Source organism: Salmo salar, chromosome 09 (assembly GCF_965601325.2).
Source record: "Salmo salar chromosome 09, fSalSal1, whole genome shotgun sequence".
Lineage (NCBI taxonomy): Eukaryota > Metazoa > Chordata > Actinopteri > Salmoniformes > Salmonidae > Salmo > Salmo salar.
Window position 1 is genome coordinate 148,683,395 of NC_138299.1, and position 72,089 is coordinate 148,755,483.

Here is a 72,089-nt window from a genome sequence, read left to right on the forward strand (position 1 = left end):
GTCAGTTACAGGTTGAAAATGTCAGTGAAGACACTTGCCGGTTGGGCAGCGCATGCTCGGAATACACGTCCTGGTAATCCGTCTGGCCCTGCGGCCTTGTGAATGTTGACCTGTTTAAAGGTCTTACATCGACTACAGAGAGAGTGATCACACAATCGTCTGGAACAGCTGATGCTCTCAAGCATCTACCAAGCACAATCCAAACTGCAGCGCATCATGTCAACTGGTCTCTTGGACAACAGATTGATGGTGTGAATCACAAGCAAAGTTGTTCCGCTTTAGAGGATGAGCTTTTCCCTACATCTACTAATAGGTCAGTCGTCTGTGGCGATCCTAAACATTCTGCTCCCAGCTCCATGATCATTGCAAGATGGCAGAAATAGCATAACATTATACATTTTAGTCATTTAGCAGACACGCTGATCCAGAGCAACTTACAGAAACAATTAGGGTTAAGTGCCTTGCTCAAGGGCACTGCGACAGATTTTTAACCTTGGGGATTCGAACCAGCAACCTTTGGTTACTGTCCCAAATCTCTTAAAGGAAAACTACAACCAAAACCTATTAGTCCATTGTTGATATAGTCCCAAAATGTTTTGCATGTCAGCAATCAAGTTCAACTTTCAAAATAGAGACTAATTTAAAATAAGTGATCGTTTTTGGGGGAACCAGCATTATCAGTGCCTAGAAACATACAATGGACAACATGTTCTGCTACAGGCTAGGCTACATCGATCTAACCATATACTATTGGGTAATGGGAGAGTAGTCAAATGTTCAATGTTTATCTGTTACCACAATAAAACTACTAACAGTGGGAGGGGCCTGGCATTACACAGAAGTGACTGATGTGTCTGTTTGAACTGTATTGTTTGCAGAGATAAAATCCAATGGATCCCTTCCACTCAGTCAATTCCAAATCTATTATTAAACTAATCAAGTGTAAATCTGTTGGCTATTTAATGGCTTAATTTTGATAATGGAATTCGGTACTAGTAAGCCACTTGAATTGATACAAATTCAAAAACAGTTACGACTTGAAACAGCATAGACTAGGTGGGTTGCTACTTTTAAAAGCAAAACTTGGTTTTGGGTGATATAACTTAGCTAAATAACGTTACTGAATGAAACAGAAATTGGGCTACTTCCACTGAAGCGGACAAGCCTCAAATGCCGGACCTTTTCAGAGTAACGTTATGTCGAGCAGTGACCCTGGGTCGATATTAGCCGATTCAACTCATCGTAAATCGTAGAGTTCAGTTTAATCGGCTAGGTCGATATCTACACCTGCCCCCAGTCATGTTGTTGACAGATAAAACGAGACAACTGCATGGAGGTGTGGGTGAATGAACAACAATGACACCTGGATAATGGTTAGTTAACACACTCTTCGAACTGAGTTTGTCTCTGTCAGACCTGCTGTGAACAATGGCCGGTTAGCTAGCCACCTACTGTAGTGCTGTTAGCTAGCGTACCTAGCTACCAATGACTGATGTTTACAAAATTAATTGACCTCTGCCAGTGATCACACCGCCTCCAAAAAAAACAACCAGCGAATGCCCGCTAAGCTTGTTTTTCTTCCTACAACGGCGGCATGTTGTCGCAGGTTAATTACCTACTAACAAGATAGTAAAACGGATGGGTCGGGTGAACTCGCGAAATTGTACGTTAGTTGCGTCCAGTCAACTTTTAAAGAGTTACAAATCTTTATGATTGAGTTACAGTTCATATCTATTCATTTTTCATGTATTATTGATCTCCCTTTTACGTTATAAGAAATATTTGCTTTTACCTTCAGTCCCTTGTTATTGCTGGTGCTTCAGTTATATCACAGATAGAACAAGGAGACAGATATTTCATGGATGTATATATGTGAAGCATCCGGTTGACGTTTCCACTCACTACCAAATATGGTAGTGAAAGGAAGCCCACTGGCGGGCAGTGGGATAATATGGAACGAGATGGATTTTGGCCGACATAAAGCATCAATTAAACATTCCATCTCAATACAGTTCTGTTCCCAAAACTAGAATATGTTATGAACAGAACGGACTAAGCATGGTAGACTTCAACATTTGCAAAAGTTTTTAAAAATCGCGCTGTTTAGAAGGAGTGGAAAGAAGAATTTAGTTATTTCACACCCGCACTTCGGAGTAGGCGTTCCCTAACGGAAATACGCAGATGTTAACGAGAACGCGCCAATAAGATATCGCTAGCGCATGCCCTCTCCTAGCTTGTTCTGCCCACTAAGACTAATTTGTTCACATTGGAAACGACAATATGTAGTCTCTTGGTTTATTTATAAAACATCTTTGTTTATATCAGCAGGCCAGGCCCCATCCAAACCAGACAGAACAGCAACCCTCCACACGCGCACAAACAGGATATGACATATTGAGAGGCCTCCCAACATGAAATAACTGGGAAAAAACTATCTCTGACTGAAAAATCTTTTGAACGGTCATCCAATTTCATATTCGATGTCGGAAACTCGGACTCCGACTTTTCCGTCGTGACTTCACCTCATCCTTTTTCCGAGTTCCCAGTTGATAAAAAAAAAATAAAAAAAGAGTTTCCAGTTGCACCATTAGCGCATGAAAGTGATCACTGACACTCAAACATAGCGTTTGAGTAGTAAGGCAAGCAATCGACTGTAGACGAAAGTCGAGAAATCGGGTAGGTGCTTTTAGATTCACTAGCGTTGTTTTCAATTGTATTGGGTTCCACAAAAACAGTCAGTGGGAAGCCAAAAGTTAAATACAACTCCATTTAAACTTACTGCGCTGGTGGGCAAGATGGTTGGTCATTATGACGGGGAAATTTAAGACAAAAGATCTAAAAGGAACGTATTATTAAACAGACTTTCCAAACATGGGTCTGTTGTAGACCAACTATCCCTCTTCTTCTTCTTTAAAGTTTTATGGCATTCTGTACGGGGTATTGAAACAAATAAAAAAAATCATATTCCATTGCAGGGGGCCTGAGATAATACAAAAATGAATCAAACACCCACCCCACTCCTTTAGTCACATTCAAATCACATCCCTATGAGGAAGGAGCATTCATCAACAGGATTCCTTGTTAATGGCTCTGTAAAAATTCCCTGAGTCCCAAAAAACGCTGAGCGGCACTTACAATGATGGCTATTTTCTCTGATTTTCTCTCTGTTTGCACTGTGCAGTTAACCAAAGTAATAAACGCTACAAAGTCCATCTTCTTAACATGTGACATGTCTGGATCCCTCTGTTGACTAGGAACATCTTGTCTCTCTACTCTTAATACCATTACTTATTCAACTTCACTCTTCTCACTGCCACCGGATAGGAGACAGCCTTTACTTTTACCACCTCTGTCTCCTTCAGCCTAACAGGACACTTCAGAAATTCAGGTGCATGTTCACCACCACAATTGCAGCATTTAGGCTCAGCTGGCATATAATACTTCTCAGTCTACATACACATGACCAAATCTCATATAACCCAAAGACACCTGAGAAGGAAAACAACTTCTTTTTCAAGGTTTTATTGGCGGACTACATCCAAAGATTGAGTATTGCTGCCACCTACTGGCTGGGGTAAAAACTGAGATACTTAAATATATATATTATTTTGATATATGCAGTACCAGTCAAACGTTTGGACACACCTACAGGTGAAGCTGGTTGAGAGAATGCCAAGAGTGTGCAAAGCTGTCATCAATGCAAAGGGTGCCTACTTTGAAGAATCTCAAATATAAACTATATTTAGAATTGTTTAACACTTTTTTGGTTACTACATGATTCCATATGTGTTATTTCATATTTTTTATGTCTTCACTATTATTCCACAATGTATAAAATATTAAAAATAAAGAAAAACCCTTGAATGAGTAGGTGTGTCCAAACTTTTGACTGGTACTGTATATATAAATAAAATAAACTCATATTATTTAGCCTGTAGATCCAAAAACCTTTTAGCCACTTTCACAATGATCTCCAGTTTGTTTGATGTTTTTGTTAGTTTGTCCTGTTCAATGAATCACCTGCGCAATAAATGCAACAAAATCAAACTTCTTCACGATTAGTGTTTCAGGATCTCTCAACTAACTGACATCCAAAGACACTTGGGTATCCACTGCCATAGCTTCATCAGCTCTACTTGCTGCTTTGACAGTTTTCACCGCCTCTGCATAGGATGCCTTCAACAGCCCTGATCCTTCCTGCTTTTACCTCCTTCACCCTAACAAGGCAGTCAGGGAACATGATTCCCATCACAATTGCAACACCGTGCATCCTCAGACTCTTCAACAATGCTATTCTGTTTGCAAGCACTTGACACAGGGCCAAACTTTTAACATTTATGACATTGAAGTGGCTTTTGTACATATATAGGCTCGCACTGCAAATCTCATACAGTGAGGGGAAAAAAGTATTTGATCCCCTGCTGATTTTGTACGTTTGCCCACTGACAAAGAAATTATCAGTCTATAATTTTAATGGTAGGTTTATTTGAACAGTGAGAGACAGAATAACACCAAAAACCCAGAAAAACGCATGTCAAAAATGTTATAAATGGATTTGCATTTTAATGAGGAAAATAAGTATTTGACCCTTCTACAAAACATGACTTAGTACTTGGTGGCAAAACCCTTGTTGGCAATCACAGAGGTCAGATGTTTCTTGTAGTTGGCCACCAGGTTTGCACACATCTCAGGAGGGATTTTGTCCCACTCCTCTTTGCAGATCTTCTCCAAGTCATTAAGGTTTCGAGGCTGACGTTTGGCAACTCGATCCTTCAGCTCCCTCCACAGATTTTCTATGGGATTAAGGTCTGGAGACTGGCTAGGCCACTCCAGGACCTTAATGTGCTTCTTCTTGAGCCACTCCTTTGTTGCCTTGGCCGTGTGTTTTGGGTCATTGTCATGCTGGAATACCCATCCACGACCCATTTTCAATGTCCTGGCTGAGGGAAGGAGGTTCTCACCCAAGATTTGACGGTACAATGGCCCCGTCCATCGTCCCTTTGATGCGATGAAGTTGTCCTGTCCCCTTAGCAGAAAAACACCCCCAAAGCATAATGTTTCCACCTCCATGTTTGACGGTGGGGATGGTGTTCTTGGGGTCATAGGCAGCATTCCTCCTCCTACAAACACGGCGAGTTGAGTTGATGCCAAAGAGCTCCATTTTGGTCTCATCTGACCACAACACTTTCACCCAGTTGTTCTCTGAATCATTTAGATGTTCACTGGCAAACTTCAGATGGGCATGTATATGTGCTTTCTTGAGCAGGGGGACCTTGCGGGCACTGCAGGATTTTAGTCCTTCACGGCGTAGTGTGTTACCAATTGTTTTCTTGGTGACTATGGTCCCAGCTGCCTTGAGATCATTGACAAGATCCTCCCGTGTAGTTCTGGGCTGATTCCTCTCCGTTCTCATGATCATTGCAACTCCACGAGGTGAGATCTTGCATGGAGCCCCAGGCCGAGGGAGATTGACAGTTCTTTTGTGTTTCTTCCATTTGCGAATAATCGCACCAACTGTTGTCACCTTCTCACCAAGCTGCTTGGCGATGGTCTTGTAGCCCATTCCAGCCTTGTGTAGGTCTACAATCTTGTCCCTGACATCCTTGTAGAGCTCTTTGGTCTTGGCCATGGTGGAGAGTTTGGAATCTGATTGATTGATTGCTTCTGTGGACAGGTGTCTTTTATACAGGTAACAAGCTGAGATTAGGAGCACTCCCTTTAAGAGTGTGCTCCTAATCTCAGCTCGTTACCTGTATAAAAGACACCTGGGAGCCAGAAATCTTTCTAATTGAGAGGGGGTCAAATACTTATTTCCCTCATTAAAATGCAAATCAATTTATAACATTTTTGACATGCGTTTTTCTGGATTTCTTTGTTGTTATTCTGTCTCTCACTGTTGAAATAAACATACCATTAAAATTATAGACTGATAATTTCTTTGTCAGTGGGCAAACGTACAAAATCAGCAGGGGATCAAATACTTTTTTCCCTCACTGTATATTCCAGCTTTACATGGGTTCAGGAGAACTTCATCAAACATCAATAATACAGAAAGGCTTTTCTCCTTCAGACAGTGCCGCATTTAAGCAATAAGGCAAGAAGGGGTGTGGTATATGGCCAATATACCACGGCTAAGGGATTTTCTTACTCTGCGTTGCATTGTGCCTAAGAACAGCCCTTAGCCGTGGTATATCGGCCATATACCACACCTCCTCGGGCCTTATTGCTTAATTAACCCACACGTTCCCTCTTTAAGAAAATGGAACAGAAGAAGAATATGTAAAAAGTACAAATAAATGTTGCTTTAGAAATGTATTGAGTCTTTTATTTCCTAAATAGAAAATGCAAGTTTTGTGGTTATTATTCTTATTTCCAATGTGCTGATTTGGCAATACTGGTGACATGTTAAAAAAAGTATATTTGTTGAAATATTGTCAAATGAATACTGTATGTATGTGATTCTGTAGCCGTCCTTGAATCAGGAGATAATATAAAGTATCCTCTACTCAGTTTATTACAGAGAGGCTTTCATCCTCAAGTGTGGAGGCTCTGTCCTGGTCAGTCCTACAACCAAAGAGAATCGGTGCATTCGACCAGTGCATTCGACCAGGTCTCTCATCCTCATTAACCCTTGTGTAGTCTTAACATTCTGTATACTCCCCTTGTCCTAAGGGTAACAAATGACCCGCCTTCACTAAACCCCTAAAATAAAGCAGCTTAATTGAATTTTAAACCCCCAATTTATTTAGCATGAAGAAAGAACCTGTCATTCATCACAAACTTTGTGAATATCTTGGTTTTCCCTCTTCACAATGCAGAAAGACTGCATTTAATCAGTGGACACCACTCGTTTTTATTACAACACTCCTGTCATAATTGTTTTCTTTACTAAAGTAGAGGTTTATTATTATTATTATTATTATTGCTAAAGGTACTGCATAGGTGTAAACATGACTTTTTTAACAAGAGATAGCGCTTGTATAGCCTAAGAAAGTAGCAGAAATGTGCAGAAAGTAGTTTTGAATGCATGTTATTGAAGGGAAACAATAACAGTCTTGAACTTTTTTGGCAACAGTGATATATTCTTATATACTGTACAATGAGGAATCCAACTACAAAATACTAGTCTTCTCCCATTTTTTTTAACCATTGCCGCCACCCACAAGGTGTATAAACAACAACAATAAATAACAATAAAATAAGATAATAGATACAAAACAAAAACATGAAGAACATAAATCAATCAACTCTAATTAGCACATGTAGGACAGTATGCAAGTGTGTGCGCATGGACTTTGCAGATGTATTTCTCACATGTGCAGCACATAGTATTTGTTTTACATTCCTTCTTTGGGGGACAGAATTGGCATCTCCTCTTGCCTGCCCCAGCTGCAGCCTCAGGTGGATCAGGACAAGATTCAGCCCCCTGAACAGCTTTCACAAGCGCTGCAGAGGCTGCTGTGTGGGGGAGGCGCTCCCTTCTTTGAATGTGTGGAGTTACAAGTGTCTTTCCCAGCTGCTCCAGGAACACCCTCACTTACAGATATGAAGAAAAAAAAATGTACCTCTGAATGGAACCAATTGCTCATCCACTGTTACTTCAGGCCCAGGGTTGTAGAGGTATGGCAGACGCTCCACCCACTTCTCCCAGACCTCTTATAGCCGCCAGTTTCTCTCACACGTCTTGCAGGTCTTGACTCACGGTTATCAAATCGTAGCATTCTTGAGAAAGTGTGAAAGATTTTCAGTGGCATCGTGGCACGGAAAATCACCCTTCCACTCTCTGCATCCCAGAGACTACATGTAGCCTCGCCTCGGGACCGATACACACCCGCTAAGATTAGCAGCCCTATGTAGGCACGCAGGTCAAGCTCATCCATCCTTTTCCAGTTGTCTCCATATTTACGGAAACCCTCCAAATTGGTCATCTCCAGGATGATTTTTTCGATGGCTGGTGTGATGAACATGTAGAATGTTGAGGTGATGTTCTGGACATGGGCAGCTGCATGTCTTGTGGGCCCTGGGGTCATCCTTATGACATTTTGTGCTGCCATCCTGCCCTGGTTGTCATATGGTGACAAGGACCATGTTATTTTGCTGTTCTTTAATTAACAAAAATATCTCTCTTTCAGCTTGGGGAATTTCTTCTTCATCTGAAGATGATGCATTGTGCTCTGGGTTGTATTCTTCCCCATCTTCTTCTTCTAAATCATTGTTCTCTTGTTCCTCCTGGATATCTGAAAAAAACAGATCTACAACCTGTTGTTCACTGAAACGTTTCACTCATGGCTTCAGCAGAGAGAGAACTGGGGGGACTGTGATCTGCAGCACCCATATAGCCTCTGACTGCATTTCCCATTAGTAAACAATGCTTTCAAGAAATGCTTATTTTGTATGAAATTGTGTTTATTTTGTCAGAAATTTTGTTTATTTTGTCTGTGAACTTGAATCGTGTGTGGGTTTGTGGAGGCGAGATGCTGCACATGCACAAGAAACCCTAAGACAATCTGTGTACCCCGGTGGTGTACAGCAAATATGAACCAAGGTGATGTTTCACTTTTTCTGATGTTGGGGTCACTCTAGGAAAAGTCATCAAATTTCAAGTTAAAAAAATATAATTTAGGGGGTTTTCTCTGCTGTTTAACATGACCCTTAAGACAACAAGGGTTAAGACTGCATGTAGCCTTGATTTCTGAGGCATAAGATATTCTAATGTAACACAGTGGAACACCCCTAAACCGCTGGAAAGAAGGAGACAAGCAAAATTAAATTTCATATTTTTGTTTCTTTAAATTCTTTCAGTGAATCTAAGTCTGCAGGCAGCTTGGTGGCTCTGCCTCCAACTCATCTGCCTATCCCTGTAGAGAAGAGCTGGTTTATACTGCTCCCTAGTGGAAATGATGAGGCATTGCATTTACAGTGACGTTATTTATGACAAACCTCAGCAATAATTCTCAAAGCGTAAAACTCCTTACCATCTTGAAGTTAACCCCTATATTTTGAATTACCATCCAAGATCCATGGCCACAGACAAAAAATGCTTTTCATCATTAATAAGTCTGGAAGGCACTTTCACTGTTCTGTCCTCAAACTCTCGTCTTCCCCCACAGGAGGAGCCCCCAGCAGAGCCTTCGTAACGGACATGTTAGTTGTCATGTTGGGTTCGATGAAAGGAATATACACTGCTCAAAAAAATAAAGGGAACACTTAAACAACACAATGTAACTCCAAGTCAATCACACTTCTGTGAAATCAAACTGTCCACTTAGGAAGCAACACTGATTGACAATAAATTTCACATGCTGTTGTGCAAATGGAATAGACAACAGGTGGAAATTATAGGCAATTAGCAAGACACCCCCAATAAAGGAGTGGTTCTGCAGGTGGGGACCACAGACCACTTCTCAGTTCCTATGCTTCCTGGCTGATGTTTTGGTCACTTTTGAATGCTGGCGGTGCTTTCACTCTAGTGGTAGCATGAGACGGAGTCTACAACCCACACAAGTGGCTCAGGTAGTGCAGCTCATCCAGGATGGCACATCAATGCGAGCTGTGGCAAGAAGGTTTGCTGTGTCTGTCAGCGTAGTGTCCAGAGCATGGAGGCGCTACCAGGAGACAGGCCAGTACATCAGGAGACGTGGAGGAGGCCGTAGGAGGGCAACAACCCAGCAACAGGACCGCTCCCTCCGCCTTTGTGCAAGGAGGAGCAGGAGAAGCACTGCCAGAGCCCTGCAAAATGACCTCCAGCAGGCCACAAATGTGCATGTGTCTGCTCAAACGGTCAGAAACAGACTCCATGAGGGTGGTATGAGGGCCCGACGTCCACAGGTGGGGGTTGTGCTTACAGCCCAACACCGTGCAGGACGTTTGGCATTTACCAGAGAACACCAAGATTGGCAAATTCGCCACTGGCACCCTGTGCTCTTCACAGATGAAAGCAGGTTCACACTGAGCACGTGACAGACGTGACAGAGTGTGGAGACGCCGTGGAGAACATTCTGCTGTCTGCAACATCCTCCAGCATGACCGGTTTGGCGGTGGGTCAGTCATGGTGTGGGGTGGCATTTCTTTGGGGGGCCGCACAGCCCTCCATGTGCTCGCCAGAGGTAGCCTGACTGCCATTAGGTACCGAGATGAGATCCTCAGACCCCTTGTGAGACCATATGCTGGTGCGGTTGGCCCTGGGTTTCTCCTAATGCAAGACAATGCTAGACCTCATGTGGCTGGAGTGTGTCAGCAGTTCCTGCAAGAGGAAGGCATTGATGCTATGGACTGGCCCGCCCGTTCCCCAGACCTGAATCCAATTGAGCACATCTGGGACATCATGTCTCGCTCCATCCACCAACGCCACGTTGCACCACAGACTGTCCAGGAGTTGGCGAATGCTTTAGTCCAGGTCTGGGAGGAGATCCCTCAGGAGACCATCTGCCACCTCATCAGGAGCATGCCCAGGCGTTGTAGGGAGGTCATACAGGCACGATGAGGCCACACACACTACTGAGCCTCATTTTGACTTGTTTTAAGGACATTACATCAAAGTTGGATCAGCCTGTAGTGTGGTTTTCCACTTTAATTTTGTGTGTGACTCCAAATTGGATTTCCATTGATTATTTTTGTGTGATTTTGTTGTCATTTTTTTTTGTGTGATTTTGTTGTCAGTAAAGAAAAAAGTATTTAATAAGATTATTTCATTCATTCAGATCTAGGATGTGTTATTTTAGTGTTCCCTTAATTTTTTTGAGCAGTATATAAAGCTCGGCCGAGATTAAAGGTGTCATTAAAACCTGAGGGAAAAACGTGCCCTGGAGGGACGGAGGTGTATCTTCACGCAAGAAAGAATTGTCTGTTTTCCGGTAGAGGGCGCTAGTATGGGGCATTTGGTAGTGGACGAGGCCAAATAGTTTTTCTCTCCCACGTAAAACGACGACGAGGGTGTGGACACTGGGGACGTAGACAGTCTGCTTCAAACCCAGTCTAACCAACTGTTTCTCAGTCGAATTACCTATGCTGTTTGAATCCATCGGGTAAGTACAATTAATGTGTATTTTTACATTGATGTGTTCACACTTCAATCGTCCTATTTCTCGGGTTTGTTTGCTATCGAGATTGCTAGTTTCAGGCATCTGGTCTGAAGTCAAAGAAGAAGGGGAGGAAAAAAGGACTGGCCAAAGAAGCGTCAACTAGTAACAAACTGATTGAAACTTCAACGGTCTCCCTCCTTACGGGGCTTTTATAATGAAACTATCTATAAATTGTTGTTAAACAAAGTTGTTCGTTACCTAGGACAGTAACTAGCCACAGCATAGCATTGGACTTTTTCAGCAGCCTATTATCTTACACGGTTATCCAAAACTTTTAAACTACTGCTAACGTTAATAGCTAGCAAGCTATCTGGAAAGCCGGGTAGGAGTAGCGGGCCAGCTAGCTTAGTGGCTAGTTATGACAAGTTCATGTTAGGCTGTCTTTGGCTAGTAATTCCTGGTTGTAGCTGTATTTTTACTGTGTCCACAATGGTTCACACAATAATACACTTTGCTTGAACACTGTAACTTACAGAGTCCCATTTGGATTCGTCCCAAATAAGTCATGCATCACTAACTAGGCTAGATAGTTATATGGCTATAGCCAACTAGTAATTGCATTTTGGGCAAGAACCCTGTTAGAAAATTTGCTCTAACTTACTCTGTCAGATAAATTAGCTAGCTTTATGGTATTAACGAACGTTAGGGAGCATTCCAAATAACATTTAACTAACAGCCACTGCTCATGCCATGGGTCTCATGGTTTATTTATCTGTATGCATGTAAGCTAATATCCAGGATACGTGTTTAGCTTTAATATGTGACCATGGCTTGGCTTTACCAATGCATTCATCTATAAAGTTAGAATCAGTCTTCACGAAAACCAAAATGAAAAATTGTATGTAGCCTAGTTATGTAACCCACAGTACACCACAAGGCATATGCATTGACTTTTTCTTTTCTTTTACCGTTTGTATTCTTCTAGTCCTGAGAAGCCTTCAGGAAATTGTTCAAACAGGGTTTTTAAATGTAGTGGGTTACAGCAGAGCTTGTCATCTGTACCAGAACAGATGGTTTGAGTCACGACCAGGTGTTGGGTCAATCAAAACATCATCTATTAGTCTATGCATTGGTTGGAAGTTGGAACAGTGTTCCCTATCGTGTTTAGAATGTATTTAAAAGCAGTGAGGAATCCTTGGCTGTAGTTATATCCGGCGACTATCATCCTTCTCATGTTTGTCTTCTCAGATTTGTGCCACTGGATCGCTGTAGTGTAGCTGTACGGCTCCCGTTGTGTCCCTGACTGTTGCTGTTCTCTCCTTTGAGGGACGAATGCACTCCAGGCCACCCCTGAATTCCTTTGGCTGCCTCCCTTGTGTATTCCAGTTCTCCCACTCCAGTCCCATCACCGCCTCTCAGTGTAAATTTAACAGAAGAAGCCGAGTGAGCCATCATGGATGATATTTTTACCCAGTGCCGGGAAGGCAACGCAGTAGCTGTTCGCCTGTGGTTGGACAACACAGAGAATGACCTCAATCAGGGGTAAGTCTAACTTATCAGTACTTTTTAAAATACGTTTTTATTGTGCTCAGAGCGTCTCAAAAACAACAACTGTTTCAGATGTTGAATTGCATGTACAAGGATGTTATGTCACCTGCTATCAAGTCTCAGAATCATGCATGTATATAGGCATCACAGCAGCTTGTGACCAGCTATCAGGAAGCTACATCTCTATTGGACTCACCCTTAGATGTCAAAATAGGTTGTCACACCCAAATGTTGGACTGCTCAGTCATTATTCCATAGCAAAATACACAAATGACCCAGTTGCTTGGAAGAGTTTTTTTGTTGTTGAGGGATTCAGATTCAGGCAATTAATACTTTTACGTCTGTTCTTCACCAATCCCCTGTGATGTTATGAGCCTTGAGTTGTGTGCCGATAATTAGTTCCACACAGCTGAAACGGGAAAGCTTCCAGAAATGTGCAGAGACCCACCACATCATCCCATGTACAACGAGAGGACATGGCTCTGTTTTGGTTTACTAGTACATAAAAATCTGATGGCAAATATTGCTGGGTAATTAATTGCATAGTCATTGTCTTTCTTTTGATGTTGTCGTCGAGGACTGTGAGGGTTGTTTGTTGCTGGGCACCCAGCCAGCCCGACTCCCCAACTCAGTGTGAACTTGACCTGAGATTTGAACCCACTGCTATCCGGACACGTGTCTTGGCCTGGAATGTGAACTTTAAATGAAGCTAAAGGATGGCAGATGTCTTGGATATGTTTTCACATGACCACTGCCCTGAAATCTTTTTGTTGACTTCCTATTTGTATTAGGTTACTGGGCAAAGACTGAGCGAAGACGCTACAACTACAAAAATAATTGGTGCTTCCTGCCTTAGCTCTTTTTATGTGGCTGTTTTCATTTGACCATTATAGACTGCTAAGCTATAGCCTAGCTTTAATGGTTGCAGTTGGAGGTCCATTAGAAAGCAGGTTTCATCATGCATCCTGGCCTCTTCCACTGTAAATATCCTCGGGTGACTCAGTAAAAGGAAACTCGGCAGGGCTTGTCACCATTGATGGAGCTCAGACATTTCTGGAGGAGGGTGACTTGAGTTCTATATTCATGCCTGGTATCTCTGCATCCAGATAGAACTATAGAGACATATAATTGTTGCCCCCGGGCCATGCTGTCTGAAGCTGTTCTTCTCATTTTCATGCAGAGGCTTGATTGTTGTTGAGTACCTTGCTTAGACGTTAGAGAGCATTATGCCGAGATATTTTGACCAGTGTTCATACTGTTGTAAGTAGCCTATGGTATACACATGCATGGATTGTATTTGTGAGTGTACACGGGTAACTGAACACGTGGCCTGTCTCCATTGCCCGATTGGCTGTTAGGGTGATGTTTGTTTTTCCTCGTGGGGAAAACACATCCATACTGGGCCTTTCAGCCCCTTCAATAACTCTGATTGCATATTTTTTTTAAATTTATTTTTTATAGCTGACTGTACATACACCCACATCTTCCCTGTTGAATCCCACCATGTCCTATATATCCCTATTCCACACTTTCTTAGTTACTGCTAGTGAAGGTAAAGGTGATTGTGAGCTCATTTCTGTGACAGTGTGGGTGCACAAATGTAAATGCAAGACACAGTGTAGTGGAATGCTAAATGTCCTTACAAGGAATAACACTCAAGCCTCTGGGGAACGGTCTGCAACCCTCCAAAAATGAGCATGAGAAAAGGGGAGGAGTGTAAGCCAGGGAATTGTTGTGGGCTGGACATAGGAAACAAATGTGTGTGACAAGCAGAGAGCGAACTCTCCTGTGTGTCTGTGTGGGGCAGAGAGAGAATTCTCCTGTCTGTGTGGGGCAGAGAGAGAATTCTCCTGTCTGTGTGGGGCAGAGAGAGAATTCTCCTGTCTGTGTGGGGCAGAGAGAGAATTCTCCTGTCTCTGTGGGGCAGAGAGAGAATTCTCCTGTCTCTGTGGGGCAGAGAGAGAATTCTCCTGTCTCTGTGGGGCAGGGAGAGAATTCTCCTGTCTCTGTGGGGCAGGGAGAGAATTCTCCTGTCTCTGTGGGGCAGAGAGAGAATTCTCCTGTCTCTGTGGGGCAGGGAGAGAATTCTCCTGTCTCTGTGGGGCAGGGAGAGAATTCTCCTGTCTCTGTGGGGCAGGGAGAGAATTCTCCTGTCTCTGTGGGGCAGGGAGAGAATTCTCCTGTCTCTGTGGGGCAGGGAGAGAATTCTCCTGTCTCTGTGGGGCAGGGAGAGAATTCTCCTGTCTCTGTGGGGCAGGGAGAGAATTCTCCTGTCTCTGTGGGGCAGGGAGAGAATTCTCCTGTCTCTGTGGGGCAGGGAGAGAATTCTCCTGTCTCTGTGGGGCAGGGAGAGAATTCTCCTGTCTCTGTGGGGCAGGGAGAGAATTCTCCTGTCTCTGTGGGGCAGGGAGAGAATTCTCCTGTCTCTGTGGGGCAGGGAGAGAATTCTCCTGTCTCTGTGGGGCAGGGAGAGAATTCTCCTGTCTCTGTGGGGCAGGGAGAGAATTCTCCTGTCTCTGTGGGGCAGGGAGAGAATTCTCCTGTCTCTGTGGGGCAGGGAGGGAATTCTCCTGTCTCTGTGGGGCAGGGAGGGAATTCTCCTGTGTGTCTGTGTGGGGCAGCTTTAAGACAGGCAACCCAGTTAGGACTGTTTATTTTTTTTTTTCACTAGTTGGTCTTTTGACCACACCCGGCACTGACAACACCTTGTTAGTCTGGGGAAGACAAGGGGACACATCACGGTCAGGAGAGAGCCATACTGACATGACTCCTACTAACGGTCAGTGTAACGGAGATGACGGTGTGGATGGGTTAGTTAGTAACTACCTCTCTGGTGAGGATGGTGAGAGTGGCAGGGGCCACGTTGACCGAGACGGGGTCCAATCCTGCTTCCTTGTGCTGTTCATTGCAGCCGCCAAAGCATCATTGATTGTTTCCACACCTAGGAGACGAGAATGTTCTACTGTTAACGGTATCCTCAAGGTAAACTGCATGGGAGGAGCCATCTAGCCATGTATGCAGTGACGCAAAATACAGTCCCACACAGAGCACTGCCAGATGTTTTACTGCACAGTTTCTTCAAGTGCAGTTGCAAAAACCATCAAGCGCTATGGTGAAACTGTCTCTCATAAGGACTCCCACAAGAAAGGAAGACCCAGAGTTACCTCTGCTGCAGAGGATAAGTTCATTAGAGTTACCAGCCTCAAAAATGGCCGCTCAAATAAATGCTTCACAGAGTTCAAGTAACAGACACATCTAAACATCAACTGTTCAGAGGAGAATTGCTGCAAAGAAACCACTACTAAAGAACACCAATAATAAGAAGAGACTTGCTTGGGCCAAGAAACACGAGCAATGGACCTTAGACCAGTGGAAATCTGTCCTTTGATCTGATGAGTCCAAATTGGAGATTTTTGGTGAACTGATCTCTGTATGTGTAGTTCCCACCATGAAACATGGAGGAGGAGGTGTTATGGTGTGGGGGTGCTTTGCTGGTGACACTCAGTGATTTGTTTAGAATTCAAGGCACACTTGATTCCATGTGTTATTTTATAACTTTTGACCTGTACTGTATATACCTACATGCGTGCATACATACTGAACAAAAATATAAACTCAACATGTAAAGTGTTGGTCCCATGTTTCATGAGCTAAAGACATCCCAGCAGTATCCCATATGCAAAAAAAAGTTGTTTACATTCATGTTAGTGAGCATTTCTCCTTTGTCAAGATAATCCATCCACTTGACAGGTGTGGCTTATCAAGAAGCTGATTCAACAGCATGATCAATACACAGATGCACCTTGGGCTGGGGACAATAAAAGGCCATTCCAAATTGTGCAGTTTTGTCACACAACGCCGCAGATGTATCAAGTTCAGCCATTTAGTTTCTTACTTGTTTCTGACTGAAAAGTTCTGTTAATGAAAACCCTAATTTGTTTATGAAAAACATTTGCTATTCCCTCAACCCTTGCTCTCTTTATGTGAAACATGTAAGCATCGCATGCATCTGACCAATAGGCCTGACCAATAGCCTAATTATAATCACATCAATAAATTGGTTTTAAACTGTGAACACAGTAACACGTGATGTGAAAAATACATTAGAAACGGGCAAATGTTTACTTGTTGCTCAGGACGGAAAGGGGAAGTCAGATCTGTGGAAAACATTTGACTTAGTCATGGAAATGACTGGAGATCAAGAAAAGGGAGGGTATAGGATCAAGCGTTTTGTGAGTATTATGTGTGCCAAACAGTCACTGTGTAAACAACACTAAATAAGTGTACCAGAGTCTCTTTTAACAATAAATAAAAAGATGTATAGCCTTTTATTACAGCATACTAAAAACAGTTGCATGCATTTGGGAATTGTGGTTTTAGGCTAATTATTCAAAGCTCCCTTTGTTATTTCATTTTAAAACTAAAATGCTTGATTGCATTCTAATACATGAATGTCTCTGTATGCTGTGTGATGGCATGAATGATTTATACGGTAGCCTATATATTGAAGCATAGGCTTTAGACTAAACAGGTTGGGCTCTTAAGCCTACAGCTCAATGGTGGTTATACAAGGATACTATATCAAGCCTACTAATGATAACGACATTACTTAATATTATGATCATAATTGTAATAACAATAAGGAGATCATGAAAAATGGGAGCATAGGAGCGAGAGCTGCATGCATATGTGTGACAAACAGGTGCTGTTAGATTACAATATTTTTCTGCCTGTTTGGTACAGTGTAAACGACACTAAATACATCCCAGTCTGTACTTATGAGAGAGAAAAAGTAAAGTCTTTACAGCATAGCAAAGACTAAAAACACTGACTCTGTGAAAATGCTTTATCCGACATTTTGCTGTTGCATGAGGCTTGGTGCTCACGGAATCAGTAGGCTATTAAACAAACACTCAAACAGGCAACAGAAACAAGGTCTGTCTTATTTCTGTAGATATACAGTACCAGTCAAAAGTTTGGACACCTACTCATTCAAGGGTTTTTCTTTTATCTTTACAATTTTCCACATTGTAAACTAGTGAAGAACACATATGGAATCATGTAGTAACCCAAAAAGTTTTAAACAAATCTAAATATATTTGAGCTTCTTTGATGTAGCCACCCTTTGCCTTGACGACAGCTTTGCACACGGTTGGCATTCTCTCAACCAGCTTCATGAGTTAGTCACCTGGAATGCATTAATACTTTTTTGTTGTTGTTGATTTAACTAGGCAAGTCAGTTAAGAACAAATTCTTATTTACAATGATCGCCAAACCCGGACGATGCTGGGCCAATTGTGCACCGCCCTATGGGACTCGCAATCACGGCAGGATGTCATACAGCCTTTATGAACCACGGACTGTAGTGACGCCTCTTGTGCAGAGATGCAGTGCCATAGACCGCTGCACCACTCGGGAGCTATGATCGCTGATCGGAGTCTACAGAATGCATTATCAAAAGAGATTTAAATATGTATTTTAGTACTAAATCAGTGACATAGTAGACCTAATAAAAAGTCAGCCAATTGAGAACCAGGGACTGTAGTGATGCCTCTAACGCTGATATGTAGTGCCATAGACAGCTGCGCCACTCGGGAGCCCAATTAACAGGTGTGCCTTGTTTTAATTTGTGGAATTTCTTTCCTTAATGTGTTTTAGCCAATCAGTTGTGTTGTGACAAGGTAGGGGTGGTATACAGAAGATAGCCCTATTTGGTAAAAGACCAAGTCCATATTATAGTAAGAACATCTCAAATAAGCAATGATAAATGACAGTCCATTACTATAAGACATGGAGGTCAGTCTGTAGAAAAAATAATGAACCAAATATCTATCGCTCTCTCTGAGAATATATCTTTGGAGCAGCAGGGTAGCCTAGTGGTTAGAGCGTTGGACCAGTAACCGAAAGGTTGCAAGATCAAATCCCCGAGCTGACAAGGTAAAAATCTGTCGTTCTGCCCCTGAACAAGGCAGTTAACCCACTATTCCTAGGCCGTCATTGAAAATAAGAATTTGTTCTTAACTGACTTGCCTAGTTAAATAAGGGTTTAAATAATAAAAATAACTAACAATCATCAAAAATTTAAAGCTAAACAATCAGTATTGATTTTCTGTTGATTTTGTTATGTTTGGGCAAAATAACACAGCCATAGCAAAATACATGGAATTGTAGGAAATTAGCTTTAATATGGCAAAATGTTCTCTCAGCTCCATGGAGAAATGCGTAGAATTGCAGGAAATTGGCTTAAAAATGCAAAGATTTCTCGACTCTGCGACGATGGGGTGGGGGGCCTCTAAAATGTTGTTAAATTTTGCCTGGCTGACCATGCCCCCTGCAATGCCCACCACCAAAGCACCATTTTTCATCTAGAAAAAAACCCTCCAATACGCGACAACTTTTCATGCAAATATTATAAAATCTGCAAAAATAAATATATGCACATTTTCCCACCAGTGGTGTGTTTCCACCAAACGGACTTGTTGCTGATTTTAAAAATCACTGTGTGATGATGTAGTACACACACTGTACCTTTTCTCTTTAAGTTCTCATGTTCAATGTGTTTCCATCGCATTTTCAACTCCACTGATAGTATTGTCACAAACTGTTGCGTTAACTAGCAAATGTGCCTACTCTGGTCTTGGCATGCAGATACAGTGCGGGTAGGCTATATTACATGATGAGATTATTATGGAAAAGAGTGATAATATTTGTACTTGTCAAGCATCGACCAGAATAAGACCCTCTCTTTATTGTAGAGGAGCATCAAGCTCATCACCGTTCACTTTCACCACCCTGTGAAGATCAACTTATTTCATCTGTAGCCTAATAAACTGCATGCTGTCCAGAGTCGTAGTGGGAGGACCACACACCATATCATCGCGTGACTCCAACTTTACTTCCAAATGATGGTTATTATATCAATATTTGCACTTAAATCCGTTTCCAAAACCATTTTTCGGATAATCAATTTAAGACACAATGATCCCACCGTGTCAAACAAGGAAATTATCGTGCGCCTTTTTAAAAAAAAATGTATATGTACCGATACTTCCTGTTTCCATCACAGCTTTCGTGATTTTTCTTTTATACGGGGTGACTTTACCGTAGATGGAAACGTGTTTGTCTTCAGTTTTTGCAGAAGGAATGCACAGAGGCAGAGCCATAACACCTTCCTCTCTTGCATTCTTCTGTTTCCTGTACTCCTCTCCCAGTGGTATTAGATAGTGCCACTCATTTCCCCTCAACATTTCCTCATGATGGACAAACGTATGCTAATGAGTGACGTATTCTTTTGAAGTGCAGTCCGTTTGGGTAGCATTAGGCTATGTCTTGAAGTCTTCTATTTAGCCCTACTCTACCGTAGTTCTTATTTTATGTCTTACACCTGTCTCCGAGTTTTTATTCCTGCACTGAAGATCAAAACTCTTAAAGATAATATTGGCTGCGTTTACACAGGCCAATTTATTGGCAAAAAAGCTGATAAATTGGTCAAAAGACAAGAATTGGGCTACCTGTGTAAACGCAGGTGGTTCAGACAGTCAGTGTATTTGGTCCACTTAGCATAGAAAGTAGCCGACACCAGAACTTTACAAAAATGACTCCCTGGCTCTGCCTCAATCCCCACTCTTCATAACGTCGTGTGTGTGAACTGTTCTGCCAGTCTGCTGGGTGGTAAAGGAGTGTCAACCATAGCTGTAGGCCTACTATCTGTAGCTATAATAAAAGCACATTCAAGAATAAATCATCCTCAACATGAATTCTAGTTTCACTTCTGCAGAGTTCTGCTGTGGGTGAAAACCTATCATTAGGCCTAAAGTCAGTGCTGTGACATACCATGGTTATGAGTTAGAAGCTCCTTGTTTGGTGAAGAGGAAGGGTGGCTTGTGTACGGTCACAGAATGCTGTTTATATTTAATTCCCCGGGGAAGGGTAGTAGTGTAGTTAACCCATATAGCCCAGCACCTGACTGGGCTGAGCAGACAGTAGTCTTGGGAGGGTCACCAACATAACGTTATGTCTGTGTTGGAGGGGCTGGCCCTGGACTAGGGTGTGAACTGTAAAGCCAGCTGTACCCTTTGGGCATTCCCAGCTCCCACTGGAGCCAGCTGCAACTAATCCTACTGTAGGCTACAGTCACACTAAATAAGTATGAGATTTCTCAAATCACAGTCAAGCCTCTTTAATTGGTAGCTTGACTCTCATTTCTGTGGATGGCTTGTTACTTGTGAGTTTTTTTTTTTTTTACAGTATTCAAATAGACTAGTGTGAAAGAGGATTGAGTAGATCCGTATCAGGCCATTGATGTTTGTCATATGATCTCACTGTGAGCTCAGCATAGAGACAGAGTGTAGACGGGGTTCTTCCGTCTGCCGATCTGAGCCCTGTTGGCAGGTGGAACTGCCTGAAGTAACCCCACGCGGGGGGGGGCAGCCAGGACGGCAGGAGAAAGCCCTTCTGAAGCCCCCTGGCCTGGGCAACCCTGCTGGAAAAGGTCGGCGACACCCCCCTGTCCTGTCTCCACTGACTGACTCATTGGCCTGGGTTAGAGCCCTGCACAGGCATTAATTTTAAGCCTGAGTCCTACCCATGCCCGCAATATTCAGGCTCTACACTACTCAGGCCTGATTGCTTCTGCCAAATTTAAGGCCCTGCCTGAAATCAGAAATGTATTCCTCTGATAGTAAATCCATTCGCTGCCCCTTTCTGTCACTCACTCCCTGCCAACAGTACCAATGAGGAAACACCGTCCAACTCTCAACCGTGTCAGCGAGCACGGCCTGCCACAGGAGTCGCTAGAGCGCCATGAGACAAGGACATCCCGGGCCGGCCAGACTCTCCCCTAACCCGGACGACACTGGACCAATTGTGCGCTGCCTCTTGGGTCTCCCGGTCACGGCCGGCTGTAGTGACTGCGGTGCAGTGCCTTAGATCGCTGTGCCACTCAGGAGGCCCCACCCAGATATTGTTTAGTGGGTATTGCGTATACTCACTTCTTAGTCCCCACGATGGGCATCTAAGTAGTGGACGTACACTACTTTGATAAACTAGTATTTCTTCACACTTTAGGCGCAGCAATGTGCACATGGCGGTAGGTCTATGTGTGAACGTTCCTAAATGCAATTGGTGGGGAAACACTTCTAAAATGTGCACCGCAGTTTCATGGACAGAGATGGAAATATCTGTTAGAAATGTTGAGGAGAGATCTAAAGATGCAACAATTTATCATGGGTTGCTAATATGACTAGGAATGCTGCCTTTGGCTGCAAGACAATAAAAGTGGAAAGAAGCAATTCAACAGGAGAACGCATATGAGGAAGTCTCAAATAATTGCCTCCATGTTTCTTTGGTGGGATTTTGGTTATACGCTACTTTGAAGCAAGATAATACATGCCTCATAATATGAAGTAAAATGTCCAGGTTAACCAAACAAATGGTCTAGGTGCCTGTGCATTTAAAGGGTAATTAAACAAGCTTCCTGCCATCCAGGGCATCTATATCAGGAGGTGTGGTAGGAAGGCCCAGAAATGTGTTACTCCAAACACCCAAGCCATAGATTATTCTCTGCTTCTGCACGGCAAGCGGTACCGGTGGATCAAGTCTGGCACCAACAGGCTCTTTAACAGCTTCTGTCCCCAAGCAATACCACTGATAATTCGCTAACAAAATAGCTACATGGACTATCTGAGTTGACCTTGTATCCTCATTGACCTTTTTATTTTTGTCTCTATGCCCACTCACAGGGCTCTACACACACACACACACACACACACACACACACACACACACACACACTGATACTCCACACACACACAACACTCACTCACACATAATATGTACATACATTTATACTGACTCGTGTTTTGATCGTGTGTCAAATTGCAATATTTGGGTAAAATAATTGCAATTTAGATTTTTTTGGGGGGCCTATATCGTGCAGCTGTAGAATGAACTCTGCTGGGATCATTCATTTCAATTACTGTCCTACGTGAGGTCATTGTCTGTTGGAGAGGGCCTCTGTAAGAGCACATTGTGCTCACAACAGATTTAGCCCATCTATACTACATCATCCACCCATATTTCCGGATGGTGTGTGTCTGGGGAGGCAGGGTCTCTGTGGGCCTCATTGAGGCTGTTTTCCCTGGAACACAGTCTCCTGTGTGTATGTTGTTGTGGAAGTGGAGGGTTAGGACTCCAGGAAGGGGTCTGCTTTCATCACAATACCCCCCTCAGTTCTAACCCTCAGTTCTCAACCACCAGATATAAACATTCAGCACTTTTCTCTCTCTTTCTAGCAAGTGCAGCATGATTTAATTTATACGCAGAGGTTCATACACCTTGGCACAAATCACAAGCTCATCAGAGCCCTATGAAATTCTTCTGAAATTCCGGAATGAGTGGGGAATGGAAATTTCATCGTCAAATTCCTCTCCAACTGTTGCTCTACGAGTTGACTAGGGGAGAGGGAGAGAGAAGGATCTGTGGAGGGGGGGCTGAGGTGATGAAGGCCAGTGACAGGAGAACACAGTAGTAGCCAGAGAAATGCAGGATGACATAGCAGCTGGGGAGTTGTGTGAAGGAAGTCTGCCCGACCCTTATAAGGCCTGCAGAGAAAGATTGGCCTGTTGTTTTAGTCCCCCTTTCCTGACTGCCTCACTACTATACTCTGGCCAGCTCTCCCTCTGACTGTCCCTCTTTCTATTTAGCTTTCCTTTTCATGCACGCATTCTCTGCCTGGGCTGCGTTCAGTATGAACAAATGTAGTGAAATGTTCAATTAAACGGTTCCTGTGCTGTTCTGGATGACCAGTTGAAAAATTGGGAAGTGTTGGACATGCTGAGGTTGGGGATCGCTGTCAGCATGGCCACTGCCCTTTTTAATTACATCACTCATTTCTTCAAGCCACACCCACCAAACGGAGCGAACATACGTCAGTCTGTTCAAGAACGTTGAAGGTTTTGGGGAAAGGTGTCGTTCAGTACAAAGCGTTACACAACGTACCAAACGTTCAATCGAACTGAACGCACTAACCCAGCTCTCTCTTGCCACTCTGTCTGGTTGACTGTCGTTGTCACTGTTAGGTTCTCAAGGTCAATGCTGGGATGCTGTAGTGAAGAGGCGTCACTCCTGTCCTGTCACTGAGGCCAGTCAGGCCACTGTCCTAACATGTGTTTCTGTCACTGTGACTAAGGCGGAGTGGGATGGTTTGCCACTGCCAGCAGCACATCTCCTCTGTCGCTCTGTGACTGACTGAAGGGCAGGCTGAGTTCACATTTAGTTCCTGTTTTCTGGCTGGATGTTGACTGAATTTCAGTATCAGTCAGGATCAGCTGTTTTTGCCCACTAGTTCGCTGCACTGCATTCCCCTGTCTACTTCCTAATTCCACTCTGCTGTTTTCAATAGATATAAACACTTTGAAGACTTTCTTATAGGCATTTTAATGTTTCTATATGCCATTAGGCATCGACACATGGCCATTAGGACTAACAGGCACAGTGAGTTTTTGCCTACCTCACATTTACTAACAGGCCTATGCTGTAAGTAGCAATAAGTAGCACCCTTTAGTACTGAGAATCCAGATAGGCCTACACCATTACTAAGTAATGAAGAGTCCTGCTAGGCATTTCCAGTTCTATGCTGCTGTTATGTTACAGGGTTGTGTGGTGTCATATTTAGCCTCTGGTCATTTTACAAATAAATATGTTTTCATATCATTTCCCTTTCCTCATTGCTAGTAGTAAGCAGTCTGTGGTGTGCAAGCAGTACGGTGGGATGTTAATGTGGTGCTGTATTCTGTCCTCAGGGATGACCATGGATTCAGTCCTCTCCACTGGGCCTGCAGGGAAGGCCGCTCCAGTGTGGTGGACATGCTCATCATGAGAGGGGCTCGCATCAACGTCATGAACAGAGGAGATGACACGCCCCTGCACCTGGCCTCCAGCCACGGCCACAGAGACATCGTGGGCAAGGTGGGACTGAGTGGACACACACTGCACACACACACCTGCACACACACAAACAAACACTTGAGGTCAATGAAGGTCTCTTTAGGTTGATATAGCTTCCCCTATAAAAGCCCAGGAAGGAACTTATGAAACCAGAGTTGATGGCTGCTCAACACCCAAACTCACTGCATGGTTAAGACCTGTCTACTCTTGTTGCAGTGCTGACATCAGTCATTTCACAGGGAGAGACATTGGCACCATTTCCCAAATAGTGTTGGGTGGATATTGTTTTTAAACTGTACCCAGTTGCCACATAGCATCTTCAACTCAAGCCTAAGCAAGTCAAAATGACACACACACTGTGATTTTTCCATAGGTAATCAAGTCAGTTATTTTCTTTAAAATAATTGTATCTTTCTTTCTGGTCCTTCTAGTAACTCTCAAATCTTATGTCATTCAATGCAGTAGTGTTAGTCTATGACAGGTTTCTGGTTTCGTAGTGCTGCAGACCACAGTTATGATTTGGTTTAATATTAGACATGTCACAATACCTCTGGAATGTATGAGCAGACAGGAGAAATCCTTTTCCAGGCCTGCCGTAGGTGGATTACTAGCGTCACTGTATATAATCTAAACAGGATCTGGACAGCCTTGTGTCTAATCTAATCTTGTGGTTCGGTCTCCTAGCTCATCCAGTGCAAAGCAGACGTCAACACTGCCAACGAGCACGGCAACACCCCACTGCATTACGCCTGCTTCTGGGGTCAGGACCCAGTGGCTGAGGTCAGTATGCCCCCTGGTGGCCTACTGTGGGTACTGTCTATTTCTATGTGAATAACAGTTTATGTACCACTGGAGTTACATTGATGTCTATCTTCCTCAGGACCTGGTGACTAACGGAGCTCAGGTGAACATCTGTAATAAGTATGGAGAAACTCCTCTGGACAAAGCCAAACCTCACCTGTGTGAAGCCCTCCAAGGTATTCAACATCCTATTACTCTGCATCATCCATTGTTGGCAAGAAAACTGTGATTTATTATCTGTGTTAGCCCTGTTACCTAATCAATGTGTGCTTTCTGTTCGCCCCCCTCTCAGAGAAAGCAGAAAAGTTGGGCCAGAGTTTGACCAAGGTCCCCTTCAAGGACACGTTTTGGAAAGGCACCACCAGAACTCGACCCCGTAAGTCCCACAGCCACAAAGCCATTTACTAGCTGCCTGGTTTTCATTACAAGAAGTGAATATCAGGCACAGTTCGCAGGAAGGAATGAACATCCAGTAAATGTCCCACAGGTCTCTGGTAGTCCCCAATGTGCCTGATGACATTTCCACTACCTTTCAGTGTGCTAAATTGTTCAGAAGTAGTAGGGCTTTTTGCCAGACCTAGGGCTTCAGCTATGCTCTTCAACTCTGTCCTCTGTGCGTCAATGTGTGCAGGTAACGGCACGTTGAACAAAGCAGCGGGCATTGACTTCAAACAGCTCTCCCTCCTGGCTAAGATCAATGAGAACCAGTCTGGAGAGGTATGGAGCTGTTTCTACATGACTGCTGTTTTTATCTGTTACTGATGTCTGCAACTCATGTTACAAAGTGATTCATCTCTGAAACACTGACATACATCAGCATATGCTTTGCATCAAGTTATACTCTATATTGTGGAGGTTATGCTGGAACTGTGTCTCAATCATTTTTTTCTTTAGTTGTGGCATGGACGCTGGCAGGGGAATGAGGTTGTGGTGAAAGTGTTGAAGGTTCGCGACTGGTCCACCAGAAAGAGCAGAGACTTCAATGAGGAGTATCCCAAACTCAGGTAATAACTTTTTACCTGCTTATTGTTCATTGTAGGTGTAGTTTATCCTGTTCTGTGGATATGTCTGTCTTCCTCTCACACGTTTTTATTTACTGACATGTTGATCTGTATGGAAGTTATTTGGGTTTAGATTGTCCCGCATATGTCCCATCCTATATGTATATTTCTCTGTCTCTTTCCCCGTGTCCCTCTTCCTCGGGCCCATCCCAGGATATTCTCCCACCCCAATGTGCTGCCAATGTTGGGAGCGTGTCAGTCTCCTCCCGCCCCTCACCCCATCATCATCACACACTGGATGCCCTATGGCTCCCTCTACAACGTGCTTCACCAGGGCACTGGTGAGTACCACACTAACCTTCATTGTACTAAAGACTTCCAATGTGGGATAGTACGTTGAGTTAAGGTCATGGAAAGACGAGAAGGGTGCCAGAGGGGATGGCTGACGTTTTATATGCCAATTGTGCGTTGTTTGTATCTTGTTTTTTATCTTATTTTGTACATAATTTTGCTGCTACCGTCTTTTATGACTGAAAATAACTTCTGGACATCAGAACAGCGACTACTCGAACTGGAAGATTTTTCCTTTAATGAGTCCGACACGAAGGATATACTGCTTTCTTGGGAACAGGCCCAAATCCCCGTCATTTGTGTGAAGAAAAGATGGAGAAAAGGGGGGCGGAGGTCGGGCTGCCTTCTGAGAATTCATAGGCGAGTGAGTAAACCCCCGCTGCCATCTGTTCTATTGGCCAACGTGCAATCATTGGAAAATAAAATTGATGACCTATGGTCAAGATTATCCTACCAACGGGACATTAAAAACGGTAATATCTTATGTTTGAACGACGATACGGATATATAGAGCTGGCGGGATTTTCCATGCACCGGCAGGACAGAGAAGCTATGTCTAGTAAGACGAGGGGTGGGGGTGTGTCTATTTGTCAATAACAGCTGGTGCGCGATGTCTAGTATTAAACATGTTTCGAGGTTTTGCTCGCCTGAGGTAGAGTACCTTATGATAAGCTGTAGACCACACTATCTACCAAGAGAGTTCTAATCTAAATTATTCATAGCTGTCTATTTACCACCACAAACCGATGCTGGCACTAAGACCGCACTCAACCAACTCGAAGGCCATAAGCAAAGAAGAAATTGCTCACCCAGAAGCGGCGCTCCTAGTGGCCGGGGACTTTAATGCAGGAAAACTTAAATACGTTTTACCTCATTTCTACCAGCTTGTCACATGTGCAACCAGATGGGAAAAAAACTCTAGACCACATTTACTCCACACACAGAGATGCATTCAAAGCTCTCCCCCGCCCTCTATTTGGCAAATGGTCAGATGATGCGGATGCTACTCTACAGAACTGTTTTGCTAGCACAGACTGGAATATGTTCGTGGGAATCATCCAATGCCATTGAGGAGTATACTACCTCAGTCATCGGCTTCATCGATGACGTCGTCCCCACAGTGACCGTACGTACATATCCCAATCAGAAGCCATGAATTACAGGCAACATCTGCATCGAGCTAAAGGCTAGAGCTGCTGCTTTCAAGGAGCGGGACACTAATCCGGACGTGTATAAGAAATCCCGCTATGCCCTCCGACGAACCATCAAACAAGCAAAGTGTCAATACAGGATTAAGATTGAATTCTACTACACTGGCTCTGACGCTCGTCGGATGTGGCAGGGCTTAAACTATTATGCACTACAAAGGGAAATCCAGACGCGAGTTGCCCAGTGACAGGAGCCTACCAGACGAGCTAAATGTTTTTTTTTACGTTCGCTTTGAGGGAAAAAGCATGCATGAGAGCACCAGCTGTTCTGGACGACTGTGTGATAACGTTCTCGGTAGCCGGTGTGAGCAAGACCTTTAAACAGGTCAACATTCACAAAGCTGAGGGGCCAGATTATTACCAGGACGTGTACTCAAAGCATGCGCGGACCAAAGCTTCTACCCCGAAGCCATAAGACTGCTGAACAAATCATCAACTGGTCACCGGACTATTTACAATAACCCCCCCCTTCCATTTGTTTTGAACACTGCTGCTACTCGCTGTTTATTATCTATGCATAGTCACTTCACCCCTACCTACATGTACAAATTACCTCGACTAAGCTGTACCCCCGCACATTGACTCGGTACCGGTACCCCCTGTATATATAGCCTCGTTATTGTGTTACTTTTAAAACATTTTTTTACTTTAGTTTATTTGCTAAATGTTTTCTGAACTCTTTCTTGAACTGCACTGTTGGTTAAAGGGCTTGTAAGTAAGCATTTCACAGTAAGGTCTACATGTTGTATTCAGCGTATGTGACAAATAAAGTTTTGATTTGATTCATCGAATATGCCTGGACGTCTGTTTTTAAAGTTCAGGCTTAAGAATTGGAAAAGATCTAGCTAATCATAGTACTGTACTAGTGACTGGAGAAGGAGTACAATGTTACAGCTGTTGCTAATGTGTGAAAATGACTGCCATGGATCTGTCTGTCAGACTTTGTGGTTGACCAGACACAGGCGGTGAAGTTTGCTTTGGACATTGCCTGTGGGATGGCCTTCCTACACACGCTCGAGCCCATGATCTCTCGACACTCTCTCAACAGCAAGAGCGTCATGGTGAGAGAAGGACTCACATTAACATTACATATGCACTACAGTGATATAGTTGTCATGTGTTTCACTCATGCTTCTTATGGCTTGGTGGATGACTTCCTTGTGTTTGAAACCAACTGTTATAATGACCTGATATTCCTTGACAGATTGACGAGGACATGACAGCCAGGATCAGCATGTCAGACGTCAAGTTCTCCTTCCAGTGTCCAGGCAGGATGTACTCCCCAGCATGGGTAGCCCCTGAAGGTACATCACACACTCAGCCATTTTCTCTCTGTTGCTTACCGCTTTTCACCTTTTTGAGAATGTAAATATTTGCTTTATCTAACTATATAATGTATGGAACTCCTACAGCTATGAACCTATGTGTGATTCTGCCCCTGTCTGTCCTGTGCCAATGCAGCCCTGCAGAAGAAGCCTGAGGAGATCAACCGGCGGTCAGCAGACATGTGGAGCTTTGCTGTGTTGCTATGGGAGCTGGTGACCAGGGAGGTGCCCTTCGCTGACCTCTCCAACATGGAGATAGGCATGAAGGTGAGACCGCTTCAGTTCAGGGTGCTAGAAGTTATAGGATTCATTACAACATCGGAATCTCAAAACACAAGTCTCAGTTTAGTCTTGTTCTTCCCAGAGTGTCTCTGACATAGTTCCCTCTCTCTGTTCTGCCCTCAGGTGGCCCTGGAAGGCCTACGACCCACCATCCCTCCCGGCATCTCACCCCACATCTGCAAGCTCATGAAGATCTGTATGAACGAAGATCCAGCCAAGAGGCCTAAATTTGACATGATCGTGCCCATCCTGGAGAAAATGCAGGACAAGTGAAAACTGCTTTTTTGCTCTGCCTTGAATTACCCTCCTAAACCCCCAGATATCTTGTCCTAGATATCTTGCCCCAGATATGTGGTGCTTACCAGTATTGCCTTAGACCTACTCTCACTACTTACCGCTGCCCTCAGTGCCACTGTAACTTAAGCCTCTGAAAACTAAAATGGCGACAGTCACTTGTTTTATTCTTGATTATGATTGATTTTCTTTTCTTTTTTTTTTACTTATCAAGATGAGTTATCAGTACTTTAATCTACGTCACTGTCTCATCGTGTCCATGCAGGAGCTAAGAATTGACTGTTCCGACTGTTGTGCTCTAATCATGTGGACTGAGTACAAGCCTCTATCTTTGACTGAATAACCTGTGGAGGTCAGGATGACAATCTGTCTGTTGCACTGCTTCCTTTCTTTACCTCTGGAGGGGGTCTCACTATCTAGGGGTCAGACACTGTAAAGTGACCTGTAACCTGTTATTACTGATTAATGAAAGCTCTTATGAAAACAGTATGTTGCTATATTAGCCTGAAGCTTGTCTTGTGGAACTGAGTGTGTACTGTATGGCTGGTTTCCTTTGTTTCAAGGGCAAATTGTATGTATGCAAACAGGATTATAGGACTGCTCCTGCTTAGACTATTTATCCAACCAAGCATTTCAATGTCCAGTATTCTTCAGTAAGTGCAGGGGAGTGAGCAGAACCACTTTTTACACGTGCTTAGGCGTCCGCATACTAGGTTCTTGTTGCTCCTAGCAGAACTCGGCTAGGCGACCATCTGTGCCTCATACACCCTTAAGACATTTGCTTGAAAAACAAGAAAAAAGCAGCAATATTACTATTTGTCCCTCTTCAGAAGCCGTACAACAACATATCCATAACACTTCCTCAAAATATTCTGAATTAATATAAGATAAATCAAGAAATATGTTTGTTGACCTTTTTGCAGAGGTCTTAGTCGCTCAATTTTACATCTAAGATGTTTTGTGCAGTATTTCTCAAGTAAAATGTTTTTGCCTGAAAATGTGTCATCTTGTTGAACGACAAGTCAGTGAAGAATCCCTACTGTTGACCAATCACCAATGAAAGGACGTAGACTTCAGCTACCAAACTTGCCTTGACAAAAATGTGTGCCGAACAGCCGGGAAAAAACCTGCAGAATGCTGCCGAACACCAAAACGAACTAAAGAAATCTGACATGCTTAAATAACATTGATAATTTTTAACGTTTCATCCACTGTATATTCTGCCCTCAGATCATTGGGATTTGTTTTCTTCAACTCCCAGCTTTGTTGAATTCTGTGGCTTTGTTTATGCCAGAGGCAATTCCCAACATTTCACAGGAGAGTGAAGATGAAGTGGACAATAAGGGGATAACATTAACATTCTGCGTTGTTGTAGCCTCATGAGTTATTTCCTCCTTTATTGACCTATGTAATACTTATTTGTTTTTTTCATATGCATTTGTTCTGTCTGTCCACCAGCTTGCTTATTTGTGCTGAATCACCGGGGTAAAAGCCAAGAACGAGCATGTCTTATACAATACTATGTAATTTATATATAAGTATATTAAAAACAAACAAAAATAATTTATCTAGTCTGAAAGATCTTCTATTGGTGTGTTTCTCAATCTGGTGAGTGATAGTGGAGGTTCATTCATGCAGCTTGGTGCAGACAAGCGAAGTGTTTATTGCAGAATTACCAGCATTTACTAGTGTTCTGTCCAACATGACTTTTTATTAGGTCTACTATGTCATTGATTTAGTACTAAAATACATATTTAAATCTCTTTTGATAATGCATTCTGTAAACTCCGATCAGCGATCATAGCACCCGAGTGGCGAAGCGGTCTAAGGCACTGTATCTCAGTGCAAGAGGCGTCACTACAGTCCCTGGTTCGAATCCAGGCTGTTTCACATCCGGTCGTGATTGGGAGTGTTATTAGGGCAGCGCACAATTGGCCCAGCGTCGTCCGGGCTTGGAAGTCATTGTAAATACGAATTTGTTCTTAACAGACTTGGCTAGTTAAATAAAGGTCAAATGACATTTAAAAATTCATAATAATCCTAATCTGGTTGAGTCAGAGATCCATACGTACGAGGCAACACCCCCCCCCCCAACACCAAATCGTCTGTCACAACTCTGCACAACACCGCAGCATCAGCATCTGCTGGGAATCCAGATAAACGACCCATCTACGCCTTCATAAATGATTGTGTAAATATGTAACAATAACGAGAATATATTTTTTTTATCGAAGGACACATACAGCAGAAGTAAGTAGATTTGGTAGCTAATGGTGCACATGTTGAATTGCTGTTCTTTGTGCTCGTGTACCAATTATGGCCATATTATTATGGGTTGATGGCGGATGATGCCTGTTATTTCAGATGGTCACCTAGCTAGCAAGGAGGCTAACGAAGCCTCCTAGCTTACCTTTTAGTTGATTTAACGTTAGCTTAAACCACAGCTGGTATGTTAAATTAGCAATAATGCAGTATCTAGCTCTTGATATTATCATGTCATTTACATTGTTATTGATTGCTTGCTAAATTAGTAACTAGTGAGATAGCTAGAGGCCTAGCCAACTAATATTAGCCAGTAAGTTAGCTAGCGTAGCGATGTGTCATATCTCAATGTAGCTAGCTAATGGCGCAGTTAACATTAGCGAACGTTAGCTACCTAGCTTACTAGCTAGCTATTTTTTTTAAATTTCGCTTTAATGAGTCAACGCTAGTTAGGCCGGGTAGCGAGCTAGCTTGCTAACATTACCTTTACCTTGTTAACTTACTAACGTTAACGTTACAATGTCAAACAGTTGGCTAGCCAGCCAGGTCACTTGTCTCAAACTGACTCGTAACTAAACATTCGAGTGATCAGATGGGCAAAGGCATATCTTAGCTATCCATTTTCTCTCTAACCATACCCTCCTCGATTCCCTTCAGAGCTGCTGTATAGTACCATGGGTGGCCATGATGATGATGACGTATCTTATCATGTAGCCAACAACCAACATCAAGATGAAGTGCTGAAAAACAAATTGAATGACAGCGGCCTTTGGAGTGACCAAGAATCCACAGACGGCAACAATGCTAAGTGGGTCAAGGAGGGCAAGAACCAACTGAGGAAAGTAGCTGAGAAACATCAGGACCAGGACCAGAATGGGAACCAGGAGGACTTCTCCCCTCATAACACCAACGAGGAGGAGCAGACCAAATCTCCCAAGACCGCCAAGACCCTGGGCCTGAAGGAAGAAGAGTCCAATACCATCCTGAAAGAGCCACTACTCATCAACACCCTGGTGTCTGCAGAGGATAAAGATGGTGAGGGCGAAGAAGACAACAAAGAGAAGGAAGATTCATCTGAGGCAGATGAAGAGGCCTGCAGTCTTATAGAGGAAGAGAGGGAGTCCGAGCAGAGGAATGCGGAGGCTGAAAGAGAGGGAAGTGGGGTGGCTAGAAATCCCTGTCTGCTGTTCTCTAATGTGAATGGAACACCAAGTGATGAAGAAACCAACTGGTCAGCACTGTCTCAGGAAAGCACTGTTGAAAGCCCTCCAAATGAAAACAAAGGTAAGGGCGTGTTTGTTGAAATCAGTTGTGTGACTGTTTTGTTGTAACAATAATGATTATTGTCTAACATAACAAGTGCTTCTCAGGTTGCAAGTGACGTTAAGACTCCTCATTCTAACCCTCCCCTTCTCTCCACACAGAGTCCTTCTGGGACTCGGAGGCCTTTGAGGCAGACACAGACCTACCCTCTGGGTGGATGCGGGTTCGAGACACCTCAGGTACCTATTACTGGCACATCCCAACTGGCACTACTCAGTGGGAGCCCCCCTCCCCTCTGGACAAGGTGGGAGACTCCATGATGTCCTCCAGTATGTCCCTGGAGACAACACCCTGTGAGGAAGAGCCAGAGGTGAGATCTAACCCATAGGACTTAGGGATGATTTGTGACATACGGTGCTTTCGGGAAACATTCAGACCCCTTGACTTTTTCCAAATTTTGTTACGTTACATTTTCCTCAACCTACACATAATACCCCATAATGACAAAACAAAAATATTTTAACATTATTTTTTGCAAATGCATACATAAAAAAACTGATAACATTTACATAAGTTTTCAGACCTTTTACTCAGTACTTTGTTGAAGCACCTTTGGCAGCGATTACAGCCTTGAGTCGTCTTGAGTATGCCGCTCCAAGCTTGGCACACTTGTATTTGGGGAGTTTCTCCCATTCATCTCTGCAGATCCTCTCAAGCTCTGTCAGGTTGGATGGGGAGTGTCGCTGCACAGCTATTTTCAGGTCTCCAGAGATGTTCGATCGGGTTCAAGTCCGGTCTCTGGCTGGGCCACTCAAGGATATTCAGAGACTTGTCCCCAAGCCCCTCCTGCATTGTCTTGGTTGTGTGCTTAGTCATTGTCCTGTTGGAAGGTGAACCTTCGCACATGTTTGAGGTCCTGAGCGCTCTGAAGCAGGTTTTCATCAAGGATCTCTCAGTACTTTGCTCAGTTCATATTTCCCTCAAACCTGACTAGTCTTCCAGTCTCTGGCGCTGAAAAACATCCCCACAGCATGATGCTGCTACCACCATGCTTCACAGTAGGGATGGTGCCAGGTTTCCTCCAGATGTGATGCTTGGTATTCAAGCCAAAGAGTTCAATCTTGGTTTCATCAGACCAGAGAACTCTTGTTTCTCATGGTCTGAGGGACCTTTAGGTGCCTTTTGGCAAACTCCAAGCGGGCTGTCATGTGCCTTTTTACTGAGGAGTGGCTTCCGTCTGGCCGCTTTACCATAAAGGCCTCATTGGTGGAGTGCTGCAGAGATGGTTGTCCTTCTGGAAGGTGTTCCATCTCCAGAGAGGAACTTTGGAGCTCTGTCAGTGACCATCGGTTTCTTGTTCACCTCACTGACCAAGGCCCTTCTCCCCCGATTACTCAGTTTGGCTGGGCGGCCAGCTCTGGAAAGATTCTTGGTGGTTCCAGACTTCTTCTGTTTTAAGAATGATGGAGGCCACTGTGCTTTTGGGGACCATCAATGCTGCAGACATGTTTTGGTACCCTTCCCCAGATCTGTGCCTCAACACAATCCTGTCTCGGAGCTATATGGACAATTCCTTCGACCTCATGGCTTGGTTTTTGCTCTGACATGCACTGTCAACTGTGGGACCTTATATATATACAGGTGTGTGCCTTTCCAAATCATGTCCAATGAATTGAATTCACCACAGGTGGACTCCAAGCAAGTTGTAGAAACATCTCAAGGATGATCGATGAAAACAGGATAGATCTGAGCTCAATTTCGAGTATCATAGCGAAGGGCCTGAATACTTATGTAAATAAGGTATTTCTGTTTTCTATTTTGTATAAATTAGCTAAAATGTCTTATGGGGTATTGTGTGTAGATTGATAAAGAAACAAATTAATTTAATCAATTTTAGAATAAGGCTGTAACGAAACAAAATTTGGAAAAGTCAAGGGGTCTGAATACTTTCCAAATGTACTGTATATGTTCTGAGAAGACTTGATATATGCTCTGCCAATTTAGAATATTTGGAGAAAAAATGTCATGTTTTTGTCTGACTCTACTAGGAAACATGGGGCCACCTCTCTAACCCAGATGAAGGGACTAGTGATGGAGAGCTGTGGAAGGTAAGGGACAGCATGAATATTAGTAAGTACGAATGAGAATCAGGACATGACCAAGGCCTCACATTCAGGATATCCTTTAACACTGACAACACAGTGAAAAGAGAATCATTATTTTCATGTGTATGGAGAAAGTGTTTTTTATGTCTCCGATTATTAATTGGAAAACATAATTTGAAACATACTCAATGTAAACCCTCCCAACAGACTCTGCGGATAAATCATTATTATGTGGGAAATAGTTGACATGGAAGCAGAAGCACTTGACATTTCATAGCTTCAACCCTCAATATTTCAGTTTTAGAAACAGTTTAGAAGGCAGCACATTAGGATTTTGATCAACTTGGTGTTGATGAATTGACTAATTCATTGTCGTCTTGGTGATTGCAGGAGGGAGAGGTGGCATCTGACCAGAGCCTGAAGGAATTTGAAGGGGCAACCCTGCGCTATGCATCCATCAACCTCAAGTAAGTCATGTGGTAGTAAGTTATGTGATAAGCCATCTCATTCTCAGCCAAAACAGTCTCTTAAACCCTCCCTCTCTCTCTCTCTCTCTCTCTCTCTCGTTCTTTCTCAAATGATAACGGACTGCTAACTGTCTTTTAACTGTCTTGTAGCTGTTCCCAATCCGAGGAAGAAGAGAAACTTGATCCCCATGGCACTGACCTGGAGGCTAAGGTAAATTTGAAATTCACATTTACTCTCACTAAAACGCTGAGGCAGGAAGACTAGTCATCTGTCTGTCCCTTCCCTGTTAACGTACAACTGCTCTTCCCTTTCCTAATTGGACTGCGTTTGTCGCTCTTTCCCTCTCTCTGGCCCGTCCTGTGTTCTCTCCGGCCTCTATTGCTATGGCAGTATTTTGCTGTGCGCTCTCTGGGCTGGGTGGAGATGTCTGAAGAGGACATGGCACCGGGAAAGAGCAGCGTGGCTGTCAACAACTGCATCAGACAGCTGTCCTACCACAAACACAACCTCCACGACACTGCTGGCATTTGGGGAGAGGTTAGTCTAAGGAGCAGGACTACAGGAAGGGACTGGGGTGGGCTCTTCCTGTCTGGGGGAAGAGCCTAGTGGGTTGATGTCTGGGCGAGACCCTCTGTTTACCTTTGTCTTTTTTTATCCAGCAACTGAAGCAATTACCTCTCACATTCCCTGCAGCTGCTCTGTGTTGAATAATGTTGAATATCAGAGTAATTATAGTCGTCCATATGGACCACTGCTTGGGAATGTCTCTTCATCTAAACCAGGATCAAGTCTAACAGTTGTTTGCTAGAGTATTATTAGTTGTAGCACAGATGGGTACATTGAAATGTAATTTGATTGATCGCTATGCCATTCAATTTGCTGTGCATGGTGGTGCTTCAGGAGGATAGTGATATGTTTGTGTTGTGTTACCAGGGTAAGGACATGCTGATGGTCCTGCAGAATGACACTATGAATCTGATCGACCCACTGGGACAGACTCTGCTGCACTCCCAACCCATCGCCAGCATCCGCGTGTGGGGCGTGGGCCGAGACAACGGCAGGTCAGTGTCCACTAGAACAATCAGACGCTGTTTGGCACCACATCTGCACTACTGTGGCAGTCAGTTAAGTGGTGTAGCTACTTTTACAGGAACAGAAAATGCTGTTTTAACTCTAGAAATTATACTATTTTATATAGTGTTTATTTAGCGCTTTTTATTAGTTAATTGTCTGTCTAGTCTTAGCAGTCACCTTACTATTACTTCATGACCATCCACACCTAATTAAGATATATTAGGCACTGGGAATTACATAATAGCTGGTAATTTGTTCCATTTTCTTAAAGATTCAGAAATGGCTCATTGTTGCTAAAATTCGAATAGTTTGCCTAATTTCAGTTTGTGACATAACAAGCAAGTATAGTGTAGAGCAGGTATTGTAATGCCGTCGGGGTACACCAAATAAAAGTGTGATTCGCATTTTTTTTAAAGATATATCTTTATTTAATTTTTTTCATATTTTCAAATGGTCCATTTATATTTTCCAACGGGGTTATACATTTGGGTGAGGTTTTTATCTTGCCTGAGTAGCCTCGTTTCACTGGCAAAAATAAAAGTAAACCATCTAGTGTTGAGCGAAATAACACAATGTCAAATACAGGTAGCCTAGTCAAATAATTAACATCCAATCACATTAACTGTTATTCTCTCGCAGAATTTCCACTAACGGTCCGTATGTAGCCAAACGTAGCTGCTGCTCATGTTAGTATCTGTACTGAAGGCGCAAAAGACATGACAGGGAGACATAGTGGAGTGGTAACGCGCATGCAAGCAGTTGCTCCCGACGCCACTTGGGTCCACTGCAGCATCCACCGAGAGGCTCTTGCTGCCAAGGGAATGCCTGACAGCTTGAAAGACGTTTTGGACACTACAGTGAAAATGGTTCACTTTGTTAAAGCAAGGCCCCTGAACTCTCGTGTATTTTCTGCGCTATACAATGATATGGGCAGCGACCATGTAACGCTTTTAAACCATACAGAAGTGCGCTGGTTATCAAGGGGCAAAGTATTGAGAAAAAAAATAGAATTGAGAGGTGAGCTTAAAGTTTTCTTTACTGACCATAATTTTCACTTGTCTGACCGCTTGCATGACGACGAGTTTCTCACATGACTGGCCTGTCTGGGTGATGTTTTTCCTCGTCTGAATGATCTGAATCTAGGTTTACAGGGACTCTCCGCAACAATATTCAATGTGAGGGACAAAATTGAGGCTTTGATTAAGAAGTTGGAGCTCTTCTCTATCTGCATTAGCAAAGACATCACACAGGTCTTTCCATCATTATTTGCACACAAAAAATCATATGAACTCAAGCTTACCAGACAATGTCAAATGTGATACAGCGAAGCACCTGAGTGAGTTGGGTGCGCAATTACTCAGGTACTTTCCTGAAACGGATGACACAAACTACTGGATTCATTATCCCCTTCATGCCCTGCCTCCAGTCCACTTACCGATATCTGAACAAGAGAGCCTCATTGAAACAAGCGGTTCTGTGAAAATGTAATTTAATCAGAAGCCACTGCCAGATTTCTGGATAAGGCTGCGCTCAGAGTTTCTTGCCTTGGCAAATTGTGCTGTTAAGACACTGATGCCCTCTGTAACCACGTACCTATGTGAGAGTGGATTCTCGGCCCTCAATAGCATGAAAACTAAATACAGGCACAGACTGTGTGTGGAAAATGATTTCAGACAGACTCTCTCCAATACAACCCAACATTGCAGAGTTATGTGCATCCTTTCAAGCACACCATTCTCATTAACCTGTGATGAGTTATTCACCATTTTTAATGCACAAATAAGACTTTATATGTAAGATGGCTAAATAAAGAGCAAAATTATTGATTATTATTTTGTTTGTGCCCTGGTCCTATAAGAGCTCTTTGTCACTTCCCACGAGCCGGGTTGTGACAAAAACTCTCACTCATTCTTATGTTTAATAATGTGTCGTATAGTGTGTGTGTGTGTGTGTGTGTGTGTGGCAGGCTTACAATGATGGCAAAAAACAACATTTAAGAGTGCACTGACCCTGGTGCTAGAGGGGTACGCAGCTGGAGGTTGAATGTTTGAAGGGGTACGGGACTATAAAACGTTTGGGAACCACTGGTGTAGAGAATCATTGTACCATCTAAACCGCAGTGAAATATATTTTCCATAACTAAAAGTATTGTGTTTTCAGCTGTTTGAAACTGGGGTACAAAACCGAAAGTAAAAGATGCAAAAACGAAGCACAGGAAGCATAGAAATTTAGCAAATACAATAGATCTGCTGCTTCTTAGACTTGCTTTCAATCCGAATGAGATCTATAACTCTTTTCTATGTGAATTTGATTGAATCCACCAAATACGTTATATATTGCCACTTTAAGTATTACTAAAACATGTTAATGTTCATGCCTTAGGGTCGAGTTTTCCCATCCTAGACCTCTGGATGTGGGCCTGTTTTCCATGTATTTGCCCATTAAAAACTGAGTCATTTAAGGCTGCATGTACACAGACAGCCAAGTTCTCATCTTTTTTCCACTAATTGGTCTTTTGACCAATCACATCAGATCTTTTTAGAGCTGAGCTGATTAGTCAAAAGACCAATTAGTTCAAAACAGGTGTGAATAGGGGCCGCTTTTGTAAATGCAGCCTATTAGTCCAATGGCATGCTCAAATACTGCAACCCTGAGACACTACTGCCCTCTGGTGGGTTGTCCATGGTATTGCAATTACATTTACTTTCAAGGCATTGGCATTCACTTAATATCAGATTTTCATTTTCGACTAGTGTTTTTGTAATAACTGTGATTTAACTGATCATTATTTATTTTCATGCTGCATTTTGCTGCCCTATACAGGGAAAGGTATTGTACACATTTCTCTTTGGTCTTTATGCTCTCATGTCCCATGGTGTTTCTCCTACATATAGTTTAATTGATTGTGTTGTCATATCTAACATGATTCATTGCAATAATTGTAGTTTTTTTAAAAGTTTTTCTTGTCTGTTGCTATCATTCAATTTAGAGAAATGCATTTGGTTCATGTACCAGTATGTAAATGGTGTACTTTTCTGTGTTTGTTACAACAGAGACTTTGCTTATGTAGCGCGAGACAACCTGACCCAGGTCCTCAAGTGTCACGTGTTTCGCTGTGACTCACCTGCCAAGAACATCGCCACCAGTCTGCATGAGATGTGTTCCAGGGTGATACTTCTATGTCACATACACTACTGGTCCAAAGTTTTAGAACCACCTACTCATTCAAGGGTTTTTCTTTATTTTTACTACTTTCTACATTGTAAAATAATAGTGAAGACATCAAAACTATCATGTAATAACTGTAATAACTAAAAAAGTGTTTAAAAAATCAAAATATATTTGACATTCTTCAAATAGCCACCCTTTGCCTTGATAACAGCTTTGCACACTCTTGGCTTTCTCTCAACCAGCTTCACCTGGAATGCTTTTTCAACAGTCTTGAAGGAGTTCCCACATATGCTGAGCACTTGTTGGCTTCTTTCCCTTCACTCTGCGGTCCGACTCATCCCAAACCTTCTCAATTGGGTTGAGGTCAGGTGATTGTGGAGGCCAGGTCATCTGATGCAGCACTCCATCACTCCCCTTCTTGGTAAAATAGCCCTTACACAGCCTGGAGGTATGTTGGGTCATTGCGTCTCAAAGACATGGCGGTTGGAACCAAAAATCTCCAATTTGGATTCCAGAACAAAGGACAGATTTCCACCGGTCTAATGTCCATTGCTCGTGTTTCTTGGCCCAAGCAAGTCTCTTCTTCTGATTGGTGTTCTTTAGTAGTGGTTTCTTTGCAGCAATTCGACCATGAAGGCCTGATTCACGCAGTCTCCTCTGAACACTTGATGTTGAGATGTCTGTTATTTGAACTCTGTGAAGCATTTATTTGGGCTGCAATTTCTGAGGCTGGTAACTCTAATGAACTTATCCTCTGCAGCAGAGGTGACTCTGGGTCTTCCTTTCCTGTGGCGGTCCTAATGAGAGCGAGTTTCACCATAGCGCTTGATGGTTTTTGCAACTGCATTTGAAGAAACTGTGCAGTAAAACATCTGGCAGTGCTCTGTGTGGGACTGTGTTTTGCTTCCTTCATGTCTTAAAGTAATGGACTGTTTCTCTTTGCTTATTTGAGCTTTTCTTGCCATAATATGGACTTGGTCTTTTACCAGATAGGGGTGGTATACGGAAGATAGTCCTACCTAATCACAACACAACTGATTGTCTCAAACGCATTAAGAAGGAAAGAAATTCCACAAATTAACTTTGAACAAGGCACACCTGTTAATTGAAATGCATTCCAGGTGACTACCTTATGAAGCTGGTTGAGAGAATGCCAAGAGTGTGCACAGCTGTCATCAAGGCAAAGGGTGGCCATTCGAAGAATCTCAAATATAACATCTATTTTGATTTAACACTTTTTGGTTACTACATGATTCCGTATGTGTTATTTCATAGTTTTGATGTCTTCACTATTATTCCAGGATGTAAAAATATAGAAAAACCCTGGAATGAGTAGGTGTGTCTAATATACTATTTGCTGTGGAATGACTAATTTCACGATGACTTGAACATGTCTCTCTCCCTCTCCCCTCCCCCCCCCACACACACACACATTCAGATAATGACAGAAAGGAAGCTGTCCAAGCCATTTCTGAGCAGGTACAATTATGACCAGTGCAAACCCATGGAGATTCCTGCTCAAGGTAACCCCTGTGATAGGGTTATAGAGTTAATTTTATAACAGACGTACAACACTAGACACTAACTCCCTGCACACCTTCTTCCTCTGCAGAGTTTCCCGTTCCAAAAAATGAGAATTTCCAACGTTTCCTTGTGTATTACCTTGGTAACGTACCTGTGTCCAAGCCTGTAGGTAAGGGACGCATGGGTAAGAAAATCTTTTATTTACTTAGTAGTTAGGTAAATACACTATATGTACAAAAGTATGTGGACACCCCTTCAAATGTATGGATTCCAGCTACACCCGTTGCTGATAGGAGTATATAATCGAGCACACAGCCATGAAATCTCCATAGACAAATATTGGCAGTAGAATGGCCTTACTGAAGAACTCAGTGACTTTCAACGTGGCACCGTCATAGGATGCCACCTTTCCAACAAGTCAGTTTGTCAAATTTCTGCCCTGCTAGAGCTGCCCCGGTCAGCTTTAAGTGCTTTTATTTTGAAGTGGAAACGTCTAGGAGCAACAACGGCTCAATCGCGACGTGGTAGGCCACACAAGCTCACAGAACATGGCTGCCAAGTGCTAAAGCGTGTAAAAATCATCTGTCCTTTGTTGCAACACTCACTACTGAGTTCCAAACTGCCTCTGGAAGCAACGTCAGCGCAGTAACTGTTAGTCGGGAGCTTAATGAAATGGGTTTTCATGGCCGAGCTGCCGCACACCATCCTAAGATCGCCAAACGTCGGCTGGAGTGGTGTAAAGCTCGCTGCCATTGGACTCTGGAGCAGTGGAAACGTGTTCTCTAGAATGAGTAATCGCTCTTCACCATCTGGCAGTCTGACGGACGAATCTGGGTTTAGCGAATGCAAGGGGAACGCTACCTGCCCCAATGCATAGTGCCACCTGTAAAGTTGGGTGGAGAAGGAATAATGGTATGGGGCAGTTTTTCATGTTTTGGGTTAGGCCCCTTAGTTCCAGTGAAGAGAAATCTTAATGCTACCGCATACAATGACATTCTAGACGATTCTGTGCTTCCAACTTTGTGGCAACAGTTTGGGGAAGGCCCTTCCCTGTTTCAACATGACAATGACCCGTGCACAAAGCGAGGTCCATACAGAAATGGTTTGTCGAGATCAGTGTGGAAGAACTTAGCTGGCCTGCACAGAGCCCTGACCTCAACCCCATTGAACATCTTTGGGATGAATTGGAACGCTGACTGCGAGCCAGGCCTGATGGAAGCAAGTCCCCGTAGTAATGTTCCAACATCTAGTGGAAAGCCTTCCCAGAAGAGTGGAGGCTGTTATAGCAGCAAAGGGGCACCAACTTCATATTAATGTCCATAATTTTGGAATAAGATGTTTGATGAGCAGGTGTCCACATACTTTTGGTCATGTCTATCTGTGCAGTAAAACATCTGGCAGTGCTCTGTGTGGGACTGTATTTTGCGTCACTGCATACATGGCTAGATGGCTCCTCCCATGCAGTTTACCTTGAGGATACCGTTAACAGTAGAACGTTCTCGTCTCCTAGGTGTGGAAACAATCAATGATGCTTTGGCGGCTGCAATGAACAGCACAAGGAAGCAGGATTGGACCCCCGTCTCGGTCAACGTGGCCCCTGCCACTCTCACCATCCTCACCAGAGAGGTAGTTACTAACTAACCCATCCACACCGTCATCTCCGTTACACTGACCGTTAGTAGGAGTCATGTCAGTATGGCTCTCTCCTGACCGTGATGTGTCCCCTTGTCTTCCCCAGACTGAGGCGGTTTTGTCAGAGTGCCGGGTGCGGTTCCTGTCTTTCATGGGTGTGGGGAAGGACGTCCACACCTTTGCCTTCATCATGGTCGAGGGCCCCGGGGACTTCATCTGTCACATGTTCTGGTGTGAGCCCAACGCTGCCAGCCTGAGTGAGGCGGTGCAGGCCGCCTGCATGGTGGGTCACCAGACTGGACAGTGGACTCCATTATGGATTAACCTCTTGGGGCTATGTGGGACGCTAGCGTGCCACCCGTGGTGCACCCTATCAACAGCAGGTGCATTTCAAGAGCGGCAAATTTGAAACCAAATAAATGTCAAAATTCAAATTTTTCAAACATACAACTATCTTACACCCTTTGAAAGATAAACATCTCCTTAATCTAACCACGTTGTCCGATTTCAAAAAGGTTTTACGGCGAAAGCATAAAGTTAGATTATGTTAGGAGAGTACATTGACAATAGCTGTGTGTAATGTTTTGTCAATTCAAAGACAGGCGTCACCAAAACCATAAAACCAGCTAAAATGATGCACTAACCTTTTACAATCTCCATCAGATGACACTCCTAGGACATTATGTTAGACAATGCATGCATTTTTAGTTCTATCAAGTTCATATTTATATCCAAAAACAGCGTTTTACTATGGCGTTGATGTTCAGGAAATCGTTTCCCTTCAATAACCGGCAGTCAAGTCAGCACCACAAATTAAATAATTAGAAAACATTGGTAAAATATTATATTGTCATTTAAAGAATTATAGATTTACATCTCTTGAACACAATCGACTTGCCAGATTTAAAAATAACCTTACTGGGAAATCACACTTTGCAATAATCTGAGCACTGCGCCCAGAAAAATACGCTTTGCGATACAGACAAACGGCCATGTTGGAGAGATCTAAAATCGAAAATACTATGTAAATAATCCATTACCTTTGATTCTCTTCATCAGATGTCACTTCCAGGAATCCCAGGTCCATAACGAATGTAGTTTTGTTCAAAAAAGCTCATCATTTATGTCCAAAAAGCTCTGTGTTGTTAGCACATGATCTAAGCCCGCCGGACTTCACTTCATGAACGAGGGGAAAAAATATATTTACGTTCGTTCAAACATGTCAAACGTTGTATAGCATAAATCATTAGTGCCTTTTTTAACCAGAACATGAATAATATTCAAGGTGGACGAATGCATTCTCTTTTAAAACGTTTTGGAACGAGGGTACCCAACATGACCTCGCGCGCCAGAGTCTAATCGGCCATCACCGTTCCAAGGCTCTTGTTCGGTCAGATCTCATAGTAGAAGATTCAAAACACTTTGTAAAGGCTGGTGACATCTAGTGGAAGCAATAGGAAGTGCCAAAACATTAATCAGCCCATGTGTGTTTCAATGGCATTGGCTTAAAGGTAATTCAACACATCAGGTATCCACTTCCTGTCAGAAAATGTCTCAGGGTTTTGCCTGCCAAATGAGTTCTGTTATACTCACAGACACCATTCAAACAGTTTTAGAAACTTTAGGGTGTTTTCTATCCATATATAATAAGTATATGCATATTCTAGTTACTGGGTAGGATTAGTAACCAGATTAAATCGGGTACGTTTTTTTATCCAGCCGTGAAAATACTGCCCCCTAGCCCCAAAAGGTTAACAAGTGGTCTAGAGAGACTGCCTGGAGGATGATATGTTGTCTATAATATAGAACATTTCATGAATGCCTGTCAATGTTTCCTTGAATAGTATTGATGTGTTTTAGTGTCTTTACTGATGGAGTCTTGTTGTATGTCTGTGTACTGTCCACAGCTGCGCTACCAGAAGTGTCTGGACGCGAGGCCTCCCAGCCTGGGCTCCTGCCTGCCCACTCCCCCTGCTGACTCCGTGGCCCGCCGGGTCAGGATCGGGGTCCAGAGTCTGCTGGGAAGCTTCAAGCAGTACAGGTCAGGGTCCCAGTCCCCCTGAGATCTCCTCCCCACCAACACTAACCCATCACAGCAGCTCCAGCTTACTCCTCTCTCACTCTCATTCTCCCTTTCCTATCGGACTTGCACTCTTTTTGGCCTTCCTTAGAGAATGTCTTGTCATTAGTGTATGGCGTTTTATGTAACTGAGGAAATGCTTACTTACTAGTGATTGCAAAGTGTGTTTTTCTATACTTCTACTGTACAACTCTCCTTTAGCTTTGTACTCAAACTGAATGAGCTCTGACAACAACCCATTGTTTGTTCTGTTGCTGGGATTTCATCTGTTTGTCACTATTTTTGTGTTTTAGCAGAAACCATGTCTGGCAGGAAGTGTTCGTATGATGGGATGTAAGTACATGTTTCTTCACAGTAGGAGGTTAGGACGATTCCACACAGAAATACATCTAATTTCTTCCTCAGTGCAATTATGGTTGAGTCATGGGGCCATGCTCCTCCAAACAGTAACACCTCTTTTTCTACTGGTGTCTAAAGGTCATGAAATCACTGTCGGGAACCTGGTATAGTAGTCTCCTGATGTTTGTTTTCTACCATGTCAATACCCTGTACACTCCTCAGCCTTTCTACTCCAGCCCAAATGAGCTTCTTGACACTAGCCATCCGAGAGCCCAAGTAGAGTGTTTTGTAGTCTTCCGTTAAATAAGTGTAGATTCATGTGCCACGTCGTAGTGAACTACCACTGATTTCAGGGTATACTGGAGTTGTTTCCCATACATTTTCATGAACATTTGCAAGTTCAGTGCTTGTGTGCAATAATCAGACTTTCCTGTATGTGGTGTTGGTAGAATGGCTTCCATAGGCTTATATAGCAGCACACACTGCTGTGGGTTGTTTAACGTAGGGGCCTGGCTATATCTGACTAGTGCTTGGCCAACAAAAAGAGCCAATGGTGAAAATAGACTTCTGGTCATGAAAAAGTGACCTATAAAATACAGCATCTCAAGGCCTCGGTTGTCCATCTGTTAGTCAACCCCAGCTTTTAACCACCTCATCACACACTGCATGTTTTAATAGCTTAGAGGAATAACCAGGGTCATATCTGCCTGCAGCGGTTTAGTGCTGAACTCTTAGTTATTGTAACATACTAGACGTGTGCTACTTCATGGTAAAGAGGGCTGAATTCTGTACCTGTTAAGTGTTTGTAAGACATGTCACTAGCCTGTATCAGTGTCTATCAATATATAAGCTAGCTAGTAGTAGATTAGTTGTCACTGTCAGGCCCTTTCCACTGAGTAGCTGAGAGCAGGTCAGTATGTCTCCCTTAGTCACTGCCCTGGGACAGGGATAACATAGAGAGGATGACTCCAGTGCTTTTAGGATTCTGTTCTTCCACTTTTTGCTCTGTTTGGCCCTGGACACTTAAGTAATGTGATCTATTGTTTGTATACACTGTCATGGACACTACTGAGGAGCAGTTGCTCATTATTGATTATTGATTGTATTAGAGAACACAAGTCTGAGAATAGTTGTGGTTTTTATGTTTTAAAAAATGAATGAATTGTGTTTGTCAGAAGTATTTAGTGCAATAGTTATTTGACCTATAACAAAATAAAACTTGTAAAATATAGAAACACTATCTGAAATTAGACTAGATTGTATTGTATAATACTATAGTGTACCTTTTGTCACCGCTCACTTATCATTGTGCTCCTTTTTCTAATTCTGTTATGTTAGTACTTCCAAGGTCAACATTAAAAACAAGATGAGTGTTGGAACACTAGCTTATTCATTTATTTCACAATGTATGTAAATTAGGTGTATAAAATGTATCTGTATATAAAAGTCCCTGCACAATAAATAAATGTCAACATATCTTATGTTTGGTGTTGCATATTTCTTTGCACAATTTGCATGGTTTTGGTGTGATGTGACTGACTGAAGCCATGTGGATTGGAGAGATTGTATTCCAAAGAGCAGTTTATTAGATTAGATCTGTCTGTAAATTATGTCTCCTTTCGTAACCGGTGGTAGAACCACAGAAATCCTAAATTTTCAATCAATGGTTTTTATCTGACAATTCTTTGCAATCCCATTAAAATGGAAGAGAAGCCAGGCAGCCTTTTCATATGTATGAAACCTGCTGACACTGGTTTTACCGTATGTATTGTGAGAGGCGCAAGAATAGCGATAGATAGAGGACTCATTCTATCTGTGCCATTATAGCTTCTGTGACAGCCTCAAGGGCGCTGACCATGCTATCTCCATTTTGAAGTAGTCCATTTTCTTCACGATTGGCTGATCCCTGCTTATGTCTCAGTTGGACATGACTCCAACAGGTCACCAGGATGGATTGGTTAATGAAGTTGGAAGTCCCACCCAGTAGACTACATTAAAATTGTGGAAGCCCTCAATGGCGCTGCCTATGCTTATACAGCCTTTTGGCCAATAAAGGCCTCTATCATTCTCTGTGGGTGCAATTACCATGCATGAATAACATGCAGAGGTCACCCCATGTCATCTGTTTATTCATGACTGTATGCTGCCCCCTCCTGATGTGTTCAAAATGCCCAGGGACGGAGGCTGTATATAGGCTGGTTATTGTTTCCATGGGAGATGATTTTGAGGATGAAAGGATACTGTATATAGGCTGGTTATTGTTTCCATGGGAGATGATTTTGGGGATGAAAGGATACTGTATATAGGCTGGTTATTGTTTCCATGGGAGATGATTTTGAGGTTGAAAGGATACTGTATATAGGCTGGTTATTGTTTCCATGGGAGATGATTTTGAGGTTGAAAGGATACTGTATATAGGCTGGTTATTGTTTCCATGGGAGATGATTTTGGGGATGAAAGGATACTGTATATAGGCTGGTTATTGTTTCCATGGGAGATGATTTTGGGGATGAAAGGATACTGTATATAGGCTGGTTATTGTTTCCATGGGAGATGATTTTGAGGTTGAAAGGATACTGTATATAGGCTGGTTATTGTTTCCATGGGAGATGATTTTGAGGATGAAAGGATACTGTATATAGGCTGGTTATTGTTTCCATGGGAGATGATTTTGAGGATGAAAGGATACTGTATATAGGCTGGTTATTGTTTCCATGGGAGATGATTTTGAGGATGAAAGGATACTGTATATAGGCTGGTTATTGTTTCCATGGGAGATGATTTTGGGGATGAAAGGTGCACATCAAGTGGTTCAGTCCCAGACGGATAATGGACTCTCAGTCGGTACGAGGATATCTCTCCTATTCCCTGCCAGCGGGACTGCACTGCTGTGGGACACATCAAGGGCTTGGTGGTAATTGGGTCCTTTTTAAGGGATTGGCCAGCTCCCCGCCCCATTTACGCTGTGGATTGGTTGTGTGTTTGGGGTTTTGCTTGTGTTCCCTCGTCCCTCATGTTTCCGATGTAGTTTGATTAATTTTAGGTTATTTTAGCCTATACATCTGTATGCTCAAACAACATGCTAAAGATTTGATCTTGGTTATTATTAAGTACTATGTTAGAAAATAATATTTATTTTGCATAAATCCTTACATGAAAATGTGCTCTTCAAAAGCAACAAAATATAATTTCTGTCTCTTGATTTTCCTATATCCCCAAATGTAATCATGTTGTTCCATATGATTGTGAATGTGCGGTGGTGTTTTTCACCGTCCATGCTTAAATCCCATTGTTGTGTGTCTTTATTCTGTTTGCCATCACGCTGAAACACATTTCTGATGGCTATTCCACGTGTATGTGAGTGTCTGACTAGATTTACTTATTCACATGTGCCTGTGGTAGTCTTTCACACTGTGTCAATCACAATTTAAAGAAGTTCGGCTCACGGAGAAATAATCACAATTATAATTATTTTTATAATTATGCATACAGCATTTGTGTAATGGAGATTCATTTTGAGTAATGAATGTGTAGTCTTGTGGAACATTGCTTCTCCTCTCAGAGCCGTGGAGTGGGCTCATATCTTCACTGCTGGGCACTTTAATCTAATCACACATCTACAGTAGAACATTGTGGATAAAGGAAGTGAACAGCAGCTTCATCTTAAACCTGGTATCAAGGTCTGACAGAGATGATCAAAATCCCTGTAGGATACATCCTACTCTTGGTTCTCATGGTGTGAATATATACACTTCACTGAATGAGGATTCTCAAATCCCTGAGAGGCTTTCCGGTGGAAATGTGCGTTTATTAAGAAGGTTACTTTTGTTTTTCCTCTTTTTTTGAAGGTCTGTAGTTTCTGGTGGTCAGGAAAGACGCTGTTGGGCTCTGAGTGTCAGTCAGGTCACAGTGAATCAATCACAACCACAGGAGAGGAATTTGCACAACACAGAGGTGGATCAACTTCACAGAGTCAGGAGGGAGAGAGAGAAAGAGAGGGAAGGTAACAAAGGATGGACTGCGCCAGGCAGCCTCTCTCCTGCTGAGGTAGAACACTAGGATGTACTGGAGAGATGGAAAAAGGGATAGACAAGAAGCTGTTGCTTTGTAGGAATTCATCATGTGGGCGTATTGATGTTGGCTTTCAGATGTTTTGTTTACATTTCTACCCTTTCATGGCAAAATGAAAATGTAACTTCTATCTTCTGACATTCTATGTGTCAAAAGCTTTTTAGTATTTTGAGGTAGCACTATACATAATCAAGATAAATGTAGGCTACATATAATGGCAGAGTTTTTCTCTAAAATGTTCTCTTCAGGGCTGATGGGTTTATGTCAACATTTCCTTTGTCATGTGTCCCATAACATTGGTTGATTTTTTTGTCACAAATATTCAGAGCACATAAAATGCAATGTGACTGAAAATGGTTGATTGATTCAGTTTGATTTTGGGGATGTTCATGAAGGAATATATGCAAATGCATGTGTCTTGTCCTATTAGTGGAAGGTTCCTCTGGTGGTTTTGGTCTTTTGTTTCCTGTCCCATGTGCATTGAGTGAAAGGTTCAAAGGGCATATTCCTGAACCCTCTCTGGCATTCAGTTTAGTGGGTGTGACATACCATTAAGTAGAGGTATTATTTCCCTACTATCAACATCCCCCTTGGTTTTCTTCTGCTTTGCAGGAAGCTGACTTTAATTTGTTGTCGCTAATATGGAGGCTGAATGTTTTCTTCAATCAGTGTGTTCATTATAGACATGAATGAATCAAAATGACAGCATATGCTTTCTGGACACGTAATAAATCTCCATAGCATGCACTGTAATTCTCCTTATTGATGTATCCTTGAATCCTTTGTCAGAGGAAAAGTGTGGAGATGGGGAAGAAAATCAAGATCCATTTTGGGAAAAACACGCCACAAATTGACATCTATGTGCCCTCTGATTTAGATTTCTATGCCTCTTACCTTAAAACCCAGCTTGTATTGCCTCAGACACAGCGTATATATATGAGCTGTGAACAACAGTGACTGTAGAATGCATGAATAGTCATTTACTTTCCACTACCAGTATGCACACACAGCCTCTGAACCTGTCGCAAGTCTTTCACAACAGACATCGCCCTTTTGTTTCCAGACGAAAATATTATTCTCTCCCTCACCTCCTTCACCTCTTCTGTATTAAAACTGGTCAGTCTATTGCAGAGTAATTACTTCTGGGAACAGGAACTCATGTCTATGAGTGGATGGCGGTTAATTGTTCTTTAGTGTTCCACTGTGTCCCTGGAATGTTCCATCGTTAAACTAAGATGACAGACCAATTCCTATTCCCATATCAAACCTGTTCCGAGAGCACTGTCAGTCTGTTATGGTCAGGGATTATAGTTCATAGAAATTACACATCTAATTAGTTTGAAGGCAACACTCTCAAAACGGTGTCTGATACGTTTCTAAATACAACAGGATCCCGGGAACACCCCTTGTTGTCAGTGAGCTCAAAGAACTGACGTACTGCAGATCACATACTTCATTTAAATCAGGATTCCTCACATCTCTTTCCAGTCCTAGTGAAGCTCAGCTCATGCCTAAATGAACTTGTTGATTGGTTTACAGGTGTACTCATTAAGAGTGAGATGAATCTAGTAAAAACATGAGTCTCTTTGAGAAAGAGATGTCTTCTCAATCGCATTCTCTGGTGTATCTTGCTCCAGAGATACTCCTAGTTTCATAGACCCCAATCCTCTCGTGGCACACAGCAGCAAATTGCATCGTTACTTTGCAAATTTGTTCAAGCAATCAACTCAATCTCGCTTGGGGTACCAATCTGACAACAGGCATGATTATAATCCTGGGTGGCTCACTGGCTGTCTCCGGGGAGAGGAATGACAGAAGAATGACAATGAAGCTTGAAATTGTTTATTATATTTCCACCTTTCCTTATTTTCTCCGTCCTTCCTCAGACCAGGACCAGACCAATGCTGCTCCATTTCAATGTCTTAGCACACCCAAACTACCACCATTTTGACATGCACCACTGTGATCGGGTCTTTGTGTTAGTAAAGCAGTCTTGCATGTAATCTTTTTGATCTGGGGGACTGAACAGAGCAGCGGTCTGTTCAAGTAAAGACCTGCCATGGGCAGAAAGGAACATCTGTGATGTTTGGGAATTTTATTTCACTTTTATGAGGAAAAGGCCTATGCAAAGTCTGAGTCAAAACAGTAGCTATGGATTAGAACTGATGACGAGTGCCCCTAGTGTGGCTGCGGACGGAGCGCGTGGCTGCGGACGGAGCGCGTGGCTGCGGACGGAGCGGGTGGAGCGCGTGGCTGCGGATGGAGCATGGCGGGGACTTTTCTAAAGATCCACTAATACCTTTAAATCAAGTCTTTCCATGTAAATGCACCAACAGAGACTGCATTAGCCCAGGTCTTTTGGGTTTAAACCAAATACATTACATTTACCTGAGGAATGGCTTTGGAATACAGAGTCAGGCGTAGCAGAAGGAGATGAAATGACCTGATGGGAAGTTGGAGAGGAGGGGGCCCAGGCTGTTGATTCTCATTTCACCACCCGTCCTCATGTCCCAGTAAGGATGTCTGAGACAGAGATAAATACTGCCAGCACTGTGATTTATAAGCTGTGCAGCGGACAGAATTTACCCATTACCTGACTGGGTTCACAAGGCCCACAGGTCTACACAGAGTCCACTGCAGACAGACTCTCCGACCCTCTCTTCCCTTCTCCCTTTCTCCCTCTATCCTCCCTTCTTCTCCCTCGTCCACACCACAGAATGACAATCTCCTCCCTGCTGATCCAGTCCTGCTCTGATTTGAAATGTTAGACTAAACAGACTGTGAGCACAGTGTTGATTCTCTTTCAGAAATAATAAAGATGATGTATTAGGGTGTGTGGGATAGTGTAGTAACATGCATTACCATGAAAGCATAAACAGAAAATATTCTCCAAAATAAATATAATGATGAGACTATGGAAATAATATGCTAATGTTTGTACTTGGCCAGTGAACATTGTGAAGTAATAAGCAGTAGGCCTCGTTCAGAAGTGTGAAACTCTGAACATAATACTTTATAAACTGGGACCAATGAGATCAGTGCATTTGCTTGCTTTGAACTCATTGAGAACGGCGATTGGCTGATGGCAAACAAGCCACCCAGTTTACTACTTTAAAATGGTAGAAGCCTTCAATGGCAATGTCCATGCAAAAATGGGTTATATCCATGATGAGTCCTCTAACTAACTCTATGTAAAAATGTAACATTGAATAGTTCAGAGCCATCATTGGATTGTATCTATTTCCTTGGATTATATACAATACACTTCCTCTCACAGGCGTCGATGAAAGGTGACCAAAACGCAGCGGGTATAGTGCTAATCTTTTTTTATTGTTAATAAAGTGAACACTTAAACGAAAACAACAAACCAACAATCAACAGTTCTGCAAGGTACACAGACTATACAGAAAGCAACCACCCACAAAAACACAGGAAAAACAGGCTGCCTAAGTATGGCTTCCAATCAGAGACAACGAAAGACACCTGCCTCTGATTGGAAGCCATACTTGGCCACACATAGAAAAAGAAAACTAGAACATATCCCCTGGAAACAAACAAACCCTAAAACACACAGAAACAACACCCTTGCCACGCCCTGACCATACTACAATGACAAATGACCCTTTTACTGGTCAGGACGTGACACTTCCTTGGATTATGTACAATACACTTCCTTGGATTTGGACGTAAGGACTCAAACCAGAGGTTCTTGTAGGACTAAGCTTTTCATTTCTACTGTGGATTTTTTCTTTGGACTGTTGGCTTTGACAGGATTATTCATTTGTTGATTATTGAATCATTATTTTGTTGCTTAAGTTAAACCCGTATAATTTTCCTATAAAGAATACACTATTAGTGCACTGACCAAGTTCCCCAATCTTTAATTTCTGGCAAGTTTGTGGTTTATGCAAGTTACAGTGTCTGTTGTGTTTGGTGCTTGTGTCTTTACTGTTTAGTGTAGGTCTTTACAAATGTCACCTAACTCAATTTTGTTGGAACAATGTCTATCCTGTTTTTATTTGGCCCCTTATGTCTTCGGTTCTTGAAATGCCTCCTTTGTTCAGAGGTTGAACACGAAGCCACCCACTATCAGTTATTTTCTTGTTATGGAGAGAGTTGATGTGAGACTCCATGTCATGTTTCATTCCTCCCATCTCTAAAACATGACCAGTGTCTGTCTGGATGCCCTCAACTGTAACCTCTGTGATATTAGGCTTCTCTCTGTCGGGTGTATTGCACCATGTCTATCGATTCTGAAATCGAGATGGAGCTTGATGATTTGCGGGTGACTTTCTCTTGACACACTCCGGCATGCTTTTTATAAATCAGTGATAAGAAGACTTCTCTGAGACAGCTGTTAATACACTGCCAGTGTTTCTTCTCTCTCTAGTATATATATATATATAATGTGTAGTTAATATACCAAGTATGTTTATGTGTGTACAATGGGTCTGGTTCAAAGTGGATGATTGAATGTGTACGTCCATTACATAGTCCATTACAGATAGTACCTGCATGTATACATATTGTTGGGTATGTAGCAATACATAGACAAAATGCTGAAATCATTTGAAAAGAGAGGTTTAGAGGATGTAGAAACAAAGTTAGCCTGCGTTTAGCATCCCATAGCAGACAGTAGAAAATAAGATAATCTCTGCACTGCAGGCTATTGTGTTTCCACCAGTGTTAAATAGAACTGGCTCTGCCAGTAATATGGGTTAATTGTTCTGGATGGCTGGATCACTTCCAACAGTTCATCCAATTTCCATTTAAATTGAGCCATCGGAGCATGACATGGGTGACGCTCTGCTCCGCTTGGCACTGTCACAAGCTGCCATGGGAGGCCTGGCCCACTCCTGGGCTGGATGTGGAGCGGGGAACCTTGTTTTCAGGTCTATCTGGGGGTTCTCAAGTGGCACACCTTGCCTGGCTCTCCCAATGGGGTTGATCCTTTAAGCCAGAGCCAGCCGAAAAGCCCTCTCATATAGTCAGAGCAGTGGAGTGTATATGCATCGCCACATAGTCAATCTCCTTCTGGCAATCATCACTGTTTGTCGTGACCTGCCAGTCTGTACAGTGGAGTAGAGGGGAGGCCATATGCATTCCCGTTTAGGAGTTCTATTCTCTTGCTCTTTAAATGGGAAATGTGAAGGGGGGGGGGGGGGGGGGGGGGGGGGGGTTGTCTGACTGTAGCATTGCCTTCCTGTGAGCTGTTCTCCTCTCCCTATCGCCTGTCCCCCCTCACTGCCCCTATACATCATACCGACAGGTTCTGTGCTCCTGTGGATGTGACTCCTAACAGTCATGCTCTACAGCTGAGCAAGCATAACATCCCACGGACCCTACTGTATCATCGATCTGTTCCATTCTAGAAACCACCCCCATGTCATACTTATTGTTTCTACACTCTTAGAAAAAGGTGCTGTCTAGAACCTAAATGGGTTCCAGGTTTAACTCTTGGAATCCAAAAGGGAAGCAAAAAGGGTTCTACCTGGAATCGAAAAGGGTTAGCCTATTGGGACAGCCGAACAACCCTTTTGGTACCCTTATTTCTTAGTGTAGAAGGGGTTGAGGAAACACCTGCAGTAAATAATATTTCCTATCAAGCAGAGAAACCAGACTTCAGAGGTGTGTTTTGATAGAATGGCTGCTGTGGAAAGCCTTGGTCTTAGTAAGCTATTCTCTTTGGTTGTCCCTAACCTCAGTGGGCCAGACCCTCCATCATTATGGTCTGGTTCAGTAGTGTGAAGAGGCTCCACCCAAGGCAGGGTGGTTAGTGTGTGATCTCTGGCGAGATGCTGAATTCAATTATTTAGCTGACCCGAGGGCTCCTCACCCTCAGACCTTGACCCAGGGATTTATTTGCCGGGTCATGAGGAGAAAATGGAGGCCACACACTTTACCGCTTGTGGACTAAATGACACCAGGATGAATGGGAGGTTAGGTCCACTGGGACTCACCTCTGACCTCTTCCAGCTCGCTGTGTTTAGCTTCTTATTGAGTTTGGTCTCAAGGTGCATGTAGGTTTATTACCTACATTGGAATTATTCTAAGAATTGCAATTTTAATTTGAGTGCTGATTTTTATCTCCTTTTCTCCCTTTTTGTTATTGTGCAAGGTTCAGAGAGCAAATGTTTGCTTATCTGTGTGTTTGTTTTGGTACAAGTGTGTATTCATACAGTGTGTACTGTAAGTGTGTATTCATACAGTGTGTATTCATACAGTGTGTACTGTATGTGTGTATTCATACAGTGTGTACTGTAAGTGTGCATTCATACAGTGTGTACTGTATGTGTGTATTCATACAGTGTGTACTGTATGTGTGTATTCACCTATGTGTAATGTTTGCGTAAGCTTGTGTTGTGTGGTGCATGGTGTGATGTGGGGGTACATTCACTACACGTCTGTCTGCTAGCCCAGTGAGTGACTCATTTGAATCTGGTCTCCTTGAGGTGTCCTTCACTCTAACACACTGAGCCTGAGACGGGCTGGGGATGGGCCCCCTCAATACTCCCCTCCCCCAGTGATCCTCTGTAGGTTTTCCAACAGAAAATATATGTCCAGATATTTCTATTGTTCTGCTGTCTGATCTTCACACAGTGTTCTAAAACAAAGTCCTGGTATGAATATTTATAACTCCTCTGATGGGATCAATGGGAAGAAGAGAGAGAAGAGAGAGGACCTGAATAATCATCCAGCTATACTTCCAGAACCTTCTCTACTCTCCATCTCTCTGAAGTGGAAGTGTTGTTTGAAAGAGGAAACATGTGTGTGAGAGAACTAGAGAGGGAGAGAGAGAGAAATAAAAGTGTGTACGTGTGTGTGAGCATGCATATTTTGTCTGTGCATGTTGGCAGGCTTGGTATTGCTACCTTGACGGGGATCATGTACTTATTCCTGTTGCAGCTTCTAGGTATTATTGATACAATAATGAAGCTACGCTAGTTTGGCCTCTGCATTCTAAATCCAGGAATCCACTTCTGGATCGACAACTACCCTAACACCTCAGCTTACTTTGTTTTCGTTCTTTCACATCCCATGACTCCCACACGCCATCTCTTACCTCAGCATCTCTGGCTAAACTTCTGAGGGAGAGGGAGAGAGAGAGTGAGAGAGAGAGAGTGGGTTGGACTTAGAACAGACCCCTGGTGTCTTCATTAACATTCCCAGCATGGAGGATCTCAGAGATAAAAGTCAGACAGGCTGAGACAGTCTGCTCTGTGTCTTCAGTGGGTGGTGGGCACACTGCCCGGTGCTCAGTAAGCAAATTAGGTGGGCACTGTGCCTAACACTGGCTCTTTCTGACAGACAGTAGCCCTGCCACACACTCTTTAACTGCACAAGGAGAAAACCATTCATCAGAGGTGCTTGCATCTCCCAGCTTGTACTGGTCTGCAGAGAGGGGAGAGGCAGACGAGCCCAGAGTCCTTGGTGATGAATGCCCTAGCTTCCACACCTTTTAAAAGTACACTTTATCAATGGGGAATGGAGCAGCGTGTTCAGGTGGCTGAGGGCAAATGGCCTTTTTCCTTTCACCTGCAGCCAATGGTGAAGAAGTGAATGGGAAGGGATGGGAGGCCGGCTGCCCTCTGAGCTGATGTATATGGGGAAAATGAGAGGAGCAGACCTTTCAATCTCTCTCTTTCTACCGCCTCCTTTCTCTTTTTATTCATCCTCTCTCTCTCTCTCCATTCCCCAATGCTGCAGAGTGTTGGGGCACTGAGGTGTGTGTGTTGACAGGCTGAGCTCTGGGAGGTCGTGAGGGCGAGGGCAGCGTTTGCAGACTTGGAGACAGAAAGCTGAGACAGCACGGCCCTGTCTGAGAACACAGTGTGCAGCACCAATACCGAGGCCAAACAGGAACAGAACAGTGTGCAGCACCAATACAGAGGACAGACAGGAACAGAACCGTGTGCAGCACCAATACCGAGGCCAGGCAAGAACAGAACAGTGTGCAGCACCAATACCGAGGCCAGGCAGGAACAGAACCATGTGCAGCACCAATACCGAGGACAGACAGGAACAGAACAGTGTGCAGCACCAATACCGAGGCCAAACAGGAACAGAACAGTGTGCAGCACCAATACAGAGGACAGACAGGAACAGAACCGTGTGCAGCACCAATACCGAGGCCAGGCAGGAACAGAACAGTGTGCAGCACTATTACCGAGGCCAGACAGGAACAGAACAGTGTGCAACACCAATACCAAGGCCAGACAGGAACAGAACAGTGTGCAGCACCAATACCGAGGCCAGACAGGAACAGAACAGTGTGCAGCACCAATACAGAGGCCAGACAGGAACAGAACAGTGTGCAGCAACAATACCGAGGACAGACAGAGCAGAACAGTGTGCAACACTAATACAGAGGCCAGACAGGAACAGAACAGTGTGCAGCAACAATACCGAGGACAGACAGGAACAGAACAGGGTGCAGCAATAATACCGACGACAGACAGGAGCAGAACAGTGTGCAGCACCAATACCGAGGACAGACAGGAACAGAACAGGGTGCAGCAACAATACCGAGGACAGACAGGAGCAGAACAGTGTGCAGCACCAATACAGAGGCCAGACAGGAACAGAACAGTGTGCAGCAACAATACCGAGGACAGACAGAGCAGAACAGTATGCAGCACTAATACAGAGGCCAGACAGGAACAGAACAGTGTGCAGCACCAATACCGAGGACAGACAGAGCAGAACAGTGTGCAGCACTAATACAGAGGCCAGACAGGAACAGAACAGTGTGCAGCAACAATACCGAGGACAGACAGAGCAGAACAGTGTGCAGCACTAATACAGAGGCCAGACAGGAACAGAACAGTGTGCAGCTCCAATACCGAGGGCAGAGAGAACCACGACCTTGAGCCGTGAGCAGAAAAAATGCATTTCAAATACATATCCCACTGTGGAGGTGGGCTCCCAGGCCCGTCTGCCCAGGGTACGTGTTCACTGATTGGCATATGGTGTTTTGCTCAAACTGGATTAAATTCAGCCCCTCATGAATTATTGTGTATGCCCAGGATATTGTGCTGCAGCATTGAGAGAAGCGATAAACAAATTAGTGATTTTTTCATATCCTTCCCTAATTGATATTCATGAATGCAGTAACTTATATGCCACAAAGGGTATTGTGCAGTGAAAATATTTAGATTTAGATTGTTAATCAATGGGGGCGACTGCTCAGTGTGTCTGCCTGTCCGTGTGTGTGTGTGTGGGGGGGGTGTGAGTGTGTCTGTGTGTGTGTGTGTGTGGGGGGGGGGGGGATGTGAGTGTGTCTGTGTGTGTGTGTGGGGGGGGGGGTGTGAGTGTGTCTGTGTGTGTATGTGGGCGGGGTGAGTGTGTCTGTGTGTGTGTGTGGGGGGGATGTGAGTGTGTCTGTGTGTGTGGGGGGGGGGGGGTGTGAGTGTGTCTGTGTGTGTGTGTGTGTGTGTGTGTGGGGGTGTGAGTGTGTCTGTGTGTGTGTGAGTGGAGTGAGTGTGTCTGTGTGTGTGTGTGTGTGGGGGGGGGGGTGTGTGAGTGTGTCTGTGTGTGTGTGTGTGTGGGGGGGGTGTGAGTGTGTCTGTGTGTCTGTGTGAGTGTGCCATAGGCGGCCGGTGGTACCTTAATTAGGGAGGACAGGCTCATAGTAATGGGTGGAAGGGAATAAATGGAATTGAATCCAACACATCCTTGTGTTTGATACCATTCCATTCGCTCCATTCCAGACATTATTATGAGCCGTCCTCCCCTCACCAGCCTCCTGGTGTGTGTGTGTGTATTTAAATAAATCTTTGGTTGGGCCCATTTGACTGAATTAGGTTCAACATGAATAATTTTGCCCTGCAGCCCTCCCTATCAATGGGACCAGTGGTGGTTTGTCTGTGGGGCTTTTATATGTAAAACACATAGCACAGGGGTGCTCCCAGCCACCGGGATTAGAAAAGCTCTCTGTAGGGATGCAGGACGAGGTTCTCTCCCTTTTGTGTTTGTTTATTTCAACCATCTGCCCACAAAGAAACCCTCTGCCTTTATGTCTGCAGACAGGACACATTTCTCTCAGGGCTGTGTTTTACTCCGTACTCGACAGGATCAGAGAGAGAGAGAGGCATCGTTCATTATATGAGTTTCATGGTATATTTGTTTATGGACCGTTCATGGATGAGGCTTTTGTGCGAAAATGAGCTTTCAGCTTTGTTTTAAAGGGTTTCTGTCCAGATGTTCTGCTCCAAAGCAGCTGAGGTTGTTCTGGATGTTTACATTACCCCCTGAGCTAACTGAGGTAAGAGAGTATACTGTAGCTGCACAATAGTGTCCTAACCATTATTTGACATTTCAGACATTTAGCAAAAGCTCTTATCCAGAGCGACTTACAGTAGAAATTAGGGTTAAGTGCCTTGCTCAAGGGCACATCAACAGATTTTTCATCTAGTCGGCTCAGGGATTCAAACCAGCGACCTTTCGGTTACTGGCCCAATGCTTTTAACCACTGGGCTACCTTTCCCCCTATACAGAAGGAAGTGCAACTGTATTGAACTTACAAACATGTAGTTTTAGACAATATATATAGTTTGCAAATCAGTCCCTCTACCTCTCCTCTCTATCTCTCCTCTCTATCTCTCCTCTCTATCTCTCCTCTCTACCTCTCTCCTCTCTAACTCTCCTCTCTACCTCTCTCCTCTCTACCTCTCCCTCTATCTCTCCCCTCTACCTCTCCTCTCTACCATCCCTCTATCTCTCCTCTCTACCTTTCCTCTCTATCTCTCCTGAATGCTAACAGAGAGAGTTATACCAGGTTGGCCTCTGTAAACTGTGAACAGCATGTTAGTGTGTGAGTCAGAGAGGAGTACTGCAGGTGAATTTCACTACACCAGCAATAACATCTGCTAGACACGTGTATGTGACCAATAAAATGTGATTTGATTTGAATTGTTGTATCTGTGGTGTTGTGGAGAAAAAGGGCAGCCTACTGAAGACTCCTCTTTCTCTCCATCGCCCCATCATGCCCCACTGCTGGATCTATTTAAATATGTATCTTTCTGACTCTATCAAATGCTGAGGATTCCCGTTTTCGCCACATGTATGTTCAGTCTTGGAGTGGATCTGTCCCCATTTCACCCTGATGTCAGTCTTAAGAATGGAAGAGGTGTAAGGATAGATGGATTGGATTCTATATACCAGGATGTGTCCCTCCCTCCTCAGTCATGGGGACGATGTTTTTTTTTCATGCACAGGGATTGAGTGATTCAGTGCTCTTGGTTCTGTGTGTCTCTCCCTAGCTATATCCACTCACTGGCAGGTAGACAGTGGTGAGAGATTATACACAGCTCTCTGCTGGGCAACCGCTTCCCTGGGACATGTTGCTCATCTTCAGGATTGCATTTGAATATGTGCAGGAAAGATTGGAGTCTGATGATGATTTATGGTTCACTAGGAGGATGCTGAATGGTGATGTGTGGAGAAGAGGACATTTCACTCACATTCCCATAACGGCTGTTAACATTATAGTGATAACCAAAAGAGCCAATATAGTGATCTCCACATAAAAGGTAGGAAGAGAATGACGGATCGCATCGCTACAGTCACCTACTCCTACAGGATTTCATGGTGGACTTATTTCGACCTTACCTGTGAATCTGGTCTTGGAACAAAAAAATGAAATATTGAAGGCATATACGTTTTTTCATTATCGCCACTCAGATGTGGGTCATTTCACAAATGTAAAGTTAAGTGGTCATTATTGTGTCATCACTGGTCCAAAAATGCCATTTTACATTGTGCCTTGTAGCTGGACACTGTCCATTACTCTTAGCTGTTTGTGATTAGGCTGTGTGACACACACTGCATCTGTGTTGGACAGGGAGCTAGTCTCCTGCCTTACCACATCACCTGAAGGTTAAAGAAAAGAAAAACAGACAGACTAAGGAAATGGAGGGCATCCAGTCGTTCTGACACACACATAAAGTTGGTTAGAGGGAGGTTCTATATATCACTGAAATGAATTTGGTTTCATCAGTTGCTTTAGATTTCAGACAATTCATCTATTTGAGTTATGGTTGCTCTTAGGAAGAGAATCATGCCAGCTGTATTATCTACCTGTATTATCTCAGCCTCCAGCCTCAGTATAACTGCACATCTCTTACGTACTGTTCTTCTCGGCTTGCTTTGTGAACATGTACTGTACACACCCATAGGGACTCCAGGCACGAGGTTAAAGTAATGCAGTGTGGAAGAATTTGTCCCCTGCTTTGGGACCAGCGAGAAATGGGCAGAGACAAGCATGTGTAGTCACTTAAATCAAATTTCAAATCAAATTTATTGATAAAGCCCTTCTTACATCAGCTGATATCTCAAAGTGCTGTACAGAAACCCAGCCTAAAACCCCAAACAGCAAGCAACGCAAGTGTAGAAGCATGGTGGCTAGGAAACACTTCCTAGAAAGGCCAGAACCTAGGAAGAAACCTAGAGAGGAACCAGGCTATGAGGGATGGCCAGTCCTCTTCTGGCTGTGCTGGGTGGAGATTGTAACAGAACATGGCCAAGATGTTCAAATGTTCATAGATGACCATCAGGGTCAGATAATAATAATTGCAGTGGTTGTCGAAGGTGCAACAGGTCAGCACCTCAGGAGTAAATGTCAGTTGGCTTTTCATAGCCGATCATTCAGAGTATCTCTACCGCTCCTGCTGTTTCTAGAGAGTTGAAAACAGCAGGTCTGGGACAGGTAACACGTCCGGTGAACAGGTCAGGGTTCCATAGCCGCAGGCAGAACAGTTGAAACTGGAGCAGCAGCACGGCTAGGTGGACTGGGAGTCATCAGCAAGGAGTCATCAGGCCAGGTACTCCTGAGGCATGGTCCTAGGGCTAGAGAGAGTTAGAGAGAGCATACTTAAATTAACACAAGACACCGGATAAGACAAGAGAAATACTCCAGATATAACAAACTGACCCTAGTCCCCCCGACACATAAACTACTGCAGCATAAATACTGAAGGCTGAGACAGGAGGGGACAGGAGACACTGTGGCCCCGTCCGACGATACCCCCGGACAGGGCCAAACAGGCAGGATATAACCCCACCCACTTTGCCAAAGCACAGCCCCCACACCATCATTTTACATTTTTTTTTACATTTTAGTCATTTAGCAGACGCTCTTATCCAGAGCGACTTACAAATTGGTGCATTCACCTATAATATCCAGTGGAACAACCACTTTACAATAGTGCATCTAAATCTTTTAAGGGGGGGGTTAGAAGGATTACTTTATCCTATCCCAGGTATTCCTTGAAGAGGTGGGGTTTCAGGTGTCTCCGGAAGGTGGTGATTGACTCCGCTGTCCTGGCGTCGTGAGGGAGCTTGTCCCACCATTGGGGTGCCAGAGCAGCGAACAGTTTTGACTGGGCTGAGCGGGAACTGTGCTTCCTCAGAGGTAGGGAGGCGAGCAGGCCAGAGGTGGATGAACGGAGTGCCCTTGTTTGGGTGTAGGGCCTGATCAGAGCCTGAAGGTACGGAGGTGCCGTTCCCCTCACAGCTCCGTAGGCAAGCACCATGGTCTTGTAGCGGATGCGAGCTTCGACTGGAAGCCAGTGGAGAGAGCGGAGGAGCGGGGTGACGTGAGAGAACTTGGGAAGGTTGAACAGTGAACGGAAAGGCACTGGAGCAATGAACCGCCCTTGCTGTCTCTGCCTGACTGGATTCCTGACCGGACACCACTAAAGGGATACCTTCAACCACCAACTTACCATCCTGAGACAAGGCCGAGTATAGCCCACAAAGATCTCCGCCACGGCACAACCCAAGGGGGGGCCAACCCAGACAGGAAGATCACGTCAGTGACTCAACCTACTCAAGTGACACACCCTTCCTAGGGACAGCATGGAAGAGCACCAGTAAGCCAGTGACTCAGCCCCTGTAATAGGGTTAAAGGCAGAGAATCCCAGTGGAGAGAGGGAATCCGGTCAGGCAGAGACAGCAAGGGCGGTTCATTGCTCCAGTGCCTTTCCGTTCACCTTCACACTCCTGGGCCAGACTACACTCAATCATAGGACCTACTGAAGAGATGTCTTCAATAAAGACTTAAAGGTTGAGACCGAGTCTGCGTCTCTCACATGGGTAGGCAGACCATTCCATAAAAATGGAGCTCTATAGGAGAAAGCTCTGCCTCCAGCTGTTTGCTTAGAAATTCTAGGGACAATAAGGAGGCCTGCATCTTGTGACTGTAGCCTACGTGTAGGTATGTATGGCAGGACCAAATCGGAAAGGTAGGTTAGAAGTAAAACCTTGAAATCAGCCCTTGCCTTAACAGGAAGCCAGTGTAGAGAGGCTAGCACTGGAGTAATATGATACAATATTTTGGTTCTAGTCAAGATTGTAGCAGCCGTGTTTATATGATTTGTCCCCCCCAATATATCACTGAAACATAACTATGTAATTTAAATAATATTAATAATACGCAATGAAAGCAATTGTGCTGATTATAGACACTTAATAGCGCGTTTTTAAGTTTCAAAAGATTGCGACCCCCCCACCCTTTGCCTCACAATGGTTTGATCCAGGGCCAGTTCCTTAGTTGGCAAGGTAACAGAGGGGTCGTATCTACTGTCTGAATGGCACTCAACGAACGTAACTGACGTGAGGTTAATCCAGTCAATCGCGCACACACACTAGCTGAATATGCAGAGCTAGCGTGCAAATATTAACTATTAAGCTAGCTAGTACCTATTCCATTTATGTGGCCTCGTCAAAGATGGAATCTTTGCTATCGTCAATTTATTCCAAGATCAGCATGCAGATGATGTAAGTTAGTGCTTCAAAGTCCCTGTGATAAGGTTAGCGATAAACAGAAGTCCAAACTGAACAGAACTACACTCTCTTCTACCATTGTCTTAAATATATTTAATGGTCTCGTTGCAAAAGCTAAATTGTCGCAAGGGAACTTTTATTTATTTATTTTATTTAACCCGGGTCGTAAAGATTATAGCAAACACCACTGAAACGGAATTGGTGCTCGCTAGCTTTGCAAATTCAGCTATTGTTGGAAGCCAGCCAATATGAAACAAACTATTAAAATTACAAAAGGTTGCAGCATATGTTGTGTAAATGGTGAACTCATACAGCTGTCAACTCTTGTAATTTTAATCCGTTTCACATTTGCTAGCTACCTTTTAGATCGAAGCCCAAATAGAATGATAAAAGATAAGATGATAGAAGCCCATCTCCTACTGTAAATAACCTACACACTGTGTGTGTGTGTGTGTGTAGCCAGCTAGCCAGCCAGCCAGCCAGGTAGAAAAATGGCAGAAAAATAAAAGACGGACATCAGAGTATTTTTCAGTACACCAAAACGCAAAGTAAGAACCCTAGTAGCCAAATATCTCAAAGACTAGTTGATAAAATGTTCATAAGAAAGAAATTAAATTATAATGGAAATGTTTCACAATGATGTCATTGGGCAGAGCAGGCAACAGATGGCACACAGACAGCAGAGTTGGGGACAGATATGCAGGGACAGACTGGCAGAGACAGGAAGTCTCAGGTAAGTTTGTTGAGTCTTTGTTTGGCAACATTATGAAAGGTTCTCAATTTTTTTGACTTGTAAAATAGGAACATAATTGGAAAATGCCATGGATACCCCCACTCTCAACTTAAACTGGTGACTGAACTAAGATTTGTTAAAGGCAATGGTATTGCTGTTGTGATTAGTTGTGTAGTTTTGGGTACCAGTAGTTAGGAGTACGACAAACACCTTATTTCTTTGGTTCCTCAATATACATTTACCATATTACAATGTAGGCTAAGTGTTACAGCACTACTTTTGGTGTCCCCCTCAGGAATTGCTCTTGAGAAAATTTCATGTAATTGTCCCCTCCAAAGTTGATATCAGATTTTCGCCCCTGATTGCAGTAGTCTAACCTAGAAGTGACAAAAGCATGGATTAATTTTTCTGCATCATTTTTGGACAGAAAGTTTCTGATTTTTACAATGTTACGTAGATGGAAAAAAGCTGTCCTTGAAACAGTCTTGATATGTTTGTCAAAAGAGAGATCAGGGTCCAGAGTAATGCCGAGGTCCTTTACAGTTTTATTTGAGACGACTGTACAACCATCAAGATTAATTGTCAGATTCAACAGAAGATCTCTTTGTTTCTTAGGACCTAGAACAAGCATCTCTGTTTTATCCGAGTTTAAAAGTAGAACATTTGCAGCCATCCACTTCCTTATGTCTGAAACACAGGCTTCCAGCGAGGGCAATTTTGGGGCTTCACCATGTTTCATCGAAATGTACAGCTGTGTGTCATCCGCATAGCAGTGAAAGTTAACATTATGTTTCCGAATGACATCACCAAGAGGTTAAATATATAGTGAAAACAATAGTGGTCCTAAAACGGAACCTTGAGGAACACCGACATTTACAGTTGATTTGTCAGAGGACAAACCATCCACAGAGACAAACTGATATCCTTCCGACAGATAAGATCTAAACCAGGCCAGAACTTCTCTGTGTAGACCAATTTGGGTTTCCAATCTAAGGTCAAGCACTAAGGTCAAGGAGCACGAGGACAGATGCAGAGCCTCGGTCTGATGCCATTAAAAGGTCATTGACCACCTTCACAAGAGTAGTCTCAGTGCTATGATGGGGTCTAAAACCAGACTGAAGCGTTTCGTATACATTGTTTGTCTTCAGGAAGGCAGTGAGTTGCTGCGCAGATGACAATGAATCTGTAATCACAATTATCTGGTGAGAAAATGGAGGACTGGTGGAATGCAGTCTTGTCTCCACGTCAAATGGCACCCTCTCAAAAGTATTTTTTTATCTGGCCAAAGGTTGACCAATCAGACAGCTTCTATGGAGAAATATCCTTTATTGTCAGTCGCTGAAGGGTAAATAAAAATCCATAGAACAACATAATTCTACCGGTGTTATTGTACCTTCAGATTAGTTTTATACCCATCTCATTACATATATACTGCCACCAGACAGACAAAGACAGTTAAACCTGTACAGCAATGGGATGATCTCATAATGGCTCCCAATAGGACAGGGAGTAGATGGGCCTCCTCTCCCCGCTCCAGAGGGACTCACCTGTGATTTCATCTCATTACCTATGTGACAGGCGGGGTGGCACCATGGCAGCCAACGCCTGCTCCCTCCCTGGTGACCCCAGATGGCCCCGCTCCCCCAGGAGGGTGCATAATTGTCTAATTAAGTGGAGAGAGAGACTGCGGCCCCATCCCCAGCGTACTTCATTAAAGACAGCGCTCCATCAGCTCCTGCCACACAGGGCAGCCTCCTCTAAAAGACTCCCCCATCCTGGCAGGAAAGGTCAAACACAGACTGAAGGTGCTGGCAGCTGCTGGTTCTCCCAGTGGCTTACTAACATGTCCTCGCCAGTGTTGGAATCACTTTCCATGTCGCCATGGTGATTATAGGCAGTATTGTACCTGAGTTTTCTGTTTCAGTCATATTTGAGAAGGAACAGAAACTGAAAGGATAGGCCTAGTCTCCTGTAGGAGATTCCTTCAGTGCAGATATTGTAGGACTTCACCTATAGCCAATGTGCATCTAAACATCACATTTCTGTGTGATAGTCTACGCTGACGGATTCTGCTTGACCTTTCAAAGTCAAGTTATTTATGGGGAACACATACACCTCTTCCCGCCGCCTCTCTTCCCCCGGTTACACACACAGATGCATACACATATACACACACACACACACACACACACACACACACACACACACACACACACACACACACACACACACTAGTGGCGGTTGGTGCCGTTTAAGGACGATTATTTTTTTATGAGCATGGCCTTATTTCTATTACAGAATATTGGATGACTGTCATTCATAATTGATTCACCCAGCTCAATGTAACATGGATAGGTTTGGCTACATAGGCAACTTACCTCACAGATACTCACATTTTCCATATATTAATCATGAGTTTGCTACAACCTATCCTATGAAGAAAAGTTTACCGGTCAGGAGAAATTTGAGTAATCAAGGAAGACAGTGACAGTGACACATTCAATACTGCCTTGGACAATCTTGCCTGCATTTAGCTGATCTAGGGTGTAATCATTAGTCCAACAGTTGCAAACAAGAATTTCTATTGGACAAATTCAGGTATGTTTGTCCCCGTTTGCTTCCGTTTAAGAAAAGTTTTTCAACAGAATTGCTGGAATGAATACACCCCTGAATGCACGTAAACACAATTCACTTTCACTTTCATAACAGCAAGATGGTTGTATTATTCCTTCTCGCATCTACGTGCTCTCTCACCTTTTTCCATCAGACTTCAGTGCACAACACATCAGCTGTCTGTGACCAGGAAAAAAAATCTTTACAGGCCAAACCTACATTTCATAAACGCTAACCTCTACACACAGCCTACATCGTTGTCACCATATTTGCTAACGGCAACAACATACAGTTGAAGTCGGAAGTTTACATACACCTTAGCCAAATACATTTAAACTCAGTTTTTCACAATCCCTGACATTTAATCCTAGTAAAAATTCCCTGTCTTAGGTCAGTTAGGATCCCCACTTTATTTTAAGAATGTGAAATGTCAGAATAATAGTAGAGAGAATTAATTTTTTCAGCTTTTATTTCTCTCATCACATTTCCAGTGGTTCAGAAGTTTACATACACTCAATTAGTATTTGGTAGCATTGCCTTTAAATTGTTTAACTTGGGACCAACGTTTCGGGTAGCCTTCCACAAGCTTCCCACGATAAGTTGGGTGAATTTTGGCCCATTCCTCCTGACAGAGCTGGTGTAACTGAGTCAGGTTTGTAGGCCTCCTTGCTCGCACACACTTTTTCAGTTCTGCCCACAAATGTTCTCTAGGATTGAGGTCAGGCTCTGGACATTTACACCTGGATCTTGCAGCTAGCTAGCTGCTACCCGAGTGACTATTGGCTAACGTCGGTCCCGGAGCTAACATCAATTATTCCGGAGCTAGCCAGCTGAAGAGTTCCATCAGCCACTCCTGGGCTACAATCACCTATCCGGACCCATTTTACTGCCGATGCGGAGCCCCATCGGACCTTCATGACTGGACTACTGACGTTATCTGCCCGAGGGAGTTATCCAACTGGCCCCTCCGTCGCGACGTAATTTGAACGCCCATCTGCGGCCCGCTAATCGTTAGCTGTCTTATCGGCTGCTATCTTAATAGGTCTATCGGACAATTTTCTTGGGCCACTTTAACTTCTCTAGGGCCAGTGGGACGATTTCGTCCCACCTACGTAACAGCCAGTGGAATCCCGTGGCGCGTTATTCAAATACCTTAGAAATGCTATTACTTCAATTTCTCAAACATATGACTATTTTACACCATTTTAAAGACAAGACTCTCATTAATCTAACCACACTGTCCGATTTCAAAAAGGCTTTACAACGAAAGCAAAACATTAGATTATGTCAGCAGAGTACCCAGCCAGAAATAATCAGACACCCATTTTTCAAGCTAGCATAGAATGTCACATAAACCCAAATCACAGCTAAATGCAGTACTAACCTTTGATGATCTTCATCAGATGACAATCTTAGGACATTATGTTATACAATACATGCATGTTTTGTTCAATCAAGTTCATATTTATATCAAAAACCAGCTTTTTACATTAGCATGTGACGTTCAGAACTAGCATACCCCCCCGCAAACTTCCGGTGAATTTACTAAATTACTCACGATAAACGTTCACAAAAAACATAACAATTATTTTAAGAATTATAGATACAGAACTCATCTATGCACTCGCTATGTCCGATTTTAAAATAGCTTTTCGGTGAAAGCACATTTTCGGTGAAAGCCCGACGCGTTTTGTGACAAAACATTTCTAAATATTCCATTACCGTACTTCGAAGCATGTCAACCGCTGTTTAAAATCAATTTTTATGCCATTTTTCTCGTAAAAAAGCGATAATATTCCCACCGGGAATCTGTGTTTAGGTTCAAAGACGAAAGAAAATAAAAACATGGGGTCGACTCGTGCACGCGCCTCAGCCCATTGTCCTCTGATAGAGCACTTGCCAAAAGCGCTAATGTTTTTCAGCCAGTGGCTGGAATTACATCATTCAGCTTTTTCCCGCCTTCTGAGAGCCTATGGGAGCCGTAGGAAGTGTCACGTTACAGCAAAGATCCTCAGTCTTCAATAAACAGAGTCAAGAAGCTCAAGGAATGGTCAGAGAGGGCACTTCCTGTACAGAATCTTCTCAGGTTTTTGCCTGCCATATGAGTTCTGTTATACTCACAGACACCATTCAAACAGTTTTAGAAACTTTAGGGTGTTTTCTATCCAAAGCCAATAATTATATGCATATTCTAGTTTCTGGGCAGTAGTAATAAGATTAAATCGGGTACGTTTTTTATCCGGCCGTGTAAATACTGCCCCCTAGCCCTAACAGGATAACTATAACTATTTTGCCAATTGGACTGGTCCCCTCTACCACACGGAACCCCACTAATCTACAGACGGAAACGCACGAGGTGGCTAAAAACAGACCTCCCTCCATCTTCTGCCAGCTTGCTACCTACGGCCCGGCTAGCTGTCTGAATCTCACTTGGACATTTATGATCACTCGGCTAAGCATGCCTCTCCTTAATGTCAATATGCCTTGTCCATTGCTGTTCTGGTTAGTGTTTATTGGCTTATTTCACTGTTGAGCCTCTAGCCCTGCCTATTATACCTTATCCAACCTTTCAGTCCCACCACCCCCACATGACATCTTCTGGTTTCAATGATGTTTCTAAAGACAATATCTCTCTCATCATCACTCAATGCCTAGGTTTACCTCCACTGTATTCACATCCTACAATACCTTTGTCTGTACATTATAACTTGAAGCTATTTTATCGCCCCCAGAAACCTGCTCCTTTTACTCTCTAATCCGGACGTCATAAACGACCAATTCTCATAGCTTTTAGCCGTACCCTTATCCTACTCCTCCTCAGTTGCTCTGGTGATGTAGAGGTGAATCCAGGCCCTGCGGTGCCTAGCTCCACTCCTATTCCCCAGGCGCTTTCTTTTGATGACTTCTGTAACCGTAATAGCCTTGGTTTCATGCATGTTAACATCAGAAGGCACCTCCCTAAGTTTGTTTTATTCACTGCTTTAGCACACTCTGCCAACCCGGATGTCCTAGCCGTGTCTGAATCCTGGCTTAGGAAGTCCACCAAAAACTCTGAAATCTTCATCCCTAACTACAACATTTTCAGACAAGATAGAATGGCCAAAGGGAGCAGTGTTGCAATCTACTGTAGAGATAGCCTGCAGAGTTCTGTCCTACTATCCAGGTCTGTACCCAAACAATTTGAACTTCTACTTTTAAAAATCCATCTCTCTAAAAACAAGTCTCTCACCGTTGCCGCCTGCTATAGACCACCCTCTGCCCCCAGCTGTGCTCTGGACACCATATGTGAACTGATTTCCCCCCATCTATCTTCAGAGCTCGTGCTGCTAGGTGACCTAAACTGGGACATGCTTAACACCCCAGCCAACCTACAATCTAAGCTTGATGCCCTCAATCTCACACTAATTATCAATGAACCTACCAGGTACCACCCCAAAGCCATAAACACGGGCACCCTCATAGATATCATCCTAACCAACTTGGCCTCTAAATACACCTCTGCTGTTTTCAACCAAGATCTCAGCGATCCCTGCCTCATTGCCTGCATCCGTAATGGGTCAGTGGTCAAACAACCTCCACTCATCACTGTCAAACTCTCCCTGAAACATTTCAGTGAGCAAGCCTTTCTAATCGACCTGGCCGGGGTATCCTGGAAGGATATTCACCTCATCCCGTCAGTAGAGGATGCCTGGTTATTTAAAAAAAATGCCTTCCTCAACATCTTAAATAAGCATTCCCCATTCAAGAAATTTAGAACCAGGAACAGATATAGCCCTTGGTTCTCTCCAGACCTGACTGCGCTTAACCAACACAAAAACATCCGGTGGCGTTCTGCATTAGCATCGAACAGCCCCCGTGATATGCAACTTTTCAGGGAAGTTAGAAACCAATATACACAGGCAGTTAGAAAAGCCAAGGCTAGCTTTTTCAAGCAGAAATTTGCTTCCTGCAACACAAACTCAAAAAAGTTCTGGGACACTGTAAAGTCCATGGAGAATAAGAACACTTTTTCCCAGCTGCCCACTGCACTGAGGATAGGAAACTCTGTCACCTCTGATAAATCCACTATAATTGAGAATTTCAATAAGCATTTTTCTAGGGCTGGCCATGCTTTCCACCTGGCTACCCCTACTCCGGTCAACAGCACTGCACCCCCCCCCCCCCCCCCCCACAGCAACTCGCCCAAGCCTTCC

At 43.5% G+C, this 72,089-nt stretch overlaps 3 protein-coding genes across 12 annotated transcripts in view; 2 read left to right on the forward strand and 1 right to left on the reverse strand.

The window, feature by feature from the left end:
• The window catches only part of LOC106613111 (RAC-beta serine/threonine-protein kinase), a 23,408-nt gene extending 21,516 nt beyond the window's left edge, over positions 1-1,892 (reverse strand). The window contains exon 1 of the mRNA XM_014215042.3: positions 1,793-1,892. The gene's annotated coding sequence lies outside the window, so the exon portion shown is untranslated. The remainder of the gene's footprint in view (positions 1-1,792) is intronic.
• An 8,976-nt stretch (positions 1,893-10,868) lies between these two features.
• On the forward strand, positions 10,869-31,340 carry ilk (integrin linked kinase). Of its 4 annotated transcripts, none has more exons than XM_045723251.2 (13): positions 10,869-11,024; positions 12,270-12,563; positions 24,371-24,536; positions 25,200-25,295; positions 25,396-25,492; positions 25,609-25,692; positions 25,948-26,033; positions 26,211-26,320; positions 26,531-26,658; positions 28,816-28,937; positions 29,081-29,180; positions 29,338-29,468; positions 29,607-31,340. In XM_045723251.2, exons 2-13 carry the CDS (start codon positions 12,475-12,477, stop codon positions 29,754-29,756), a joined length of 1,359 nt encoding a protein of 452 aa, XP_045579207.1. In that variant the 5' UTR covers positions 10,869-11,024; positions 12,270-12,474; the 3' UTR covers positions 29,757-31,340. The 4 variants fall into 4 exon arrangements, with proteins under 4 accessions (XP_045579207.1, XP_045579209.1, XP_045579208.1 ...); XM_045723253.2 differs by having other exon boundaries at positions 10,882-11,024; positions 12,408-12,563; XM_045723252.2 differs by having other exon boundaries at positions 10,906-11,024; positions 12,365-12,563.
• Positions 31,341-31,688: 348 nt separating this feature from the next.
• On the forward strand, positions 31,689-47,171 carry LOC106613141 (amyloid beta precursor protein binding family B member 1). 7 transcript variants are annotated; one of them, XM_082956424.1, is made up of 16 exons: positions 31,690-32,027; positions 32,697-33,323; positions 33,464-33,672; positions 35,351-35,410; positions 35,798-35,874; positions 36,025-36,085; positions 36,266-36,412; positions 36,809-36,936; positions 40,003-40,117; positions 41,559-41,643; positions 41,733-41,828; positions 43,155-43,270; positions 43,383-43,559; positions 45,184-45,317; positions 45,650-45,689; positions 45,834-47,171. In XM_082956424.1, the coding sequence occupies exons 2-15, from the start codon at positions 32,714-32,716 to the stop codon at positions 45,681-45,683; spliced, it is 2,049 nt and encodes a 682-aa protein (XP_082812550.1). In that variant the 5' UTR covers positions 31,690-32,027; positions 32,697-32,713; the 3' UTR covers positions 45,684-45,689; positions 45,834-47,171. The 7 variants fall into 7 exon arrangements, with proteins under 7 accessions (XP_082812554.1, XP_082812550.1, XP_082812552.1 ...); XM_082956426.1 differs by having other exon boundaries at positions 45,653-45,689; XM_082956428.1 differs by having other exon boundaries at positions 31,689-32,027; positions 41,733-41,813; positions 45,650-47,171.
• The last annotated feature ends 24,918 nt before the right edge of the window (positions 47,172-72,089 follow it).

Coding starts and splice junctions, on each gene's coding strand:
- ilk (XM_045723251.2), top strand. CDS start 12,475: ATGGATGATATTTTTACCCAGTGCCGGGAAGGCAACGCAGTAGCTGTT. Junction 12,564..24,370: donor GAGAATGACCTCAATCAGGG/GTAAGTCTAACT, acceptor TTCTGTCCTCAG/GGATGACCATGGATTCAGTC. Junction 26,321..26,530: donor GAGGAGTATCCCAAACTCAG/GTAATAACTTTT, acceptor GGCCCATCCCAG/GATATTCTCCCACCCCAATG.
- LOC106613141 (XM_014215110.3), top strand. CDS start 32,714: ATGGGTGGCCATGATGATGATGACGTATCTTATCATGTAGCCAACAAC. Junction 33,673..35,350: donor CCTGTGAGGAAGAGCCAGAG/GTGAGATCTAAC, acceptor TGACTCTACTAG/GAAACATGGGGCCACCTCTC. Junction 40,118..41,558: donor TGCATGAGATGTGTTCCAGG/GTGATACTTCTA, acceptor ACACACATTCAG/ATAATGACAGAAAGGAAGCT.